Genomic DNA, 72,089 nt, shown 5'->3' with positions numbered 1-72,089 from the left:
GACCTTTTTGCCAAAAATATTTTCAATTCGCTAGATATGGACATCTATATAACTTATGAAGAGTCAGAAAGAGTCTATGAGTATGTATAGAAAGTTCAAGATTGAGAACTCTTTGGCCAGAAATATGTTCCTTGGGTCAATAATGGACTTTCTGTATGGCTGACGTAACATTAGAAAGAGTCAAGTTTAGACTCTTTGACCAGAAAAAATGTCAGTATGTCAAATATGGACTTTTGTCAGGATGATATAACATCCGAAGATATCAATCTGAATGTATAGTGTTAATCTTTAAGGACTCTTTGGCCAGTAATATTTTCGGTAGGTCAAATATGGACTTCTGTATGGCTGATTTAACATCAGAAGGAGTCTATAAGATAGATAATAATTAAGATTGATGATAGAAAAAATCCTTTTGAAACTCTTTGGTCAATTTTTTTTCAATCGGTCAAATATGGACTACTGTCTACCTGATTTAACATTACAAAAAGTCAGTCTGTATGTTTAGTGAATTAATGTTCATGGACTCTGGCCAGAAATATGTTCAGTAGGTCAAAAATGGACTACTGGCTGGTTAATATAACATCACAAGAAGTCAATCTTTAGTATAGCAAGATAATGTTCAAGAACTCTTTGGCCAGAATTATGTTCAAGTAGGTCAAAATGGGGCCTCTAGCTGATTTATAATCAGAAGGAGTCTATAACTTTATATACCCTTTGACCAGAAATATATATATGGACATATGGCTTATTAATGATCAGAATGAGTCTATGAGTATGTATATAGGAAGTCCAAGATGGAGGACTCTTGAGTCAATAGGTATTGAAAGTTAATGTACAATGTTTCTTTGGCCAAAAATATATTCAGAGTGTCACATATGGACACCTGTTTAAGTCATGTATCATCAGAAGAAGTCTATGAGTATTTAGTAAGTTAACTTGTGAGGACCTTTTTGCCAAAAATATTTTCAATTCGCTAGATATGGACATCTATATAACTTATGAAGAGTCAGAAAGAGTCTATGAGTATGTATAGAAAGTTCAAGATTGAGAACTCTTTGGCCAGAAATATGTTCCTTGGGTCAATAATGGACTTTCTGTATGGCTGACGTAACATTAGAAAGAGTCAAGTTTAGACTCTTTGACCAGAAAAAATGTCAGTATGTCAAATATGGACTTTTGTCAGGATGATATAACATCCGAAGATATCAATCTGAATGTATAGTGTTAATCTTTAAGGACTCTTTGGCCAGTAATATTTTCGGTAGGTCAAATATGGACTTCTGTATGGCTGATTTAACATCAAAAGGAGTCTATAAGATAGATAATAATTAAGATTGATGATAGAAAAAATCCTTTTGAAACTCTTTGGTCAATTTTTTTTCAATCGGTCAAATATGGACTACTGTCTACCTGATTTAACATTACGAAAAGTCAGTCTGTATGTTTAGTGAATTAATGTTCATGGACTCTGGCCAGAAATATGTTCAGTAGGTCAAAAATGGACTACTGGCTGGTTAATATAACATCACAAGAAGTCAATCTTTAGTATAGCAAGATAATGTTCAAGAACTCTTTGGCCAGAATTATGTTCAGTAGGTCAAAATGGGGCCTCTAGCTGATTTATAATCAGAAGGAGTCTATAACTTTATATACCCTTTGACCAGAAATATATATATGGACATATGGCTTATTAATGATCAGAATGAGTCTATGAGTATGTATATAGGAAGTCCAAGATGGAGGACTCTTGAGTCAATAGGTATTGAAAGTTAATGTACAATGTTTCTTTGGCCAAAAATATATTCAGAGTGTCACATATGGACACCTGTTTAAGTCATGTATCATCAGAAGAAGTCTATGAGTATTTAGTAAGTTAACTTGTGAGGACCTTTTTGCCAAAAATATTTTCAATTCGCTAGATATGGACATCTATATAACTTATGAAGAGTCAGAAAGAGTCTATGAGTATGTATAGAAAGTTCAAGATTGAGAACTCTTTGGCCAGAAATATGTTCCTTGGGTCAATAATGGACTTTCTGTATGGCTGACGTAACATTAGAAAGAGTCAAGTTTAGACTCTTTGACCAGAAAAAATGTCAGTATGTCAAATATGGACTTTTGTCAGGATGATATAACATCCGAAGATATCAATCTGAATGTATAGTGTTAATCTTTAAGGACTCTTTGGCCAGTAATATTTTCGGTAGGTCAAATATGGACTTCTGTATGGCTGATTTAACATCAGAAGGAGTCTATAAGATAGATAATAATTAAGATTGATGATAGAAAAAATCCTTTTGAAACTCTTTGGTCAATTTTTTTTCAATCGGTCAAATATGGACTACTGTCTACCTGATTTAACATTACAAAAAGTCAGTCTGTATGTTTAGTGAATTAATGTTCATGGACTCTGGCCAGAAATATGTTCAGTAGGTCAAAAATGGACTACTGGCTGGTTAATATAACATCACAAGAAGTCAATCTTTAGTATAGCAAGATAATGTTCAAGAACTCTTTGGCCAGAATTATGTTCAAGTAGGTCAAAATGGGGCCTCTAGCTGATTTATAATCAGAAGGAGTCTATAACTTTATATACCCTTTGACCAGAAATATATATATGGACATATGGCTTATTAATGATCAGAATGAGTCTATGAGTATGTATATAGGAAGTCCAAGATGGAGGACTCTTGAGTCAATAGGTATTGAAAGTTAATGTACAATGTTTCTTTGGCCAAAAATATATTCAGAGTGTCACATATGGACACCTGTTTAAGTCATGTATCATCAGAAGAAGTCTATGAGTATTTAGTAAGTTAACTTGTGAGGACCTTTTTGCCAAAAATATTTTCAATTCGCTAGATATGGACATCTATATAACTTATGAAGAGTCAGAAAGAGTCTATGAGTATGTATAGAAAGTTCAAGATTGAGAACTCTTTGGCCAGAAATATGTTCCTTGGGTCAATAATGGACTTTCTGTATGGCTGACGTAACATTAGAAAGAGTCAAGTTTAGACTCTTTGACCAGAAAAAATTTCAGTATGTCAAATATGGACTTTTGTCAGGATGATATAACATCCGAAGATATCAATCTGAATGTATAGTGTTAATCTTTAAGGACTCTTTGGCCAGTAATATTTTCGGTAGGTCAAATATGGACTTCTGTATGGCTGATTTAACATCAGAAGGAGTCTATAAGATAGATAATAATTAAGATTGATGATAGAAAAAATCCTTTTGAAACTCTTTGGTCAATTTTTTTTCAATCGGTCAAATATGGACTACTGTCTACCTGATTTAACATTACGAAAAGTCAGTCTGTATGTTTAGTGAATTAATGTTCATGGACTCTGGCCAGAAATATGTTCAGTAGGTCAAAAATGGACTACTGGCTGGTTAATATAACATCACAAGAAGTCAATCTTTAGTATAGCAAGATAATGTTCAAGAACTCTTTGGCCAGAATTATGTTCAGTAGGTCAAAATGGGGCCTCTAGCTGATTTATAATCAGAAGGAGTCTATAACTTTATATACCCTTTGACCAGAAATATATATATGGACATATGGCTTATTAATTATCAGAATGAGTCTATGAGTATGTATATAGGAAGTCCAAGATGGAGGACTCTTGAGTCAATAGGTATTGAAAGTTAATGTACAATGTTTCTTTGGCCAAAAATATATTCAGAGTGTCACATATGGACACCTGTTTAAGTCATGTATCATCAGAAGAAGTCTATGAGTATTTAGTAAGTTAACTTGTGAGGACCTTTTTGCCAAAAATATTTTCAATTCGCTAGATATGGACATCTATATAACTTATGAAGAGTCAGAAAGAGTCTATGAGTATGTATAGAAAGTTCAAGATTGAGAACTCTTTGGCCAGAAATATGTTCCTTGGGTCAATAATGGACTTTCTGTATGGCTGACGTAACATTAGAAAGAGTCAAGTTTAGACTCTTTGACCAGAAAAAATGTCAGTATGTCAAATATGGACTTTTGTCAGGATGATATAACATCCGAAGATATCAATCTGAATGTATAGTGTTAATCTTTAAGGACTCTTTGGCCAGTAATATTTTCGGTAGGTCAAATATGGACTTCTGTATGGCTGATTTAACATCAAAAGGAGTCTATAAGATAGATAATAATTAAGATTGATGATAGAAAAAATCCTTTTGAAACTCTTTGGTCAATTTTTTTTCAATCGGTCAAATATGGACTACTGTCTACCTGATTTAACATTACGAAAAGTCAGTCTGTATGTTTAGTGAATTAATGTTCATGGACTCTGGCCAGAAATATGTTCAGTAGGTCAAAAATGGACTACTGGCTGGTTAATATAACATCACAAGAAGTCAATCTTTAGTATAGCAAGATAATGTTCAAGAACTCTTTGGCCAGAATTATGTTCAGTAGGTCAAAATGGGGCCTCTAGCTGATTTATAATCAGAATGAGTCTATAACTTTATATACCCTTTGACCAGAAATATATATATGGACATATGGCTTATTAATTATCAGAATGAGTCTATGAGTATGTATATAGGAAGTCCAAGATGGAGGACTCTTGAGTCAATAGGTATTGAAAGTTAATGTACAATGTTTCTTTGGCCAAAAATATATTCAGAGTGTCACATATGGACACCTGTTTAAGTCATGTATCATCAGAAGAAGTCTATGAGTATTTAGTAAGTTAACTTGTGAGGACCTTTTTGCCAAAAATATTTTCAATTCGCTAGATATGGACATCTATATAACTTATGAAGAGTCAGAAAGAGTCTATGAGTATGTATAGAAAGTTCAAGATTGAGAACTCTTTGGCCAGAAATATGTTCCTTGGGTCAATAATGGACTTTCTGTATGGCTGACGTAACATTAGAAAGAGTCAAGTTTAGACTCTTTGACCAGAAAAAATTTCAGTATGTCAAATATGGACTTTTGTCAGGATGATATAACATCCGAAGATATCAATCTGAATGTATAGTGTTAATCTTTAAGGACTCTTTGGCCAGTAATATTTTCGGTAGGTCAAATATGGACTTCTGTATGGCTGATTTAACATCAGAAGGAGTCTATAAGATAGATAATAATTAAGATTGATGATAGAAAAAATCCTTTTGAAACTCTTTGGTCAATTTTTTTTCAATCGGTCAAATATGGACTACTGTCTACCTGATTTAACATTACGAAAAGTCAGTCTGTATGTTTAGTGAATTAATGTTCATGGACTCTGGCCAGAAATATGTTCAGTAGGTCAAAAATGGACTACTGGCTGGTTAATATAACATCACAAGAAGTCAATCTTTAGTATAGCAAGATAATGTTCAAGAACTCTTTGGCCAGAATTATGTTCAGTAGGTCAAAATGGGGCCTCTAGCTGATTTATAATCAGAAGGAGTCTATAACTTTATATACCCTTTGACCAGAAATATATATATGGACATATGGCTTATTAATTATCAGAATGAGTCTATGAGTATGTATATAGGAAGTCCAAGATGGAGGACTCTTGAGTCAATAGGTATTGAAAGTTAATGTACAATGTTTCTTTGGCCAAAAATATATTCAGAGTGTCACATATGGACACCTGTTTAAGTCATGTATCATCAGAAGAAGTCTATGAGTATTTAGTAAGTTAACTTGTGAGGACCTTTTTGCCAAAAATATTTTCAATTCGCTAGATATGGACATCTATATAACTTATGAAGAGTCAGAAAGAGTCTATGAGTATGTATAGAAAGTTCAAGATTGAGAACTCTTTGGCCAGAAATATGTTCCTTGGGTCAATAATGGACTTTCTGTATGGCTGACGTAACTTTAGAAAGAGTCAAGTTTAGACTCTTTGACCAGAAAAAATGTCAGTATGTCAAATATGGACTTTTGTCAGGATGATATAACATCCGAAGATATCAATCTGAATGTATAGTGTTAATCTTTAAGGACTCTATGGCCAGTAATATTTTCGGTAGGTCAAATATGGACTTCTGTATGGCTGATTTAACATCAGAAGGAGTCTATAAGATAGATAATAATTAAGATTGATGATAGAAAAAATCCTTTTGAAACTCTTTGGTAATTTTTTTTTCAATCGGTCAAATATGGACTACTGTCTACCTGATTTAACATTACGAAAAGTCAGTCTGTATGTTTAGTGAATTAATGTTCATGGACTCTGGCCAGAAATATGTTCAGTAGGTCAAAAATGGACTACTGGCTGGTTAATATAACATCACAAGAAGTCAATCTTTAGTATAGCAAGATAATGTTCAAGAACTCTTTGGCCAGAATTATGTTCAGTAGGTCAAAATGGGGCCGCTAGCTGATTTATAATCAGAAGGAGTCTATAACTTTATATACCCTTTGACCAGAAATATATATATGGACATATGGCTTATTAATTATCAGAATGAGTCTATGAGTATGTATATAGGAAGTCCAAGATGGAGGACTCTTGAGTCAATAGGTATTGAAAGTTAATGTACAATGTTTCTTTGGCCAAAAATATATTCAGAGTGTCACATATGGACACCTGTTTAAGTCATGTATCATCAGAAGAAGTCTATGAGTATTTAGTAAGTTAACTTGTGAGGACCTTTTTGCCAAAAATATTTTCAATTCGCTAGATATGGACATCTATATAACTTATGAAGAGTCAGAAAGAGTCTATGAGTATGTATAGAAAGTTCAAGATTGAGAACTCTTTGGCCAGAAATATGTTCCTTGGGTCAATAATGGACTTTCTGTATGGCTGACGTAACATTAGAAAGAGTCAAGTTTAGACTCTTTGACCAGAAAAAATGTCAGTATGTCAAATATGGACTTTTGTCAGGATGATATAACATCCGAAGATATCAATCTGAATGTATAGTGTTAATCTTTAAGGACTCTTTGGCCAGTAATATTTTCGGTAGGTCAAATATGGACTTCTGTATGGCTGATTTAACATCAGAAGGAGTCTATAAGATAGATAATAATTAAGATTGATGATAGAAAAAATCCTTTTGAAACTCTTTGGTAATTTTTTTTTCAATCGGTCAAATATGGACTACTGTCTACCTGATTTAACATTACGAAAAGTCAGTCTGTATGTTTAGTGAATTAATGTTCATGGACTCTGGCCAGAAATATGTTCAGTAGGTCAAAAATGGACTACTGGCTGGTTAATATAACATCACAAGAAGTCAATCTTTAGTATAGCAAGATAATGTTCAAGAACTCTTTGGCCAGAATTATGTTCAGTAGGTCAAAATGGGGCCGCTAGCTGATTTATAATCAGAAGGAGTCTATAACTTTATATACCCTTTGACCAGAAATATATATATGGACATATGGCTTATTAATTATCAGAATGAGTCTATGAGTATGTATATAGGAAGTCCAAGATGGAGGACTCTTGAGTCAATAGGTATTGAAAGTTAATGTACAATGTTTCTTTGGCCAAAAATATATTCAGAGTGTCACATATGGACACCTGTTTAAGTCATGTATCATCAGAAGAAGTCTATGAGTATTTAGTAAGTTAACTTGTGAGGACCTTTTTGCCAAAAATATTTTCAATTCGCTAGATATGGACATCTATATAACTTATGAAGAGTCAGAAAGAGTCTATGAGTATGTATAGAAAGTTCAAGATTGAGAACTCTTTGGCCAGAAATATGTTCCTTGGGTCAATAATGGACTTTCTGTATGGCTGACGTAACATTAGAAAGAGTCAAGTTTAGACTCTTTGACCAGAAAAAATGTCAGTATGTCAAATATGGACTTTTGTCAGGATGATATAACATCCGAAGATATCAATCTGAATGTATAGTGTTAATCTTTAAGGACTCTTTGGCCAGTAATATTTTCGGTAGGTCAAATATGGACTTCTGTATGGCTGATTTAACATCAGAAGGAGTCTATAAGATAGATAATAATTAAGATTGATGATAGAAAAAATCCTTTTGAAACTCTTTGGTCAATTTTTTTTCAATCGGTCAAATATGGACTACTGTCTACCTGATTTAACATTACAAAAAGTCAGTCTGTATGTTTAGTGAATTAATGTTCATGGACTCTGGCCAGAAATATGTTCAGTAGGTCAAAAATGGACTACTGGCTGGTTAATATAACATCACAAGAAGTCAATCTTTAGTATAGCAAGATAATGTTCAAGAACTCTTTGGCCAGAATTATGTTCAAGTAGGTCAAAATGGGGCCTCTAGCTGATTTATAATCAGAAGGAGTCTATAACTTTATATACCCTTTGACCAGAAATATATATATGGACATATGGCTTATTAATGATCAGAATGAGTCTATGAGTATGTATATAGGAAGTCCAAGATGGAGGACTCTTGAGTCAATAGGTATTGAAAGTTAATGTACAATGTTTCTTTGGCCAAAAATATATTCAGAGTGTCACATATGGACACCTGTTTAAGTCATGTATCATCAGAAGAAGTCTATGAGTATTTAGTAAGTTAACTTGTGAGGACCTTTTTGCCAAAAATATTTTCAATTCGCTAGATATGGACATCTATATAACTTATGAAGAGTCAGAAAGAGTCTATGAGTATGTATAGAAAGTTCAAGATTGAGAACTCTTTGGCCAGAAATATGTTCCTTGGGTCAATAATGGACTTTCTGTATGGCTGACGTAACATTAGAAAGAGTCAAGTTTAGACTCTTTGACCAGAAAAAATTTCAGTATGTCAAATATGGACTTTTGTCAGGATGATATAACATCCGAAGATATCAATCTGAATGTATAGTGTTAATCTTTAAGGACTCTTTGGCCAGTAATATTTTCGGTAGGTCAAATATGGACTTCTGTATGGCTGATTTAACATCAGAAGGAGTCTATAAGATAGATAATAATTAAGATTGATGATAGAAAAAATCCTTTTGAAACTCTTTGGTCAATTTTTTTTCAATCGGTCAAATATGGACTACTGTCTACCTGATTTAACATTACGAAAAGTCAGTCTGTATGTTTAGTGAATTAATGTTCATGGACTCTGGCCAGAAATATGTTCAGTAGGTCAAAAATGGACTACTGGCTGGTTAATATAACATCACAAGAAGTCAATCTTTAGTATAGCAAGATAATGTTCAAGAACTCTTTGGCCAGAATTATGTTCAGTAGGTCAAAATGGGGCCTCTAGCTGATTTATAATCAGAAGGAGTCTATAACTTTATATACCCTTTGACCAGAAATATATATATGGACATATGGCTTATTAATTATCAGAATGAGTCTATGAGTATGTATATAGGAAGTCCAAGATGGAGGACTCTTGAGTCAATAGGTATTGAAAGTTAATGTACAATGTTTCTTTGGCCAAAAATATATTCAGAGTGTCACATATGGACACCTGTTTAAGTCATGTATCATCAGAAGAAGTCTATGAGTATTTAGTAAGTTAACTTGTGAGGACCTTTTTGCCAAAAATATTTTCAATTCGCTAGATATGGACATCTATATAACTTATGAAGAGTCAGAAAGAGTCTATGAGTATGTATAGAAAGTTCAAGATTGAGAACTCTTTGGCCAGAAATATGTTCCTTGGGTCAATAATGGACTTTCTGTATGGCTGACGTAACTTTAGAAAGAGTCAAGTTTAGACTCTTTGACCAGAAAAAATGTCAGTATGTCAAATATGGACTTTTGTCAGGATGATATAACATCCGAAGATATCAATCTGAATGTATAGTGTTAATCTTTAAGGACTCTATGGCCAGTAATATTTTCGGTAGGTCAAATATGGACTTCTGTATGGCTGATTTAACATCAGAAGGAGTCTATAAGATAGATAATAATTAAGATTGATGATAGAAAAAATCCTTTTGAAACTCTTTGGTAATTTTTTTTTCAATCGGTCAAATATGGACTACTGTCTACCTGATTTAACATTACGAAAAGTCAGTCTGTATGTTTAGTGAATTAATGTTCATGGACTCTGGCCAGAAATATGTTCAGTAGGTCAAAAATGGACTACTGGCTGGTTAATATAACATCACAAGAAGTCAATCTTTAGTATAGCAAGATAATGTTCAAGAACTCTTTGGCCAGAATTATGTTCAGTAGGTCAAAATGGGGCCGCTAGCTGATTTATAATCAGAAGGAGTCTATAACTTTATATACCCTTTGACCAGAAATATATATATGGACATATGGCTTATTAATTATCAGAATGAGTCTATGAGTATGTATATAGGAAGTCCAAGATGGAGGACTCTTGAGTCAATAGGTATTGAAAGTTAATGTACAATGTTTCTTTGGCCAAAAATATATTCAGAGTGTCACATATGGACACCTGTTTAAGTCATGTATCATCAGAAGAAGTCTATGAGTATTTAGTAAGTTAACTTGTGAGGACCTTTTTGCCAAAAATATTTTCAATTCGCTAGATATGGACATCTATATAACTTATGAAGAGTCAGAAAGAGTCTATGAGTATGTATAGAAAGTTCAAGATTGAGAACTCTTTGGCCAGAAATATGTTCCTTGGGTCAATAATGGACTTTCTGTATGGCTGACGTAACATTAGAAAGAGTCAAGTTTAGACTCTTTGACCAGAAAAAATGTCAGTATGTCAAATATGGACTTTTGTCAGGATGATATAACATCCGAAGATATCAATCTGAATGTATAGTGTTAATCTTTAAGGACTCTTTGGCCAGTAATATTTTCGGTAGGTCAAATATGGACTTCTGTATGGCTGATTTAACATCAGAAGGAGTCTATAAGATAGATAATAATTAAGATTGATGATAGAAAAAATCCTTTTGAAACTCTTTGGTAATTTTTTTTTCAATCGGTCAAATATGGACTACTGTCTACCTGATTTAACATTACGAAAAGTCAGTCTGTATGTTTAGTGAATTAATGTTCATGGACTCTGGCCAGAAATATGTTCAGTAGGTCAAAAATGGACTACTGGCTGGTTAATATAACATCACAAGAAGTCAATCTTTAGTATAGCAAGATAATGTTCAAGAACTCTTTGGCCAGAATTATGTTCAGTAGGTCAAAATGGGGCCGCTAGCTGATTTATAATCAGAAGGAGTCTATAACTTTATATACCCTTTGACCAGAAATATATATATGGACATATGGCTTATTAATTATCAGAATGAGTCTATGAGTATGTATATAGGAAGTCCAAGATGGAGGACTCTTGAGTCAATAGGTATTGAAAGTTAATGTACAATGTTTCTTTGGCCAAAAATATATTCAGAGTGTCACATATGGACACCTGTTTAAGTCATGTATCATCAGAAGAAGTCTATGAGTATTTAGTAAGTTAACTTGTGAGGACCTTTTTGGCAAAAATATTTTCAATTCGCTAGATATGGACATCTATATAACTTATGAAGAGTCAGAAAGAGTCTATGAGTATGTATAGAAAGTTCAAGATTGAGAACTCTTTGGCCAGAAATATGTTCCTTGGGTCAATAATGGACTTTCTGTATGGCTGACGTAACATTAGAAAGAGTCAAGTTTAGACTCTTTGACCAGAAAAAATGTCAGTATGTCAAATATGGACTTTTGTCAGGATGATATAACATCCGAAGATATCAATCTGAATGTATAGTGTTAATCTTTAAGGACTCTTTGGCCAGTAATATTTTCGGTAGGTCAAATATGGACTTCTGTATGGCTGATTTAACATCAGAAGGAGTCTATAAGATAGATAATAATTAAGATTGATGATAGAAAAAATCCTTTTGAAACTCTTTGGTCAATTTTTTTTTCAATCGGTCAAATATGGACTACTGTCTACCTGATTTAACATTACGAAAAGTCAGTCTGTATGTTTAGTGAATTAATGTTCATGGACTCTGGCCAGAAATATGTTCAGTAGGTCAAAAATGGACTACTGGCTGGTTAATATAACATCACAAGAAGTCAATCTTTAGTATAGCAAGATAATGTTCAAGAACTCTTTGGCCAGAATTATGTTCAAGTAGGTCAAAATGGGGCCTCTAGCTGATTTATAATCAGAAGGAGTCTATAACTTTATATACCCTTTGACCAGAAATATATATATGGACATATGGCTTATTAATTATCAGAATGAGTCTATGAGTATGTATATAGGAAGTCCAAGATGGAGGACTCTTGAGTCAATAGGTATTGAAAGTTAATGTACAATGTTTCTTTGGCCAAAAATATATTCAGAGTGTCACATATGGACACCTGTTTAAGTCATGTATCATCAGAAGAAGTCTATGAGTATTTAGTAAGTTAACTTGTGAGGACCTTTTTGCCAAAAATATTTTCAATTCGCTAGATATGGACATCTATATAACTTATGAAGAGTCAGAAAGAGTCTATGAGTATGTATAGAAAGTTCAAGATTGAGAACTCTTTGGCCAGAAATATGTTCCTTGGGTCAATAATGGACTTTCTGTATGGCTGACGTAACATTAGAAAGAGTCAAGTTTAGACTCTTTGACCAGAAAAAATTTCAGCATGTCAAATATGGACTTTTGTCAGGATGATATAACATCCGAAGATATCAATCTGAATGTATAGTGTTAATCTTTAAGGACTCTTTGGCCAGTAATATTTTCGGTAGGTCAAATATGGACTTCTGTATGGCTGATTTAACATCAGAAGGAGTCTATAAGATAGATAATAATTAAGATTGATGATAGAAAAAATCCTTTTGAAACTCTTTGGTCAATTTTTTTTCAATCGGTCAAATATGGACTACTGTCTACCTGATTTAACATTACGAAAAGTCAGTCTGTATGTTTAGTGAATTAATGTTCATGGACTCTGGCCAGAAATATGTTCAGTAGGTCAAAAATGGACTACTGGCTGGTTAATATAACATCACAAGAAGTCAATCTTTAGTATAGCAAGATAATGTTCAAGAACTCTTTGGCCAGAATTATGTTCAGTAGGTCAAAATGGGGCCTCTAGCTGATTTATAATCAGAAGGAGTCTATAACTTTATATACCCTTTGACCAGAAATATATATATGGACATATGGCTTATTAATTATCAGAATGAGTCTATGAGTATGTATATAGGAAGTCCAAGATGGAGGACTCTTTGAGTCAATAGGTATTGAAAGTTAATGTACAATGTTTCTTTGGCCAAAAATATATTCAGAGTGTCACATATGGACACCTGTTTAAGTCATGTATCATCAGAAGAAGTCTATGAGTATTTAGTAAGTTAACTTGTGAGGACCTTTTTGCCAAAAATATTTTCAATTCGCTAGATATGGACATCTATATAACTTATGAAGAGTCAGAAAGAGTCTATGAGTATGTATAGAAAGTTCAAGATTGAGAACTCTTTGGCCAGAAATATGTTCCTTGGGTCAATAATGGACTTTCTGTATGGCTGACGTAACTTTAGAAAGAGTCAAGTTTAGACTCTTTGACCAGAAAAAATGTCAGTATGTCAAATATGGACTTTTGTCAGGATGATATAACATCCGAAGATATCAATCTGAATGTATAGTGTTAATCTTTAAGGACTCTTTGGCCAGTAATATTTTCGGTAGGTCAAATATGGACTTCTGTATGGCTGATTTAACATCAGAAGGAGTCTATAAGATAGATAATAATTAAGATTGATGATAGAAAAAATCCTTTTGAAACTCTTTGGTCAATTTTTTTTCAATCGGTCAAATATGGACTACTGTCTACCTGATTTAACATTACGAAAAGTCAGTCTGTATGTTTAGTGAATTAATGTTCATGGACTCTGGCCAGAAATATGTTCAGTAGGTCAAAAATGGACTACTGGCTGGTTAATATAACATCACAAGAAGTCAATCTTTAGTATAGCAAGATAATGTTCAAGAACTCTTTGGCCAGAATTATGTTCAGTAGGTCAAAATGGGGCCTCTAGCTGATTTATAATCAGAAGGAGTCTATAACTTTATATACCCTTTGACCAGAAATATATATATGGACATATGGCTTATTAATTATCAGAATGAGTCTATGAGTATGTATATAGGAAGTCCAAGATGGAGGACTCTTGAGTCAATAGGTATTGAAAGTTAATGTACAATGTTTCTTTGGCCAAAAATATATTCAGAGTGTCACATATGGACACCTGTTTAAGTCATGTATCATCAGAAGAAGTCTATGAGTATTTAGTAAGTTAACTTGTGAGGACCTTTTTGCCAAAAATATTTTCAATTCGCTAGATATGGACATCTATATAACTTATGAAGAGTCAGAAAGAGTCTATGAGTATGTATAGAAAGTTCAAGATTGAGAACTCTTTGGCCAGAAATATGTTCCTTGGGTCAATAATGGACTTTCTGTATGGCTGACGTAACTTTAGAAAGAGTCAAGTTTAGACTCTTTGACCAGAAAAAATGTCAGTATGTCAAATATGGACTTTTGTCAGGATGATATAACATCCGAAGATATCAATCTGAATGTATAGTGTTAATCTTTAAGGACTCTATGGCCAGTAATATTTTCGGTAGGTCAAATATGGACTTCTGTATGGCTGATTTAACATCAGAAGGAGTCTATAAGATAGATAATAATTAAGATTGATGATAGAAAAAATCCTTTTGAAACTCTTTGGTAATTTTTTTTTCAATCGGTCAAATATGGACTACTGTCTACCTGATTTAACATTACGAAAAGTCAGTCTGTATGTTTAGTGAATTAATGTTCATGGACTCTGGCCAGAAATATGTTCAGTAGGTCAAAAATGGACTACTGGCTGGTTAATATAACATCACAAGAAGTCAATCTTTAGTATAGCAAGATAATGTTCAAGAACTCTTTGGCCAGAATTATGTTCAGTAGGTCAAAATGGGGCCGCTAGCTGATTTATAATCAGAAGGAGTCTATAACTTTATATACCCTTTGACCAGAAATATATATATGGACATATGGCTTATTAATTATCAGAATGAGTCTATGAGTATGTATATAGGAAGTCCAAGATGGAGGACTCTTGAGTCAATAGGTATTGAAAGTTAATGTACAATGTTTCTTTGGCCAAAAATATATTCAGAGTGTCACATATGGACACCTGTTTAAGTCATGTATCATCAGAAGAAGTCTATGAGTATTTAGTAAGTTAACTTGTGAGGACCTTTTTGCCAAAAATATTTTCAATTCGCTAGATATGGACATCTATATAACTTATGAAGAGTCAGAAAGAGTCTATGAGTATGTATAGAAAGTTCAAGATTGAGAACTCTTTGGCCAGAAATATGTTCCTTGGGTCAATAATGGACTTTCTGTATGGCTGACGTAACATTAGAAAGAGTCAAGTTTAGACTCTTTGACCAGAAAAAATGTCAGTATGTCAAATATGGACTTTTGTCAGGATGATATAACATCCGAAGATATCAATCTGAATGTATAGTGTTAATCTTTAAGGACTCTTTGGCCAGTAATATTTTCGGTAGGTCAAATATGGACTTCTGTATGGCTGATTTAACATCAGAAGGAGTCTATAAGATAGATAATAATTAAGATTGATGATAGAAAAAATCCTTTTGAAACTCTTTGGTCAATTTTTTTTCAATCGGTCAAATATGGACTACTGTCTACCTGATTTAACATTACAAAAAGTCAGTCTGTATGTTTAGTGAATTAATGTTCATGGACTCTGGCCAGAAATATGTTCAGTAGGTCAAAAATGGACTACTGGCTGGTTAATATAACATCACAAGAAGTCAATCTTTAGTATAGCAAGATAATGTTCAAGAACTCTTTGGCCAGAATTATGTTCAAGTAGGTCAAAATGGGGCCTCTAGCTGATTTATAATCAGAAGGAGTCTATAACTTTATATACCCTTTGACCAGAAATATATATATGGACATATGGCTTATTAATGATCAGAATGAGTCTATGAGTATGTATATAGGAAGTCCAAGATGGAGGACTCTTGAGTCAATAGGTATTGAAAGTTAATGTACAATGTTTCTTTGGCCAAAAATATATTCAGAGTGTCACATATGGACACCTGTTTAAGTCATGTATCATCAGAAGAAGTCTATGAGTATTTAGTAAGTTAACTTGTGAGGACCTTTTTGCCAAAAATATTTTCAATTCGCTAGATATGGACATCTATATAACTTATGAAGAGTCAGAAAGAGTCTATGAGTATGTATAGAAAGTTCAAGATTGAGAACTCTTTGGCCAGAAATATGTTCCTTGGGTCAATAATGGACTTTCTGTATGGCTGACGTAACATTAGAAAGAGTCAAGTTTAGACTCTTTGACCAGAAAAAATTTCAGTATGTCAAATATGGACTTTTGTCAGGATGATATAACATCCGAAGATATCAATCTGAATGTATAGTGTTAATCTTTAAGGACTCTTTGGCCAGTAATATTTTCGGTAGGTCAAATATGGACTTCTGTATGGCTGATTTAACATCAGAAGGAGTCTATAAGATAGATAATAATTAAGATTGATGATAGAAAAAATCCTTTTGAAACTCTTTGGTCAATTTTTTTTCAATCGGTCAAATATGGACTACTGTCTACCTGATTTAACATTACGAAAAGTCAGTCTGTATGTTTAGTGAATTAATGTTCATGGACTCTGGCCAGAAATATGTTCAGTAGGTCAAAAATGGACTACTGGCTGGTTAATATAACATCACAAGAAGTCAATCTTTAGTATAGCAAGATAATGTTCAAGAACTCTTTGGCCAGAATTATGTTCAGTAGGTCAAAATGGGGCCTCTAGCTGATTTATAATCAGAAGGAGTCTATAACTTTATATACCCTTTGACCAGAAATATATATATGGACATATGGCTTATTAATTATCAGAATGAGTCTATGAGTATGTATATAGGAAGTCCAAGATGGAGGACTCTTGAGTCAATAGGTATTGAAAGTTAATGTACAATGTTTCTTTGGCCAAAAATATATTCAGAGTGTCACATATGGACACCTGTTTAAGTCATGTATCATCAGAAGAAGTCTATGAGTATTTAGTAAGTTAACTTGTGAGGACCTTTTTGCCAAAAATATTTTCAATTCGCTAGATATGGACATCTATATAACTTATGAAGAGTCAGAAAGAGTCTATGAGTATGTATAGAAAGTTCAAGATTGAGAACTCTTTGGCCAGAAATATGTTCCTTGGGTCAATAATGGACTTTCTGTATGGCTGACGTAACTTTAGAAAGAGTCAAGTTTAGACTCTTTGACCAGAAAAAATGTCAGTATGTCAAATATGGACTTTTGTCAGGATGATATAACATCCGAAGATATCAATCTGAATGTATAGTGTTAATCTTTAAGGACTCTATGGCCAGTAATATTTTCGGTAGGTCAAATATGGACTTCTGTATGGCTGATTTAACATCAGAAGGAGTCTATAAGATAGATAATAATTAAGATTGATGATAGAAAAAATCCTTTTGAAACTCTTTGGTAATTTTTTTTTCAATCGGTCAAATATGGACTACTGTCTACCTGATTTAACATTACGAAAAGTCAGTCTGTATGTTTAGTGAATTAATGTTCATGGACTCTGGCCAGAAATATGTTCAGTAGGTCAAAAATGGACTACTGGCTGGTTAATATAACATCACAAGAAGTCAATCTTTAGTATAGCAAGATAATGTTCAAGAACTCTTTGGCCAGAATTATGTTCAGTAGGTCAAAATGGGGCCGCTAGCTGATTTATAATCAGAAGGAGTCTATAACTTTATATACCCTTTGACCAGAAATATATATATGGACATATGGCTTATTAATTATCAGAATGAGTCTATGAGTATGTATATAGGAAGTCCAAGATGGAGGACTCTTGAGTCAATAGGTATTGAAAGTTAATGTACAATGTTTCTTTGGCCAAAAATATATTCAGAGTGTCACATATGGACACCTGTTTAAGTCATGTATCATCAGAAGAAGTCTATGAGTATTTAGTAAGTTAACTTGTGAGGACCTTTTTGCCAAAAATATTTTCAATTCGCTAGATATGGACATCTATATAACTTATGAAGAGTCAGAAAGAGTCTATGAGTATGTATAGAAAGTTCAAGATTGAGAACTCTTTGGCCAGAAATATGTTCCTTGGGTCAATAATGGACTTTCTGTATGGCTGACGTAACATTAGAAAGAGTCAAGTTTAGACTCTTTGACCAGAAAAAATGTCAGTATGTCAAATATGGACTTTTGTCAGGATGATATAACATCCGAAGATATCAATCTGAATGTATAGTGTTAATCTTTAAGGACTCTTTGGCCAGTAATATTTTCGGTAGGTCAAATATGGACTTCTGTATGGCTGATTTAACATCAGAAGGAGTCTATAAGATAGATAATAATTAAGATTGATGATAGAAAAAATCCTTTTGAAACTCTTTGGTCAATTTTTTTTCAATCGGTCAAATATGGACTACTGTCTACCTGATTTAACATTACAAAAAGTCAGTCTGTATGTTTAGTGAATTAATGTTCATGGACTCTGGCCAGAAATATGTTCAGTAGGTCAAAAATGGACTACTGGCTGGTTAATATAACATCACAAGAAGTCAATCTTTAGTATAGCAAGATAATGTTCAAGAACTCTTTGGCCAGAATTATGTTCAAGTAGGTCAAAATGGGGCCTCTAGCTGATTTATAATCAGAAGGAGTCTATAACTTTATATACCCTTTGACCAGAAATATATATATGGACATATGGCTTATTAATGATCAGAATGAGTCTATGAGTATGTATATAGGAAGTCCAAGATGGAGGACTCTTGAGTCAATAGGTATTGAAAGTTAATGTACAATGTTTCTTTGGCCAAAAATATATTCAGAGTGTCACATATGGACACCTGTTTAAGTCATGTATCATCAGAAGAAGTCTATGAGTATTTAGTAAGTTAACTTGTGAGGACCTTTTTGCCAAAAATATTTTCAATTCGCTAGATATGGACATCTATATAACTTATGAAGAGTCAGAAAGAGTCTATGAGTATGTATAGAAAGTTCAAGATTGAGAACTCTTTGGCCAGAAATATGTTCCTTGGGTCAATAATGGACTTTCTGTATGGCTGACGTAACATTAGAAAGAGTCAAGTTTAGACTCTTTGACCAGAAAAAATTTCAGTATGTCAAATATGGACTTTTGTCAGGATGATATAACATCCGAAGATATCAATCTGAATGTATAGTGTTAATCTTTAAGGACTCTTTGGCCAGTAATATTTTCGGTAGGTCAAATATGGACTTCTGTATGGCTGATTTAACATCAGAAGGAGTCTATAAGATAGATAATAATTAAGATTGATGATAGAAAAAATCCTTTTGAAACTCTTTGGTCAATTTTTTTTCAATCGGTCAAATATGGACTACTGTCTACCTGATTTAACATTACGAAAAGTCAGTCTGTATGTTTAGTGAATTAATGTTCATGGACTCTGGCCAGAAATATGTTCAGTAGGTCAAAAATGGACTACTGGCTGGTTAATATAACATCACAAGAAGTCAATCTTTAGTATAGCAAGATAATGTTCAAGAACTCTTTGGCCAGAATTATGTTCAGTAGGTCAAAATGGGGCCTCTAGCTGATTTATAATCAGAAGGAGTCTATAACTTTATATACCCTTTGACCAGAAATATATATATGGACATATGGCTTATTAATTATCAGAATGAGTCTATGAGTATGTATATAGGAAGTCCAAGATGGAGGACTCTTGAGTCAATAGGTATTGAAAGTTAATGTACAATGTTTCTTTGGCCAAAAATATATTCAGAGTGTCACATATGGACACCTGTTTAAGTCATGTATCATCAGAAGAAGTCTATGAGTATTTAGTAAGTTAACTTGTGAGGACCTTTTTGCCAAAAATATTTTCAATTCGCTAGATATGGACATCTATATAACTTATGAAGAGTCAGAAAGAGTCTATGAGTATGTATAGAAAGTTTAAGATTGAGAACTCTTTGGCCAGAAATATGTTCCTTGGGTCAATAATGGACTTTCTGTATGGCTGACGTAACTTTAGAAAGAGTCAAGTTTAGACTCTTTGACCAGAAAAAATGTCAGTATGTCAAATATGGACTTTTGTCAGGATGATATAACATCCGAAGATATCAATCTGAATGTATAGTGTTAATCTTTAAGGACTCTTTGGCCAGTAATATTTTCGGTAGGTCAAATATGGACTTCTGTATGGCTGATTTAACATCAGAAGGAGTCTATAAGATAGATAATAATTAAGATTGATGATAGAAAAAATCCTTTTGAAACTCTTTGGTCAATTTTTTTTCAATCGGTCAAATATGGACTACTGTCTACCTGATTTAACATTACGAAAAGTCAGTCTGTATGTTTAGTGAATTAATGTTCATGGACTCTGGCCAGAAATATGTTCAGTAGGTCAAAAATGGACTACTGGCTGGTTAATATAACATCACAAGAAGTCAATCTTTAGTATAGCAAGATAATGTTCAAGAACTCTTTGGCCAGAATTATGTTCAGTAGGTCAAAATGGGGCCTCTAGCTGATTTATAATCAGAAGGAGTCTATAACTTTATATACCCTTTGACCAGAAATATATATATGGACATATGGCTTATTAATTATCAGAATGAGTCTATGAGTATGTATATAGGAAGTCCAAGATGGAGGACTCTTGAGTCAATAGGTATTGAAAGTTAATGTACAATGTTTCTTTGGCCAAAAATATATTCAGAGTGTCACATATGGACACCTGTTTAAGTCATGTATCATCAGAAGAAGTCTATGAGTATTTAGTAAGTTAACTTGTGAGGACCTTTTTGCCAAAAATATTTTCAATTCGCTAGATATGGACATCTATATAACTTATGAAGAGTCAGAAAGAGTCTATGAGTATGTATAGAAAGTTCAAGATTGAGAACTCTTTGGCCAGAAATATGTTCCTTGGGTCAATAATGGACTTTCTGTATGGCTGACGTAACATTAGAAAGAGTCAAGTTTAGACTCTTTGACCAGAAAAAATGTCAGTATGTCAAATATGGACTTTTGTCAGGATGATATAACATCCGAAGATATCAATCTGAATGTATAGTGTTAATCTTTAAGGACTCTATGGCCAGTAATATTTTCGGTAGGTCAAATATGGACTTCTGTATGGCTGATTTAACATCAGAAGGAGTCTATAAGATAGATAATAATTAAGATTGATGATAGAAAAAATCCTTTTGAAACTCTTTGGTAATTTTTTTTTCAATCGGTCAAATATGGACTACTGTCTACCTGATTTAACATTACGAAAAGTCAGTCTGTATGTTTAGTGAATTAATGTTCATGGACTCTGGCCAGAAATATGTTCAGTAGGTCAAAAATGGACTACTGGCTGGTTAATATAACATCACAAGAAGTCAATCTTTAGTATAGCAAGATAATGTTCAAGAACTCTTTGGCCAGAATTATGTTCAGTAGGTCAAAATGGGGCCGCTAGCTGATTTATAATCAGAAGGAGTCTATAACTTTATATACCCTTTGACCAGAAATATATATATGGACATATGGCTTATTAATTATCAGAATGAGTCTATGAGTATGTATATAGGAAGTCCAAGATGGAGGACTCTTGAGTCAATAGGTATTGAAAGTTAATGTACAATGTTTCTTTGGCCAAAAATATATTCAGAGTGTCACATATGGACACCTGTTTAAGTCATGTATCATCAGAAGAAGTCTATGAGTATTTAGTAAGTTAACTTGTGAGGACCTTTTTGCCAAAAATATTTTCAATTCGCTAGATATGGACATCTATATAACTTATGAAGAGTCAGAAAGAGTCTATGAGTATGTATAGAAAGTTCAAGATTGAGAACTCTTTGGCCAGAAATATGTTCCTTGGGTCAATAATGGACTTTCTGTATGGCTGACGTAACATTAGAAAGAGTCAAGTTTAGACTCTTTGACCAGAAAAAATGTCAGTATGTCAAATATGGACTTTTGTCAGGATGATATAACATCCGAAGATATCAATCTGAATGTATAGTGTTAATCTTTAAGGACTCTTTGGCCAGTAATATTTTCGGTAGGTCAAATATGGACTTCTGTATGGCTGATTTAACATCAGAAGGAGTCTATAAGATAGATAATAATTAAGATTGATGATAGAAAAAATCCTTTTGAAACTCTTTGGTAATTTTTTTTTCAATCGGTCAAATATGGACTACTGTCTACCTGATTTAACATTACGAAAAGTCAGTCTGTATGTTTAGTGAATTAATGTTCATGGACTCTGGCCAGAAATATGTTCAGTAGGTCAAAAATGGACTACTGGCTGGTTAATATAACATCACAAGAAGTCAATCTTTAGTATAGCAAGATAATGTTCAAGAACTCTTTGGCCAGAATTATGTTCAGTAGGTCAAAATGGGGCCGCTAGCTGATTTATAATCAGAAGGAGTCTATAACTTTATATACCCTTTGACCAGAAATATATATATGGACATATGGCTTATTAATTATCAGAATGAGTCTATGAGTATGTATATAGGAAGTCCAAGATGGAGGACTCTTGAGTCAATAGGTATTGAAAGTTAATGTACAATGTTTCTTTGGCCAAAAATATATTCAGAGTGTCACATATGGACACCTGTTTAAGTCATGTATCATCAGAAGAAGTCTATGAGTATTTAGTAAGTTAACTTGTGAGGACCTTTTTGCCAAAAATATTTTCAATTCGCTAGATATGGACATCTATATAACTTATGAAGAGTCAGAAAGAGTCTATGAGTATGTATAGAAAGTTCAAGATTGAGAACTCTTTGGCCAGAAATATGTTCCTTGGGTCAATAATGGACTTTCTGTATGGCTGACGTAACATTAGAAAGAGTCAAGTTTAGACTCTTTGACCAGAAAAAATGTCAGTATGTCAAATATGGACTTTTGTCAGGATGATATAACATCCGAAGATATCAATCTGAATGTATAGTGTTAATCTTTAAGGACTCTTTGGCCAGTAATATTTTCGGTAGGTCAAATATGGACTTCTGTATGGCTGATTTAACATCAGAAGGAGTCTATAAGATAGATAATAATTAAGATTGATGATAGAAAAAATCCTTTTGAAACTCTTTGGTCAATTTTTTTTCAATCGGTCAAATATGGACTACTGTCTACCTGATTTAACATTACAAAAAGTCAGTCTGTATGTTTAGTGAATTAATGTTCATGGACTCTGGCCAGAAATATGTTCAGTAGGTCAAAAATGGACTACTGGCTGGTTAATATAACATCACAAGAAGTCAATCTTTAGTATAGCAAGATAATGTTCAAGAACTCTTTGGCCAGAATTATGTTCAAGTAGGTCAAAATGGGGCCTCTAGCTGATTTATAATCAGAAGGAGTCTATAACTTTATATACCCTTTGACCAGAAATATATATATGGACATATGGCTTATTAATGATCAGAATGAGTCTATGAGTATGTATATAGGAAGTCCAAGATGGAGGACTCTTGAGTCAATAGGTATTGAAAGTTAATGTACAATGTTTCTTTGGCCAAAAATATATTCAGAGTGTCACATATGGACACCTGTTTAAGTCATGTATCATCAGAAGAAGTCTATGAGTATTTAGTAAGTTAACTTGTGAGGACCTTTTTGCCAAAAATATTTTCAATTCGCTAGATATGGACATCTATATAACTTATGAAGAGTCAGAAAGAGTCTATGAGTATGTATAGAAAGTTCAAGATTGAGAACTCTTTGGCCAGAAATATGTTCCTTGGGTCAATAATGGACTTTCTGTATGGCTGACGTAACATTAGAAAGAGTCAAGTTTAGACTCTTTGACCAGAAAAAATTTCAGTATGTCAAATATGGACTTTTGTCAGGATGATATAACATCCGAAGATATCAATCTGAATGTATAGTGTTAATCTTTAAGGACTCTTTGGCCAGTAATATTTTCGGTAGGTCAAATATGGACTTCTGTATGGCTGATTTAACATCAGAAGGAGTCTATAAGATAGATAATAATTAAGATTGATGATAGAAAAAATCCTTTTGAAACTCTTTGGTCAATTTTTTTTCAATCGGTCAAATATGGACTACTGTCTACCTGATTTAACATTACGAAAAGTCAGTCTGTATGTTTAGTGAATTAATGTTCATGGACTCTGGCCAGAAATATGTTCAGTAGGTCAAAAATGGACTACTGGCTGGTTAATATAACATCACAAGAAGTCAATCTTTAGTATAGCAAGATAATGTTCAAGAACTCTTTGGCCAGAATTATGTTCAGTAGGTCAAAATGGGGCCTCTAGCTGATTTATAATCAGAAGGAGTCTATAACTTTATATACCCTTTGACCAGAAATATATATATGGACATATGGCTTATTAATTATCAGAATGAGTCTATGAGTATGTATATAGGAAGTCCAAGATGGAGGACTCTTGAGTCAATAGGTATTGAAAGTTAATGTACAATGTTTCTTTGGCCAAAAATATATTCAGAGTGTCACATATGGACACCTGTTTAAGTCATGTATCATCAGAAGAAGTCTATGAGTATTTAGTAAGTTAACTTGTGAGGACCTTTTTGCCAAAAATATTTTCAATTCGCTAGATATGGACATCTATATAACTTATGAAGAGTCAGAAAGAGTCTATGAGTATGTATAGAAAGTTCAAGATTGAGAACTCTTTGGCCAGAAATATGTTCCTTGGGTCAATAATGGACTTTCTGTATGGCTGACGTAACATTAGAAAGAGTCAAGTTTAGACTCTTTGACCAGAAAAAATGTCAGTATGTCAAATATGGACTTTTGTCAGGATGATATAACATCCGAAGATATCAATCTGAATGTATAGTGTTAATCTTTAAGGACTCTATGGCCAGTAATATTTTCGGTAGGTCAAATATGGACTTCTGTATGGCTGATTTAACATCAGAAGGAGTCTATAAGATAGATAATAATTAAGATTGATGATAGAAAAAATCCTTTTGAAACTCTTTGGTAATTTTTTTTTCAATCGGTCAAATATGGACTACTGTCTACCTGATTTAACATTACGAAAAGTCAGTCTGTATGTTTAGTGAATTAATGTTCATGGACTCTGGCCAGAAATATGTTCAGTAGGTCAAAAATGGACTACTGGCTGGTTAATATAACATCACAAGAAGTCAATCTTTAGTATAGCAAGATAATGTTCAAGAACTCTTTGGCCAGAATTATGTTCAGTAGGTCAAAATGGGGCCGCTAGCTGATTTATAATCAGAAGGAGTCTATAACTTTATATACCCTTTGACCAGAAATATATATATGGACATATGGCTTATTAATGATCAGAATGAGTCTATGAGTATGTATATAGGAAGTCCAAGATGGAGGACTCTTGAGTCAATAGGTATTGAAAGTTAATGTACAATGTTTCTTTGGCCAAAAATATATTCAGAGTGTCACATATGGACACCTGTTTAAGTCATGTATCATCAGAAGAAGTCTATGAGTATTTAGTAAGTTAACTTGTGAGGACCTTTTTGCCAAAAATATTTTCAATTCGCTAGATATGGACATCTATATAACTTATGAAGAGTCAGAAAGAGTCTATGAGTATGTATAGAAAGTTCAAGATTGAGAACTCTTTGGCCAGAAATATGTTCCTTGGGTCAATAATGGACTTTCTGTATGGCTGACGTAACATTAGAAAGAGTCAAGTTTAGACTCTTTGACCAGAAAAAATTTCAGTATGTCAAATATGGACTTTTGTCAGGATGATATAACATCCGAAGATATCAATCTGAATGTATAGTGTTAATCTTTAAGGACTCTTTGGCCAGTAATATTTTCGGTAGGTCAAATATGGACTTCTGTATGGCTGATTTAACATCAGAAGGAGTCTATAAGATAGATAATAATTAAGATTGATGATAGAAAAAATCCTTTTGAAACTCTTTGGTCAATTTTTTTTCAATCGGTCAAATATGGACTACTGTCTACCTGATTTAACATTACGAAAAGTCAGTCTGTATGTTTAGTGAATTAATGTTCATGGACTCTGGCCAGAAATATGTTCAGTAGGTCAAAAATGGACTACTGGCTGGTTAATATAACATCACAAGAAGTCAATCTTTAGTATAGCAAGATAATGTTCAAGAACTCTTTGGCCAGAATTATGTTCAGTAGGTCAAAATGGGGCCTCTAGCTGATTTATAATCAGAAGGAGTCTATAACTTTATATACCCTTTGACCAGAAATATATATATGGACATATGGCTTATTAATTATCAGAATGAGTCTATGAGTATGTATATAGGAAGTCCAAGATGGAGGACTCTTGAGTCAATAGGTATTGAAAGTTAATGTACAATGTTTCTTTGGCCAAAAATATATTCAGAGTGTCACATATGGACACCTGTTTAAGTCATGTATCATCAGAAGAAGTCTATGAGTATTTAGTAAGTTAACTTGTGAGGACCTTTTTGCCAAAAATATTTTCAATTCGCTAGATATGGACATCTATATAACTTATGAAGAGTCAGAAAGAGTCTATGAGTATGTATAGAAAGTTCAAGATTGAGAACTCTTTGGCCAGAAATATGTTCCTTGGGTCAATAATGGACTTTCTGTATGGCTGACGTAACTTTAGAAAGAGTCAAGTTTAGACTCTTTGACCAGAAAAAATGTCAGTATGTCAAATATGGACTTTTGTCAGGATGATATAACATCCGAAGATATCAATCTGAATGTATAGTGTTAATCTTTAAGGACTCTATGGCCAGTAATATTTTCGGTAGGTCAAATATGGACTTCTGTATGGCTGATTTAACATCAGAAGGAGTCTATAAGATAGATAATAATTAAGATTGATGATAGAAAAAATCCTTTTGAAACTCTTTGGTAATTTTTTTTTCAATCGGTCAAATATGGACTACTGTCTACCTGATTTAACATTACGAAAAGTCAGTCTGTATGTTTAGTGAATTAATGTTCATGGACTCTGGCCAGAAATATGTTCAGTAGGTCAAAAATGGACTACTGGCTGGTTAATATAACATCACAAGAAGTCAATCTTTAGTATAGCAAGATAATGTTCAAGAACTCTTTGGCCAGAATTATGTTCAGTAGGTCAAAATGGGGCCGCTAGCTGATTTATAATCAGAAGGAGTCTATAACTTTATATACCCTTTGACCAGAAATATATATATGGACATATGGCTTATTAATTATCAGAATGAGTCTATGAGTATGTATATAGGAAGTCCAAGATGGAGGACTCTTGAGTCAATAGGTATTGAAAGTTAATGTACAATGTTTCTTTGGCCAAAAATATATTCAGAGTGTCACATATGGACACCTGTTTAAGTCATGTATCATCAGAAGAAGTCTATGAGTATTTAGTAAGTTAACTTGTGAGGACCTTTTTGCCAAAAATATTTTCAATTCGCTAGATATGGACATCTATATAACTTATGAAGAGTCAGAAAGAGTCTATGAGTATGTATAGAAAGTTCAAGATTGAGAACTCTTTGGCCAGAAATATGTTCCTTGGGTCAATAATGGACTTTCTGTATGGCTGACGTAACATTAGAAAGAGTCAAGTTTAGACTCTTTGACCAGAAAAAATGTCAGTATGTCAAATATGGACTTTTGTCAGGATGATATAACATCCGAAGATATCAATCTGAATGTATAGTGTTAATCTTTAAGGACTCTTTGGCCAGTAATATTTTCGGTAGGTCAAATATGGACTTCTGTATGGCTGATTTAACATCAGAAGGAGTCTATAAGATAGATAATAATTAAGATTGATGATAGAAAAAATCCTTTTGAAACTCTTTGGTCAATTTTTTTTCAATCGGTCAAATATGGACTACTGTCTACCTGATTTAACATTACAAAAAGTCAGTCTGTATGTTTAGTGAATTAATGTTCATGGACTCTGGCCAGAAATATGTTCAGTAGGTCAAAAATGGACTACTGGCTGGTTAATATAACATCACAAGAAGTCAATCTTTAGTATAGCAAGATAATGTTCAAGAACTCTTTGGCCAGAATTATGTTCAAGTAGGTCAAAATGGGGCCTCTAGCTGATTTATAATCAGAAGGAGTCTATAACTTTATATACCCTTTGACCAGAAATATATATATGGACATATGGCTTATTAATGATCAGAATGAGTCTATGAGTATGTATATAGGAAGTCCAAGATGGAGGACTCTTGAGTCAATAGGTATTGAAAGTTAATGTACAATGTTTCTTTGGCCAAAAATATATTCAGAGTGTCACATATGGACACCTGTTTAAGTCATGTATCATCAGAAGAAGTCTATGAGTATTTAGTAAATTTAACTTGTGAGGACCTTTTTGCCAAAAATATTTTCAATTCGCTAGATATGGACATCTATATAACTTATGAAGAGTCAGAAAGAGTCTATGAGTATGTATAGAAAGTTCAAGATTGAGAACTCTTTGGCCAGAAATATGTTCCTTGGGTCAATAATGGACTTTCTGTATGGCTGACGTAACATTAGAAAGAGTCAAGTTTAGACTCTTTGACCAGAAAAAATTTCAGTATGTCAAATATGGACTTTTGTCAGGATGATATAACATCCGAAGATATCAATCTGAATGTATAGTGTTAATCTTTAAGGACTCTTTGGCCAGTAATATTTTCGGTAGGTCAAATATGGACTTCTGTATGGCTGATTTAACATCAGAAGGAGTCTATAAGATAGATAATAATTAAGATTGATGATAGAAAAAATCCTTTTGAAACTCTTTGGTCAATTTTTTTTCAATCGGTCAAATATGGACTACTGTCTACCTGATTTAACATTACGAAAAGTCAGTCTGTATGTTTAGTGAATTAATGTTCATGGACTCTGGCCAGAAATATGTTCAGTAGGTCAAAAATGGACTACTGGCTGGTTAATATAACATCACAAGAAGTCAATCTTTAGTATAGCAAGATAATGTTCAAGAACTCTTTGGCCAGAATTATGTTCAGTAGGTCAAAATGGGGCCTCTAGCTGATTTATAATCAGAAGGAGTCTATAACTTTATATACCCTTTGACCAGAAATATATATATGGACATATGGCTTATTAATTATCAGAATGAGTCTATGAGTATGTATATAGGAAGTCCAAGATGGAGGACTCTTGAGTCAATAGGTATTGAAAGTTAATGTACAATGTTTCTTTGGCCAAAAATATATTCAGAGTGTCACATATGGACACCTGTTTAAGTCATGTATCATCAGAAGAAGTCTATGAGTATTTAGTAAGTTAACTTGTGAGGACCTTTTTGCCAAAAATATTTTCAATTCGCTAGATATGGACATCTATATAACTTATGAAGAGTCAGAAAGAGTCTATGAGTATGTATAGAAAGTTCAAGATTGAGAACTCTTTGGCCAGAAATATGTTCCTTGGGTCAATAATGGACTTTCTGTATGGCTGACGTAACTTTAGAAAGAGTCAAGTTTAGACTCTTTGACCAGAAAAAATGTCAGTATGTCAAATATGGACTTTTGTCAGGATGATATAACATCCGAAGATATCAATCTGAATGTATAGTGTTAATCTTTAAGGACTCTATGGCCAGTAATATTTTCGGTAGGTCAAATATGGACTTCTGTATGGCTGATTTAACATCAGAAGGAGTCTATAAGATAGATAATAATTAAGATTGATGATAGAAAAAATCCTTTTGAAACTCTTTGGTAATTTTTTTTTCAATCGGTCAAATATGGACTACTGTCTACCTGATTTAACATTACGAAAAGTCAGTCTGTATGTTTAGTGAATTAATGTTCATGGACTCTGGCCAGAAATATGTTCAGTAGGTCAAAAATGGACTACTGGCTGGTTAATATAACATCACAAGAAGTCAATCTTTAGTATAGCAAGATAATGTTCAAGAACTCTTTGGCCAGAATTATGTTCAGTAGGTCAAAATGGGGCCGCTAGCTGATTTATAATCAGAAGGAGTCTATAACTTTATATACCCTTTGACCAGAAATATATATATGGACATATGGCTTATTAATTATCAGAATGAGTCTATGAGTATGTATATAGGAAGTCCAAGATGGAGGACTCTTGAGTCAATAGGTATTGAAAGTTAATGTACAATGTTTCTTTGGCCAAAAATATATTCAGAGTGTCACATATGGACACCTGTTTAAGTCATGTATCATCAGAAGAAGTCTATGAGTATTTAGTAAGTTAACTTGTGAGGACCTTTTTGCCAAAAATATTTTCAATTCGCTAGATATGGACATCTATATAACTTATGAAGAGTCAGAAAGAGTCTATGAGTATGTATAGAAAGTTCAAGATTGAGAACTCTTTGGCCAGAAATATGTTCCTTGGGTCAATAATGGACTTTCTGTATGGCTGACGTAACATTAGAAAGAGTCAAGTTTAGACTCTTTGACCAGAAAAAATGTCAGTATGTCAAATATGGACTTTTGTCAGGATGATATAACATCCGAAGATATCAATCTGAATGTATAGTGTTAATCTTTAAGGACTCTTTGGCCAGTAATATTTTCGGTAGGTCAAATATGGACTTCTGTATGGCTGATTTAACATCAGAAGGAGTCTAAGATAGATAATAATTAAGATTGATGATAGAAAAAATCCTTTTGAAACTCTTTGGTCAATTTTTTTTCAATCGGTCAAATATGGACTACTGTCTACCTGATTTAACATTACAAAAAGTCAGTCTGTATGTTTAGTGAATTAATGTTCATGGACTCTGGCCAGAAATATGTTCAGTAGGTCAAAAATGGACTACTGGCTGGTTAATATAACATCACAAGAAGTCAATCTTTAGTATAGCAAGATAATGTTCAAGAACTCTTTGGCCAGAATTATGTTCAAGTAGGTCAAAATGGGGCCTCTAGCTGATTTATAATCAGAAGGAGTCTATAACTTTATATACCCTTTGACCAGAAATATATATATGGACATATGGCTTATTAATGATCAGAATGAGTCTATGAGTATGTATATAGGAAGTCCAAGATGGAGGACTCTTGAGTCAATAGGTATTGAAAGTTAATGTACAATGTTTCTTTGGCCAAAAATATATTCAGAGTGTCACATATGGACACCTGTTTAAGTCATGTATCATCAGAAGAAGTCTATGAGTATTTAGTAAGTTAACTTGTGAGGACCTTTTTGCCAAAAATATTTTCAATTCGCTAGATATGGACATCTATATAACTTATGAAGAGTCAGAAAGAGTCTATGAGTATGTATAGAAAGTTCAAGATTGAGAACTCTTTGGCCAGAAATATGTTCCTTGGGTCAATAATGGACTTTCTGTATGGCTGACGTAACATTAGAAAGAGTCAAGTTTAGACTCTTTGACCAGAAAAAATTTCAGTATGTCAAATATGGACTTTTGTCAGGATGATATAACATCCGAAGATATCAATCTGAATGTATAGTGTTAATCTTTAAGGACTCTTTGGCCAGTAATATTTTCGGTAGGTCAAATATGGACTTCTGTATGGCTGATTTAACATCAGAAGGAGTCTATAAGATAGATAATAATTAAGATTGATGATAGAAAAAATCCTTTTGAAACTCTTTGGTCAATTTTTTTTCAATCGGTCAAATATGGACTACTGTCTACCTGATTTAACATTACGAAAAGTCAGTCTGTATGTTTAGTGAATTAATGTTCATGGACTCTGGCCAGAAATATGTTCAGTAGGTCAAAAATGGACTACTGGCTGGTTAATATAACATCACAAGAAGTCAATCTTTAGTATAGCAAGATAATGTTCAAGAACTCTTTGGCCAGAATTATGTTCAGTAGGTCAAAATGGGGCCTCTAGCTGATTTATAATCAGAAGGAGTCTATAACTTTATATACCCTTTGACCAGAAATATATATATGGACATATGGCTTATTAATTATCAGAATGAGTCTATGAGTATGTATATAGGAAGTCCAAGATGGAGGACTCTTGAGTCAATAGGTATTGAAAGTTAATGTACAATGTTTCTTTGGCCAAAAATATATTCAGAGTGTCACATATGGACACCTGTTTAAGTCATGTATCATCAGAAGAAGTCTATGAGTATTTAGTAAGTTAACTTGTGAGGACCTTTTTGCCAAAAATATTTTCAATTAGCTAGATATGGACATCTATATAACTTATGAAGAGTCAGAAAGAGTCTATGAGTATGTATAGAAAGTTCAAGATTGAGAACTCTTTGGCCAGAAATATGTTCCTTGGGTCAATAATGGACTTTCTGTATGGCTGACGTAACATTAGAAAGAGTCAAGTTTAGACTCTTTGACCAGAAAAAATGTCAGTATGTCAAATATGGACTTTTGTCAGGATGATATAACATCCGAAGATATCAATCTGAATGTATAGTGTTAATCTTTAAGGACTCTATGGCCAGTAATATTTTCGGTAGGTCAAATATGGACTTCTGTATGGCTGATTTAACATCAGAAGGAGTCTATAAGATAGATAATAATTAAGATTGATGATAGAAAAAATCCTTTTGAAACTCTTTGGTAATTTTTTTTTCAATCGGTCAAATATGGACTACTGTCTACCTGATTTAACATTACGAAAAGTCAGTCTGTATGTTTAGTGAATTAATGTTCATGGACTCTGGCCAGAAATATGTTCAGTAGGTCAAAAATGGACTACTGGCTGGTTAATATAACATCACAAGAAGTCAATCTTTAGTATAGCAAGATAATGTTCAAGAACTCTTTGGCCAGAATTATGTTCAGTAGGTCAAAATGGGGCCGCTAGCTGATTTATAATCAGAAGGAGTCTATAACTTTATATACCCTTTGGCCAGAAATATATATATGGACATATGGCTTATTAATGATCAGAATGAGTCTATGAGTATGTATATAGGAAGTCCAAGATGGAGGACTCTTGAGTCAATAGGTATTGAAAGTTAATGTACAATGTTTCTTTGGCCAAAAATATATTCAGAGTGTCACATATGGACACCTGTTTAAGTCATGTATCATCAGAAGAAGTCTATGAGTATTTAGTAAGTTAACTTGTGAGGACCTTTTTGCCAAAAATATTTTCAATTCGCTAGATATGGACATCTATATAACTTATGAAGAGTCAGAAAGAGTCTATGAGTATGTATAGAAAGTTCAAGATTGAGAACTCTTTGGCCAGAAATATGTTCCTTGGGTCAATAATGGACTTTCTGTATGGCTGACGTAACATTAGAAAGAGTCAAGTTTAGACTCTTTGACCAGAAAAAATTTCAGTATGTCAAATATGGACTTTTGTCAGGATGATATAACATCCGAAGATATCAATCTGAATGTATAGTGTTAATCTTTAAGGACTCTTTGGCCAGTAATATTTTCGGTAGGTCAAATATGGACTTCTGTATGGCTGATTTAACATCAGAAGGAGTCTATAAGATAGATAATAATTAAGATTGATGATAGAAAAAATCCTTTTGAAACTCTTTGGTCAATTTTTTTTCAATCGGTCAAATATGGACTACTGTCTACCTGATTTAACATTACGAAAAGTCAGTCTGTATGTTTAGTGAATTAATGTTCATGGACTCTGGCCAGAAATATGTTCAGTAGGTCAAAAATGGACTACTGGCTGGTTAATATAACATCACAAGAAGTCAATCTTTAGTATAGCAAGATAATGTTCAAGAACTCTTTGGCCAGAATTATGTTCAGTAGGTCAAAATGGGGCCTCTAGCTGATTTATAATCAGAAGGAGTCTATAACTTTATATACCCTTTGACCAGAAATATATATATGGACATATGGCTTATTAATTATCAGAATGAGTCTATGAGTATGTATATAGGAAGTCCAAGATGGAGGACTCTTGAGTCAATAGGTATTGAAAGTTAATGTACAATGTTTCTTTGGCCAAAAATATATTCAGAGTGTCACATATGGACACCTGTTTAAGTCATGTATCATCAGAAGAAGTCTATGAGTATTTAGTAAGTTAACTTGTGAGGACCTTTTTGCCAAAAATATTTTCAATTCGCTAGATATGGACATCTATATAACTTATGAAGAGTCAGAAAGAGTCTATGAGTATGTATAGAAAGTTCAAGATTGAGAACTCTTTGGCCAGAAATATGTTCCTTGGGTCAATAATGGACTTTCTGTATGGCTGACGTAACTTTAGAAAGAGTCAAGTTTAGACTCTTTGACCAGAAAAAATGTCAGTATGTCAAATATGGACTTTTGTCAGGATGATATAACATCCGAAGATATCAATCTGAATGTATAGTGTTAATCTTTAAGGACTCTATGGCCAGTAATATTTTCGGTAGGTCAAATATGGACTTCTGTATGGCTGATTTAACATCAAAAGGAGTCTATAAGATAGATAATAATTAAGATTGATGATAGAAAAAATCCTTTTGAAACTCTTTGGTAATTTTTTTTTCAATCGGTCAAATATGGACTACTGTCTACCTGATTTAACATTACGAAAAGTCAGTCTGTATGTTTAGTGAATTAATGTTCATGGACTCTGGCCAGAAATATGTTCAGTAGGTCAAAAATGGACTACTGGCTGGTTAATATAACATCACAAGAAGTCAATCTTTAGTATAGCAAGATAATGTTCAAGAACTCTTTGGCCAGAATTATGTTCAGTAGGTCAAAATGGGGCCGCTAGCTGATTTATAATCAGAAGGAGTCTATAACTTTATATACCCTTTGACCAGAAATATATATATGGACATATGGCTTATTAATTATCAGAATGAGTCTATGAGTATGTATATAGGAAGTCCAAGATGGAGGACTCTTGAGTCAATAGGTATTGAAAGTTAATGTACAATGTTTCTTTGGCCAAAAATATATTCAGAGTGTCACATATGGACACCTGTTTAAGTCATGTATCATCAGAAGAAGTCTATGAGTATTTAGTAAGTTAACTTGTGAGGACCTTTTTGCCAAAAATATTTTCAATTCGCTAGATATGGACATCTATATAACTTATGAAGAGTCAGAAAGAGTCTATGAGTATGTATAGAAAGTTCAAGATTGAGAACTCTTTGGCCAGAAATATGTTCCTTGGGTCAATAATGGACTTTCTGTATGGCTGACGTAACATTAGAAAGAGTCAAGTTTAGACTCTTTGACCAGAAAAAATGTCAGTATGTCAAATATGGACTTTTGTCAGGATGATATAACATCCGAAGATATCAATCTGAATGTATAGTGTTAATCTTTAAGGACTCTTTGGCCAGTAATATTTTCGGTAGGTCAAATATGGACTTCTGTATGGCTGATTTAACATCAGAAGGAGTCTATAAGATAGATAATAATTAAGATTGATGATAGAAAAAATCCTTTTGAAACTCTTTGGTCAATTTTTTTTCAATCGGTCAAATATGGACTACTGTCTACCTGATTTAACATTACAAAAAGTCAGTCTGTATGTTTAGTGAATTAATGTTCATGGACTCTGGCCAGAAATATGTTCAGTAGGTCAAAAATGGACTACTGGCTGGTTAATATAACATCACAAGAAGTCAATCTTTAGTATAGCAAGATAATGTTCAAGAACTCTTTGGCCAGAATTATGTTCAAGTAGGTCAAAATGGGGCCTCTAGCTGATTTATAATCAGAAGGAGTCTATAACTTTATATACCCTTTGACCAGAAATATATATATGGACATATGGCTTATTAATGATCAGAATGAGTCTATGAGTATGTATATAGGAAGTCCAAGATGGAGGACTCTTGAGTCAATAGGTATTGAAAGTTAATGTACAATGTTTCTTTGGCCAAAAATATATTCAGAGTGTCACATATGGACACCTGTTTAAGTCATGTATCATCAGAAGAAGTCTATGAGTATTTAGTAAGTTAACTTGTGAGGACCTTTTTGCCAAAAATATTTTCAATTCGCTAGATATGGACATCTATATAACTTATGAAGAGTCAGAAAGAGTCTATGAGTATGTATAGAAAGTTCAAGATTGAGAACTCTTTGGCCAGAAATATGTTCCTTGGGTCAATAATGGACTTTCTGTATGGCTGACGTAACATTAGAAAGAGTCAAGTTTAGACTCTTTGACCAGAAAAAATTTCAGTATGTCAAATATGGACTTTTGTCAGGATGATATAACATCCGAAGATATCAATCTGAATGTATAGTGTTAATCTTTAAGGACTCTTTGGCCAGTAATATTTTCGGTAGGTCAAATATGGACTTCTGTATGGCTGATTTAACATCAGAAGGAGTCTATAAGATAGATAATAATTAAGATTGATGATAGAAAAAATCCTTTTGAAACTCTTTGGTCAATTTTTTTTCAATCGGTCAAATATGGACTACTGTCTACCTGATTTAACATTACGAAAAGTCAGTCTGTATGTTTAGTGAATTAATGTTCATGGACTCTGGCCAGAAATATGTTCAGTAGGTCAAAAATGGACTACTGGCTGGTTAATATAACATCACAAGAAGTCAATCTTTAGTATAGCAAGATAATGTTCAAGAACTCTTTGGCCAGAATTATGTTCAGTAGGTCAAAATGGGGCCTCTAGCTGATTTATAATCAGAAGGAGTCTATAACTTTATATACCCTTTGACCAGAAATATATATATGGACATATGGCTTATTAATTATCAGAATGAGTCTATGAGTATGTATATAGGAAGTCCAAGATGGAGGACTCTTGAGTCAATAGGTATTGAAAGTTAATGTACAATGTTTCTTTGGCCAAAAATATATTCAGAGTGTCACATATGGACACCTGTTTAAGTCATGTATCATCAGAAGAAGTCTATGAGTATTTAGTAAGTTAACTTGTGAGGACCTTTTTGCCAAAAATATTTTCAATTCGCTAGATATGGACATCTATATAACTTATGAAGAGTCAGAAAGAGTCTATGAGTATGTATAGAAAGTTCAAGATTGAGAACTCTTTGGCCAGAAATATGTTCCTTGGGTCAATAATGGACTTTCTGTATGGCTGACGTAACTTTAGAAAGAGTCAAGTTTAGACTCTTTGACCAGAAAAAATGTCAGTATGTCAAATATGGACTTTTGTCAGGATGATATAACATCCGAAGATATCAATCTGAATGTATAGTGTTAATCTTTAAGGACTCTATGGCCAGTAATATTTTCGGTAGGTCAAATATGGACTTCTGTATGGCTGATTTAACATCAGAAGGAGTCTATAAGATAGATAATAATTAAGATTGATGATAGAAAAAATCCTTTTGAAACTCTTTGGTAATTTTTTTTTCAATCGGTCAAATATGGACTACTGTCTACCTGATTTAACATTACGAAAAGTCAGTCTGTATGTTTAGTGAATTAATGTTCATGGACTCTGGCCAGAAATATGTTCAGTAGGTCAAAAATGGACTACTGGCTGGTTAATATAACATCACAAGAAGTCAATCTTTAGTATAGCAAGATAATGTTCAAGAACTCTTTGGCCAGAATTATGTTCAGTAGGTCAAAATGGGGCCGCTAGCTGATTTATAATCAGAAGGAGTCTATAACTTTATATACCCTTTGACCAGAAATATATATATGGACATATGGCTTATTAATTATCAGAATGAGTCTATGAGTATGTATATAGGAAGTCCAAGATGGAGGACTCTTGAGTCAATAGGTATTGAAAGTTAATGTACAATGTTTCTTTGGCCAAAAATATATTCAGAGTGTCACATATGGACACCTGTTTAAGTCATGTATCATCAGAAGAAGTCTATGAGTATTTAGTAAGTTAACTTGTGAGGACCTTTTTGCCAAAAATATTTTCAATTCGCTAGATATGGACATCTATATAACTTATGAAGAGTCAGAAAGAGTCTATGAGTATGTATAGAAAGTTCAAGATTGAGAACTCTTTGGCCAGAAATATGTTCCTTGGGTCAATAATGGACTTTCTGTATGGCTGACGTAACATTAGAAAGAGTCAAGTTTAGACTCTTTGACCAGAAAAAATGTCAGTATGTCAAATATGGACTTTTGTCAGGATGATATAACATCCGAAGATATCAATCTGAATGTATAGTGTTAATCTTTAAGGACTCTTTGGCCAGTAATATTTTCGGTAGGTCAAATATGGACTTCTGTATGGCTGATTTAACATCAGAAGGAGTCTATAAGATAGATAATAATTAAGATTGATGATAGAAAAAATCCTTTTGAAACTCTTTGGTCAATTTTTTTTCAATCGGTCAAATATGGACTACTGTCTACCTGATTTAACATTACAAAAAGTCAGTCTGTATGTTTAGTGAATTAATGTTCATGGACTCTGGCCAGAAATATGTTCAGTAGGTCAAAAATGGACTACTGGCTGGTTAATATAACATCACAAGAAGTCAATCTTTAGTATAGCAAGATAATGTTCAAGAACTCTTTGGCCAGAATTATGTTCAAGTAGGTCAAAATGGGGCCTCTAGCTGATTTATAATCAGAAGGAGTCTATAACTTTATATACCCTTTGACCAGAAATATATATATGGACATATGGCTTATTAATGATCAGAATGAGTCTATGAGTATGTATATAGGAAGTCCAAGATGGAGGACTCTTGAGTCAATAGGTATTGAAAGTTAATGTACAATGTTTCTTTGGCCAAAAATATATTCAGAGTGTCACATATGGACACCTGTTTAAGTCATGTATCATCAGAAGAAGTCTATGAGTATTTAGTAAGTTAACTTGTGAGGACCTTTTTGCCAAAAATATTTTCAATTCGCTAGATATGGACATCTATATAACTTATGAAGAGTCAGAAAGAGTCTATGAGTATGTATAGAAAGTTCAAGATTGAGAACTCTTTGGCCAGAAATATGTTCCTTGGGTCAATAATGGACTTTCTGTATGGCTGACGTAACATTAGAAAGAGTCAAGTTTAGACTCTTTGACCAGAAAAAATTTCAGTATGTCAAATATGGACTTTTGTCAGGATGATATAACATCCGAAGATATCAATCTGAATGTATAGTGTTAATCTTTAAGGACTCTTTGGCCAGTAATATTTTCGGTAGGTCAAATATGGACTTCTGTATGGCTGATTTAACATCAGAAGGAGTCTATAAGATAGATAATAATTAAGATTGATGATAGAAAAAATCCTTTTGAAACTCTTTGGTCAATTTTTTTTCAATCGGTCAAATATGGACTACTGTCTACCTGATTTAACATTACGAAAAGTCAGTCTGTATGTTTAGTGAATTAATGTTCATGGACTCTGGCCAGAAATATGTTCAGTAGGTCAAAAATGGACTACTGGCTGGTTAATATAACATCACAAGAAGTCAATCTTTAGTATAGCAAGATAATGTTCAAGAACTCTTTGGCCAGAATTATGTTCAGTAGGTCAAAATGGGGCCTCTAGCTGATTTATAATCAGAAGGAGTCTATAACTTTATATACCCTTTGACCAGAAATATATATATGGACATATGGCTTATTAATTATCAGAATGAGTCTATGAGTATGTATATAGGAAGTCCAAGATGGAGGACTCTTGAGTCAATAGGTATTGAAAGTTAATGTACAATGTTTCTTTGGCCAAAAATATATTCAGAGTGTCACATATGGACACCTGTTTAAGTCATGTATCATCAGAAGAAGTCTATGAGTATTTAGTAAGTTAACTTGTGAGGACCTTTTTGCCAAAAATATTTTCAATTCGCTAGATATGGACATCTATATAACTTATGAAGAGTCAGAAAGAGTCTATGAGTATGTATAGAAAGTTCAAGATTGAGAACTCTTTGGCCAGAAATATGTTCCTTGGGTCAATAATGGACTTTCTGTATGGCTGACGTAACTTTAGAAAGAGTCAAGTTTAGACTCTTTGACCAGAAAAAATGTCAGTATGTCAAATATGGACTTTTGTCAGGATGATATAACATCCGAAGATATCAATCTGAATGTATAGTGTTAATCTTTAAGGACTCTATGGCCAGTAATATTTTCGGTAGGTCAAATATGGACTTCTGTATGGCTGATTTAACATCAGAAGGAGTCTATAAGATAGATAATAATTAAGATTGATGATAGAAAAAATCCTTTTGAAACTCTTTGGTAATTTTTTTTTCAATCGGTCAAATATGGACTACTGTCTACCTGATTTAACATTACGAAAAGTCAGTCTGTATGTTTAGTGAATTAATGTTCATGGACTCTGGCCAGAAATATGTTCAGTAGGTCAAAAATGGACTACTGGCTGGTTAATATAACATCACAAGAAGTCAATCTTTAGTATAGCAAGATAATGTTCAAGAACTCTTTGGCCAGAATTATGTTCAGTAGGTCAAAATGGGGCCGCTAGCTGATTTATAATCAGAAGGAGTCTATAACTTTATATACCCTTTGACCAGAAATATATATATGGACATATGGCTTATTAATTATCAGAATGAGTCTATGAGTATGTATATAGGAAGTCCAAGATGGAGGACTCTTGAGTCAATAGGTATTGAAAGTTAATGTACAATGTTTCTTTGGCCAAAAATATATTCAGAGTGTCACATATGGACACCTGTTTAAGTCATGTATCATCAGAAGAAGTCTATGAGTATTTAGTAAGTTAACTTGTGAGGACCTTTTTGCCAAAAATATTTTCAATTCGCTAGATATGGACATCTATATAACTTATGAAGAGTCAGAAAGAGTCTATGAGTATGTATAGAAAGTTCAAGATTGAGAACTCTTTGGCCAGAAATATGTTCCTTGGGTCAATAATGGACTTTCTGTATGGCTGACGTAACATTAGAAAGAGTCAAGTTTAGACTCTTTGACCAGAAAAAATTTCAGTATGTCAAATATGGACTTTTGTCAGGATGATATAACATCCGAAGATATCAATCTGAATGTATAGTGTTAATCTTTAAGGACTCTTTGGCCAGTAATATTTTCGGTAGGTCAAATATGGACTTCTGTATGGCTGATTTAACATCAGAAGGAGTCTATAAGATAGATAATAATTAAGATTGATGATAGAAAAAATCCTTTTGAAACTCTTTGGTAATTTTTTTTTCAATCGGTCAAATATGGACTACTGTCTACCTGATTTAACATTACGAAAAGTCAGTCTGTATGTTTAGTGAATTAATGTTCATGGACTCTGGCCAGAAATATGTTCAGTAGGTCAAAAATGGACTACTGGCTGGTTAATATAACATCACAAGAAGTCAATCTTTAGTATAGCAAGATAATGTTCAAGAACTCTTTGGCCAGAATTATGTTCAGTAGGTCAAAATGGGGCCGCTAGCTGATTTATAATCAGAAGGAGTCTATAACTTTATATACCCTTTGACCAGAAATATATATATGGACATATGGCTTATTAATTATCAGAATGAGTCTATGAGTATGTATATAGGAAGTCCAAGATGGAGGACTCTTGAGTCAATAGGTATTGAAAGTTAATGTACAATGTTTCTTTGGCCAAAAATATATTCAGAGTGTCACATATGGACACCTGTTTAAGTCATGTATCATCAGAAGAAGTCTATGAGTATTTAGTAAGTTAACTTGTGAGGACCTTTTTGCCAAAAATATTTTCAATTCGCTAGATATGGACATCTATATAACTTATGAAGAGTCAGAAAGAGTCTATGAGTATGTATAGAAAGTTCAAGATTGAGAACTCTTTGGCCAGAAATATGTTCCTTGGGTCAATAATGGACTTTCTGTATGGCTGACGTAACATTAGAAAGAGTCAAGTTTAGACTCTTTGACCAGAAAAAATGTCAGTATGTCAAATATGGACTTTTGTCAGGATGATATAACATCCGAAGATATCAATCTGAATGTATAGTGTTAATCTTTAAGGACTCTTTGGCCAGTAATATTTTCGGTAGGTCAAATATGGACTTCTGTATGGCTGATTTAACATCAGAAGGAGTCTATAAGATAGATAATAATTAAGATTGATGATAGAAAAAATCCTTTTGAAACTCTTTGGTCAATTTTTTTTCAATCGGTCAAATATGGACTACTGTCTACCTGATTTAACATTACAAAAAGTCAGTCTGTATGTTTAGTGAATTAATGTTCATGGACTCTGGCCAGAAATATGTTCAGTAGGTCAAAAATGGACTACTGGCTGGTTAATATAACATCACAAGAAGTCAATCTTTAGTATAGCAAGATAATGTTCAAGAACTCTTTGGCCAGAATTATGTTCAAGTAGGTCAAAATGGGGCCTCTAGCTGATTTATAATCAGAAGGAGTCTATAACTTTATATACCCTTTGACCAGAAATATATATATGGACATATGGCTTATTAATGATCAGAATGAGTCTATGAGTATGTATATAGGAAGTCCAAGATGGAGGACTCTTGAGTCAATAGGTATTGAAAGTTAATGTACAATGTTTCTTTGGCCAAAAATATATTCAGAGTGTCACATATGGACACCTGTTTAAGTCATGTATCATCAGAAGAAGTCTATGAGTATTTAGTAAGTTAACTTGTGAGGACCTTTTTGCCAAAAATATTTTCAATTCGCTAGATATGGACATCTATATAACTTATGAAGAGTCAGAAAGAGTCTATGAGTATGTATAGAAAGTTCAAGATTGAGAACTCTTTGGCCAGAAATATGTTCCTTGGGTCAATAATGGACTTTCTGTATGGCTGACGTAACATTAGAAAGAGTCAAGTTTAGACTCTTTGACCAGAAAAAATTTCAGTATGTCAAATATGGACTTTTGTCAGGATGATATAACATCCGAAGATATCAATCTGAATGTATAGTGTTAATCTTTAAGGACTCTTTGGCCAGTAATATTTTCGGTAGGTCAAATATGGACTTCTGTATGGCTGATTTAACATCAGAAGGAGTCTATAAGATAGATAATAATTAAGATTGATGATAGAAAAAATCCTTTTGAAACTCTTTGGTCAATTTTTTTTCAATCGGTCAAATATGGACTACTGTCTACCTGATTTAACATTACGAAAAGTCAGTCTGTATGTTTAGTGAATTAATGTTCATGGACTCTGGCCAGAAATATGTTCAGTAGGTCAAAAATGGACTACTGGCTGGTTAATATAACATCACAAGAAGTCAATCTTTAGTATAGCAAGATAATGTTCAAGAACTCTTTGGCCAGAATTATGTTCAGTAGGTCAAAATGGGGCCTCTAGCTGATTTATAATCAGAAGGAGTCTATAACTTTATATACCCTTTGACCAGAAATATATATATGGACATATGGCTTATTAATTATCAGAATGAGTCTATGAGTATGTATATAGGAAGTCCAAGATGGAGGACTCTTGAGTCAATAGGTATTGAAAGTTAATGTACAATGTTTCTTTGGCCAAAAATATATTCAGAGTGTCACATATGGACACCTGTTTAAGTCATGTATCATCAGAAGAAGTCTATGAGTATTTAGTAAGTTAACTTGTGAGGACCTTTTTGCCAAAAATATTTTCAATTCGCTAGATATGGACATCTATATAACTTATGAAGAGTCAGAAAGAGTCTATGAGTATGTATAGAAAGTTCAAGATTGAGAACTCTTTGGCCAGAAATATGTTCCTTGGGTCAATAATGGACTTTCTGTATGGCTGACGTAACTTTAGAAAGAGTCAAGTTTAGACTCTTTGACCAGAAAAAATGTCAGTATGTCAAATATGGACTTTTGTCAGGATGATATAACATCCGAAGATATCAATCTGAATGTATAGTGTTAATCTTTAAGGACTCTATGGCCAGTAATATTTTCGGTAGGTCAAATATGGACTTCTGTATGGCTGATTTAACATCAGAAGGAGTCTATAAGATAGATAATAATTAAGATTGATGATAGAAAAAATCCTTTTGAAACTCTTTGGTAATTTTTTTTTCAATCGGTCAAATATGGACTACTGTCTACCTGATTTAACATTACGAAAAGTCAGTCTGTATGTTTAGTGAATTAATGTTCATGGACTCTGGCCAGAAATATGTTCAGTAGGTCAAAAATGGACTACTGGCTGGTTAATATAACATCACAAGAAGTCAATCTTTAGTATAGCAAGATAATGTTCAAGAACTCTTTGGCCAGAATTATGTTCAGTAGGTCAAAATGGGGCCGCTAGCTGATTTATAATCAGAAGGAGTCTATAACTTTATATACCCTTTGACCAGAAATATATATATGGACATATGGCTTATTAATGATCAGAATGAGTCTATGAGTATGTATATAGGAAGTCCAAGATGGAGGACTCTTGAGTCAATAGGTATTGAAAGTTAATGTACAATGTTTCTTTGGCCAAAAATATATTCAGAGTGTCACATATGGACACCTGTTTAAGTCATGTATCATCAGAAGAAGTCTATGAGTATTTAGTAAGTTAACTTGTGAGGACCTTTTTGCCAAAAATATTTTCAATTCGCTAGATATGGACATCTATATAACTTATGAAGAGTCAGAAAGAGTCTATGAGTATGTATAGAAAGTTCAAGATTGAGAACTCTTTGGCCAGAAATATGTTCCTTGGGTCAATAATGGACTTTCTGTATGGCTGACGTAACATTAGAAAGAGTCAAGTTTAGACTCTTTGACCAGAAAAAATGTCAGTATGTCAAATATGGACTTTTGTCAGGATGATATAACATCCGAAGATATCAATCTGAATGTATAGTGTTAATCTTTAAGGACTCTTTGGCCAGTAATATTTTCGGTAGGTCAAATATGGACTTCTGTATGGCTGATTTAACATCAGAAGGAGTCTATAAGATAGATAATAATTAAGATTGATGATAGAAAAAATCCTTTTGAAACTCTTTGGTAATTTTTTTTTCAATCGGTCAAATATGGACTACTGTCTACCTGATTTAACATTACGAAAAGTCAGTCTGTATGTTTAGTGAATTAATGTTCATGGACTCTGGCCAGAAATATGTTCAGTAGGTCAAAAATGGACTACTGGCTGGTTAATATAACATCACAAGAAGTCAATCTTTAGTATAGCAAGATAATGTTCAAGAACTCTTTGGCCAGAATTATGTTCAGTAGGTCAAAATGGGGCCGCTAGCTGATTTATAATCAGAAGGAGTCTATAACTTTATATACCCTTTGACCAGAAATATATATATGGACATATGGCTTATTAATTATCAGAATGAGTCTATGAGTATGTATATAGGAAGTCCAAGATGGAGGACTCTTGAGTCAATAGGTATTGAAAGTTAATGTACAATGTTTCTTTGGCCAAAAATATATTCAGAGTGTCACATATGGACACCTGTTTAAGTCATGTATCATCAGAAGAAGTCTATGAGTATTTAGTAAGTTAACTTGTGAGGACCTTTTTGCCAAAAATATTTTCAATTCGCTAGATATGGACATCTATATAACTTATGAAGAGTCAGAAAGAGTCTATGAGTATGTATAGAAAGTTCAAGATTGAGAACTCTTTGGCCAGAAATATGTTCCTTGGGTCAATAATGGACTTTCTGTATGGCTGACGTAACATTAGAAAGAGTCAAGTTTAGACTCTTTGACCAGAAAAAATGTCAGTATGTCAAATATGGACTTTTGTCAGGATGATATAACATCCGAAGATATCAATCTGAATGTATAGTGTTAATCTTTAAGGACTCTTTGGCCAGTAATATTTTCGGTAGGTCAAATATGGACTTCTGTATGGCTGATTTAACATCAGAAGGAGTCTATAAGATAGATAATAATTAAGATTGATGATAGAAAAAATCCTTTTGAAACTCTTTGGTCAATTTTTTTTCAATCGGTCAAATATGGACTACTGTCTACCTGATTTAACATTACAAAAAGTCAGTCTGTATGTTTAGTGAATTAATGTTCATGGACTCTGGCCAGAAATATGTTCAGTAGGTCAAAAATGGACTACTGGCTGGTTAATATAACATCACAAGAAGTCAATCTTTAGTATAGCAAGATAATGTTCAAGAACTCTTTGGCCAGAATTATGTTCAAGTAGGTCAAAATGGGGCCTCTAGCTGATTTATAATCAGAAGGAGTCTATAACTTTATATACCCTTTGACCAGAAATATATATATGGACATATGGCTTATTAATGATCAGAATGAGTCTATGAGTATGTATATAGGAAGTCCAAGATGGAGGACTCTTGAGTCAAAAGGTATTGAAAGTTAATGTACAATGTTTCTTTGGCCAAAAATATATTCAGAGTGTCACATATGGACACCTGTTTAAGTCATGTATCATCAGAAGAAGTCTATGAGTATTTAGTAAGTTAACTTGTGAGGACCTTTTTGGCAAAAATATTTTCAATTCGCTAGATATGGACATCTATATAACTTATGAAGAGTCAGAAAGAGTCTATGAGTATGTATAGAAAGTTCAAGATTGAGAACTCTTTGGCCAGAAATATGTTCCTTGGGTCAATAATGGACTTTCTGTATGGCTGACGTAACATTAGAAAGAGTCAAGTTTAGACTCTTTGACCAGAAAAAATTTCAGTATGTCAAATATGGACTTTTGTCAGGATGATATAACATCCGAAGATATCAATCTGAATGTATAGTGTTAATCTTTAAGGACTCTTTGGCCAGTAATATTTTCGGTAGGTCAAATATGGACTTCTGTATGGCTGATTTAACATCAGAAGGAGTCTATAAGATAGATAATAATTAAGATTGATGATAGAAAAAATCCTTTTGAAACTCTTTGGTCAATTTTTTTTCAATCGGTCAAATATGGACTACTGTCTACCTGATTTAACATTACGAAAAGTCAGTCTGTATGTTTAGTGAATTAATGTTCATGGACTCTGGCCAGAAATATGTTCAGTAGGTCAAAAATGGACTACTGGCTGGTTAATATAACATCACAAGAAGTCAATCTTTAGTATAGCAAGATAATGTTCAAGAACTCTTTGGCCAGAATTATGTTCAGTAGGTCAAAATGGGGCCTCTAGCTGATTTATAATCAGAAGGAGTCTATAACTTTATATACCCTTTGACCAGAAATATATATATGGACATATGGCTTATTAATTATCAGAATGAGTCTATGAGTATGTATATAGGAAGTCCAAGATGGAGGACTCTTGAGTCAATAGGTATTGAAAGTTAATGTACAATGTTTCTTTGGCCAAAAATATATTCAGAGTGTCACATATGGACACCTGTTTAAGTCATGTATCATCAGAAGAAGTCTATGAGTATTTAGTAAGTTAACTTGTGAGGACCTTTTTGCCAAAAATATTTTCAATTCGCTAGATATGGACATCTATATAACTTATGAAGAGTCAGAAAGAGTCTATGAGTATGTATAGAAAGTTCAAGATTGAGAACTCTTTGGCCAGAAATATGTTCCTTGGGTCAATAATGGACTTTCTGTATGGCTGACGTAACTTTAGAAAGAGTCAAGTTTAGACTCTTTGACCAGAAAAAATTTCAGTATGTCAAATATGGACTTTTGTCAGGATGATATAACATCCGAAGATATCAATCTGAATGTATAGTGTTAATCTTTAAGGACTCTATGGCCAGTAATATTTTCGGTAGGTCAAATATGGACTTCTGTATGGCTGATTTAACATCAGAAGGAGTCTATAAGATAGATAATAATTAAGATTGATGATAGAAAAAATCCTTTTGAAACTCTTTGGTAATTTTTTTTTCAATCGGTCAAATATGGACTACTGTCTACCTGATTTAACATTACGAAAAGTCAGTCTGTATGTTTAGTGAATTAATGTTCATGGACTCTGGCCAGAAATATGTTCAGTAGGTCAAAAATGGACTACTGGCTGGTTAATATAACATCACAAGAAGTCAATCTTTAGTATAGCAAGATAATGTTCAAGAACTCTTTGGCCAGAATTATGTTCAGTAGGTCAAAATGGGGCCGCTAGCTGATTTATAATCAGAAGGAGTCTATAACTTTATATACCCTTTGACCAGAAATATATATATGGACATATGGCTTATTAATTATCAGAATGAGTCTATGAGTATGTATATAGGAAGTCCAAGATGGAGGACTCTTGAGTCAATAGGTATTGAAAGTTAATGTACAATGTTTCTTTGGCCAAAAATATATTCAGAGTGTCACATATGGACACCTGTTTAAGTCATGTATCATCAGAAGAAGTCTATGAGTATTTAGTAAGTTAACTTGTGAGGACCTTTTTGCCAAAAATATTTTCAATTCGCTAGATATGGACATCTATATAACTTATGAAGAGTCAGAAAGAGTCTATGAGTATGTATAGAAAGTTCAAGATTGAGAACTCTTTGGCCAGAAATATGTTCCTTGGGTCAATAATGGACTTTCTGTATGGCTGACGTAACATTAGAAAGAGTCAAGTTTAGACTCTTTGACCAGAAAAAATGTCAGTATGTCAAATATGGACTTTTGTCAGGATGATATAACATCCGAAGATATCAATCTGAATGTATAGTGTTAATCTTTAAGGACTCTTTGGCCAGTAATATTTTCGGTAGGTCAAATATGGACTTCTGTATGGCTGATTTAACATCAGAAGGAGTCTATAAGATAGATAATAATTAAGATTGATGATAGAAAAAATCCTTTTGAAACTCTTTGGTCAATTTTTTTTCAATCGGTCAAATATGGACTACTGTCTACCTGATTTAACATTACGAAAAGTCAGTCTGTATGTTTAGTGAATTAATGTTCATGGACTCTGGCCAGAAATATGTTCAGTAGGTCAAAAATGGACTACTGGCTGGTTAATATAACATCACAAGAAGTCAATCTTTAGTATAGCAAGATAATGTTCAAGAACTCTTTGGCCAGAATTATGTTCAGTAGGTCAAAATGGGGCCTCTAGCTGATTTATAATCAGAAGGAGTCTATAACTTTATATACCCTTTGACCAGAAATATATATATGGACATATGGCTTATTAATTATCAGAATGAGTCTATGAGTATGTATATAGGAAGTCCAAGATGGAGGACTCTTGAGTCAATAGGTATTGAAAGTTAATGTACAATGTTTCTTTGGCCAAAAATATATTCAGAGTGTCACATATGGACACCTGTTTAAGTCATGTATCATCAGAAGAAGTCTATGAGTATTTAGTAAGTTAACTTGTGAGGACCTTTTTGCCAAAAATATTTTCAATTCGCTAGATATGGACATCTATATAACTTATGAAGAGTCAGAAAGAGTCTATGAGTATGTATAGAAAGTTCAAGATTGAGAACTCTTTGGCCAGAAATATGTTCCTTGGGTCAATAATGGACTTTCTGTATGGCTGACGTAACTTTAGAAAGAGTCAAGTTTAGACTCTTTGACCAGAAAAAATTTCAGTATGTCAAATATGGACTTTTGTCAGGATGATATAACATCCGAAGATATCAATCTGAATGTATAGTGTTAATCTTTAAGGACTCTATGGCCAGTAATATTTTCGGTAGGTCAAATATGGACTTCTGTATGGCTGATTTAACATCAGAAGGAGTCTATAAGATAGATAATAATTAAGATTGATGATAGAAAAAATCCTTTTGAAACTCTTTGGTAATTTTTTTTTCAATCGGTCAAATATGGACTACTGTCTACCTGATTTAACATTACGAAAAGTCAGTCTGTATGTTTAGTGAATTAATGTTCATGGACTCTGGCCAGAAATATGTTCAGTAGGTCAAAAATGGACTACTGGCTGGTTAATATAACATCACAAGAAGTCAATCTTTAGTATAGCAAGATAATGTTCAAGAACTCTTTGGCCAGAATTATGTTCAGTAGGTCAAAATGGGGCCGCTAGCTGATTTATAATCAGAAGGAGTCTATAACTTTATATACCCTTTGACCAGAAATATATATATGGACATATGGCTTATTAATTATCAGAATGAGTCTATGAGTATGTATATAGGAAGTCCAAGATGGAGGACTCTTGAGTCAATAGGTATTGAAAGTTAATGTACAATGTTTCTTTGGCCAAAAATATATTCAGAGTGTCACATATGGACACCTGTTTAAGTCATGTATCATCAGAAGAAGTCTATGAGTATTTAGTAAGTTAACTTGTGAGGACCTTTTTGCCAAAAATATTTTCAATTCGCTAGATATGGACATCTATATAACTTATGAAGAGTCAGAAAGAGTCTATGAGTATGTATAGAAAGTTCAAGATTGAGAACTCTTTGGCCAGAAATATGTTCCTTGGGTCAATAATGGACTTTCTGTATGGCTGACGTAACATTAGAAAGAGTCAAGTTTAGACTCTTTGACCAGAAAAAATGTCAGTATGTCAAATATGGACTTTTGTCAGGATGATATAACATCCGAAGATATCAATCTGAATGTATAGTGTTAATCTTTAAGGACTCTTTGGCCAGTAATATTTTCGGTAGGTCAAATATGGACTTCTGTATGGCTGATTTAACATCAGAAGGAGTCTATAAGATAGATAATAATTAAGATTGATGATAGAAAAAATCCTTTTGAAACTCTTTGGTCAATTTTTTTTCAATCGGTCAAATATGGACTACTGTCTACCTGATTTAACATTACGAAAAGTCAGTCTGTATGTTTAGTGAATTAATGTTCATGGACTCTGGCCAGAAATATGTTCAGTAGGTCAAAAATGGACTACTGGCTGGTTAATATAACATCACAAGAAGTCAATCTTTAGTATAGCAAGATAATGTTCAAGAACTCTTTGGCCAGAATTATGTTCAGTAGGTCAAAATGGGGCCTCTAGCTGATTTATAATCAGAAGGAGTCTATAACTTTATATACCCTTTGACCAGAAATATATATATGGACATATGGCTTATTAATTATCAGAATGAGTCTATGAGTATGTATATAGGAAGTCCAAGATGGAGGACTCTTGAGTCAATAGGTATTGAAAGTTAATGTACAATGTTTCTTTGGCCAAAAATATATTCAGAGTGTCACATATGGACACCTGTTTAAGTCATGTATCATCAGAAGAAGTCTATGAGTATTTAGTAAGTTAACTTGTGAGGACCTTTTTGGCAAAAATATTTTCAATTCGCTAGATATGGACATCTATATAACTTATGAAGAGTCAGAAAGAGTCTATGAGTATGTATAGAAAGTTCAAGATTGAGAACTCTTTGGCCAGAAATATGTTCCTTGGGTCAATAATGGACTTTCTGTATGGCTGACGTAACATTAGAAAGAGTCAAGTTTAGACTCTTTGACCAGAAAAAATGTCAGTATGTCAAATATGGACTTTTGTCAGGATGATATAACATCCGAAGATATCAATCTGAATGTATAGTGTTAATCTTTAAGGACTCTATGGCCAGTAATATTTTCGGTAGGTCAAATATGGACTTCTGTATGGCTGATTTAACATCAGAAGGAGTCTATAAGATAGATAATAATTAAGATTGATGATAGAAAAAATCCTTTTGAAACTCTTTGGTAATTTTTTTTTCAATCGGTCAAATATGGACTACTGTCTACCTGATTTAACATTACGAAAAGTCAGTCTGTATGTTTAGTGAATTAATGTTCATGGACTCTGGCCAGAAATATGTTCAGTAGGTCAAAAATGGACTACTGGCTGGTTAATATAACATCACAAGAAGTCAATCTTTAGTATAGCAAGATAATGTTCAAGAACTCTTTGGCCAGAATTATGTTCAGTAGGTCAAAATGGGGCCGCTAGCTGATTTATAATCAGAAGGAGTCTATAACTTTATATACCCTTTGACCAGAAATATATATATGGACATATGGCTTATTAATTATCAGAATGAGTCTATGAGTATGTATATAGGAAGTCCAAGATGGAGGACTCTTGAGTCAATAGGTATTGAAAGTTAATGTACAATGTTTCTTTGGCCAAAAATATATTCAGAGTGTCACATATGGACACCTGTTTAAGTCATGTATCATCAGAAGAAGTCTATGAGTATTTAGTAAGTTAACTTGTGAGGACCTTTTTGCCAAAAATATTTTCAATTCGCTAGATATGGACATCTATATAACTTATGAAGAGTCAGAAAGAGTCTATGAGTATGTATAGAAAGTTCAAGATTGAGAACTCTTTGGCCAGAAATATGTTCCTTGGGTCAATAATGGACTTTCTGTATGGCTGACGTAACATTAGAAAGAGTCAAGTTTAGACTCTTTGACCAGAAAAAATGTCAGTATGTCAAATATGGACTTTTGTCAGGATGATATAACATCCGAAGATATCAATCTGAATGTATAGTGTTAATCTTTAAGGACTCTTTGGCCAGTAATATTTTCGGTAGGTCAAATATGGACTTCTGTATGGCTGATTTAACATCAGAAGGAGTCTATAAGATAGATAATAATTAAGATTGATGATAGAAAAAATCCTTTTGAAACTCTTTGGTCAATTTTTTTTCAATCGGTCAAATATGGACTACTGTCTACCTGATTTAACATTACGAAAAGTCAGTCTGTATGTTTAGTGAATTAATGTTCATGGACTCTGGCCAGAAATATGTTCAGTAGGTCAAAAATGGACTACTGGCTGGTTAATATAACATCACAAGAAGTCAATCTTTAGTATAGCAAGATAATGTTCAAGAACTCTTTGGCCAGAATTATGTTCAGTAGGTCAAAATGGGGCCTCTAGCTGATTTATAATCAGAAGGAGTCTATAACTTTATATACCCTTTGACCAGAAATATATATATGGACATATGGCTTATTAATTATCAGAATGAGTCTATGAGTATGTATATAGGAAGTCCAAGATGGAGGACTCTTGAGTCAATAGGTATTGAAAGTTAATGTACAATGTTTCTTTGGCCAAAAATATATTCAGAGTGTCACATATGGACACCTGTTTAAGTCATGTATCATCAGAAGAAGTCTATGAGTATTTAGTAAGTTAACTTGTGAGGACCTTTTTGGCAAAAATATTTTCAATTCGCTAGATATGGACATCTATATAACTTATGAAGAGTCAGAAAGAGTCTATGAGTATGTATAGAAAGTTCAAGATTGAGAACTCTTTGGCCAGAAATATGTTCCTTGGGTCAATAATGGACTTTCTGTATGGCTGACGTAACATTAGAAAGAGTCAAGTTTAGACTCTTTGACCAGAAAAAATGTCAGTATGTCAAATATGGACTTTTGTCAGGATGATATAACATCCGAAGATATCAATCTGAATGTATAGTGTTAATCTTTAAGGACTCTTTGGCCAGTAATATTTTCGGTAGGTCAAATATGGACTTCTGTATGGCTGATTTAACATCAGAAGGAGTCTATAAGATAGATAATAATTAAGATTGATGATAGAAAAAATCCTTTTGAAACTCTTTGGTCAATTTTTTTTTCAATCGGTCAAATATGGACTACTGTCTACCTGATTTAACATTACGAAAAGTCAGTCTGTATGTTTAGTGAATTAATGTTCATGGACTCTGGCCAGAAATATGTTCAGTAGGTCAAAAATGGACTACTGGCTGGTTAATATAACATCACAAGAAGTCAATCTTTAGTATAGCAAGATAATGTTCAAGAACTCTTTGGCCAGAATTATGTTCAAGTAGGTCAAAATGGGGCCTCTAGCTGATTTATAATCAGAAGGAGTCTATAACTTTATATACCCTTTGACCAGAAATATATATATGGACATATGGCTTATTAATTATCAGAATGAGTCTATGAGTATGTATATAGGAAGTCCAAGATGGAGGACTCTTGAGTCAATAGGTATTGAAAGTTAATGTACAATGTTTCTTTGGCCAAAAATATATTCAGAGTGTCACATATGGACACCTGTTTAAGTCATGTATCATCAGAAGAAGTCTATGAGTATTTAGTAAGTTAACTTGTGAGGACCTTTTTGCCAAAAATATTTTCAATTCGCTAGATATGGACATCTATATAACTTATGAAGAGTCAGAAAGAGTCTATGAGTATGTATAGAAAGTTCAAGATTGAGAACTCTTTGGCCAGAAATATGTTCCTTGGGTCAATAATGGACTTTCTGTATGGCTGACGTAACATTAGAAAGAGTCAAGTTTAGACTCTTTGACCAGAAAAAATGTCAGTATGTCAAATATGGACTTTTGTCAGGATGATATAACATCCGAAGATATCAATCTGAATGTATAGTGTTAATCTTTAAGGACTCTTTGGCCAGTAATATTTTCGGTAGGTCAAATATGGACTTCTGTATGGCTGATTTAACATCAGAAGGAGTCTATAAGATAGATAATAATTAAGATTGATGATAGAAAAAATCCTTTTGAAACTCTTTGGTCAATTTTTTTTCAATCGGTCAAATATGGACTACTGTCTACCTGATTTAACATTACGAAAAGTCAGTCTGTATGTTTAGTGAATTAATGTTCATGGACTCTGGCCAGAAATATGTTCAGTAGGTCAAAAATGGACTACTGGCTGGTTAATATAACATCACAAGAAGTCAATCTTTAGTATAGCAAGATAATGTTCAAGAACTCTTTGGCCAGAATTATGTTCAAGTAGGTCAAAATGGGGCCTCTAGCTGATTTATAATCAGAAGGAGTCTATAACTTTATATACCCTTTGACCAGAAATATATATATGGACATATGGCTTATTAATTATCAGAATGAGTCTATGAGTATGTATATAGGAAGTCCAAGATGGAGGACTCTTGAGTCAATAGGTATTGAAAGTTAATGTACAATGTTTCTTTGGCCAAAAATATATTCAGAGTGTCACATATGGACACCTGTTTAAGTCATGTATCATCAGAAGAAGTCTATGAGTATTTAGTAAGTTAACTTGTGAGGACCTTTTTGCCAAAAATATTTTCAATTCGCTAGATATGGACATCTATATAACTTATGAAGAGTCAGAAAGAGTCTATGAGTATGTATAGAAAGTTCAAGATTGAGAACTCTTTGGCCAGAAATATGTTCCTTGGGTCAATAATGGACTTTCTGTATGGCTGACGTAACATTAGAAAGAGTCAAGTTTAGACTCTTTGACCAGAAAAAATGTCAGTATGTCAAATATGGACTTTTGTCAGGATGATATAACATCCGAAGATATCAATCTGAATGTATAGTGTTAATCTTTAAGGACTCTTTGGCCAGTAATATTTTCGGTAGGTCAAATATGGACTTCTGTATGGCTGATTTAACATCAAAAGGAGTCTATAAGATAGATAATAATTAAGATTGATGATAGAAAAAATCCTTTTGAAACTCTTTGGTCAATTTTTTTTCAATCGGTCAAATATGGACTACTGTCTACCTGATTTAACATTACGAAAAGTCAGTCTGTATGTTTAGTGAATTAATGTTCATGGACTCTGGCCAGAAATATGTTCAGTAGGTCAAAAATGGACTACTGGCTGGTTAATATAACATCACAAGAAGTCAATCTTTAGTATAGCAAGATAATGTTCAAGAACTCTTTGGCCAGAATTATGTTCAGTAGGTCAAAATGGGGCCTCTAGCTGATTTATAATCAGAATGAGTCTATAACTTTATATACCCTTTGACCAGAAATATATATATGGACATATGGCTTATTAATTATCAGAATGAGTCTATGAGTATGTATATAGGAAGTCCAAGATGGAGGACTCTTGAGTCAATAGGTATTGAAAGTTAATGTACAATGTTTCTTTGGCCAAAAATATATTCAGAGTGTCACATATGGACACCTGTTTAAGTCATGTATCATCAGAAGAAGTCTATGAGTATTTAGTAAGTTAACTTGTGAGGACCTTTTTGCCAAAAATATTTTCAATTCGCTAGATATGGACATCTATATAACTTATGAAGAGTCAGAAAGAGTCTATGAGTATGTATAGAAAGTTCAAGATTGAGAACTCTTTGGCCAGAAATATGTTCCTTGGGTCAATAATGGACTTTCTGTATGGCTGACGTAACATTAGAAAGAGTCAAGTTTAGACTCTTTGACCAGAAAAAATGTCAGTATGTCAAATATGGACTTTTGTCAGGATGATATAACATCCGAAGATATCAATCTGAATGTATAGTGTTAATCTTTAAGGACTCTTTGGCCAGTAATATTTTCGGTAGGTCAAATATGGACTTCTGTATGGCTGATTTAACATCAGAAGGAGTCTATAAGATAGATAATAATTAAGATTGATGATAGAAAAAATCCTTTTGAAACTCTTTGGTCAATTTTTTTTCAATCGGTCAAATATGGACTACTGTCTACCTGATTTAACATTACGAAAAGTCAGTCTGTATGTTTAGTGAATTAATGTTCATGGACTCTGGCCAGAAATATGTTCAGTAGGTCAAAAATGGACTACTGGCTGGTTAATATAACATCACAAGAAGTCAATCTTTAGTATAGCAAGATAATGTTCAAGAACTCTTTGGCCAGAATTATGTTCAAGTAGGTCAAAATGGGGCCTCTAGCTGATTTATAATCAGAAGGAGTCTATAACTGTATATACCCTTTGACCAGAAATATATATATGGACATATGGCTTATTAATTATCAGAATGAGTCTATGAGTATGTATATAGGAAGTCCAAGATGGAGGACTCTTGAGTCAATAGGTATTGAAAGTTAATGTACAATGTTTCTTTGGCCAAAAATATATTCAGAGTGTCACATATGGACACCTGTTTAAGTCATGTATCATCAGAAGAAGTCTATGAGTATTTAGTAAGTTAACTTGTGAGGACCTTTTTGCCAAAAATATTTTCAATTCGCTAGATATGGACATCTATATAACTTATGAAGAGTCAGAAAGAGTCTATGAGTATGTATAGAAAGTTCAAGATTGAGAACTCTTTGGCCAGAAATATGTTCCTTGGGTCAATAATGGACTTTCTGTATGGCTGACGTAACATTAGAAAGAGTCAAGTTTAGACTCTTTGACCAGAAAAAATGTCAGTATGTCAAATATGGACTTTTGTCAGGATGATATAACATCCGAAGATATCAATCTGAATGTATAGTGTTAATCTTTAAGGACTCTTTGGCCAGTAATATTTTCGGTAGGTCAAATATGGACTTCTGTATGGCTGATTTAACATCAAAAGGAGTCTATAAGATAGATAATAATTAAGATTGATGATAGAAAAAATCCTTTTGAAACTCTTTGGTCAATTTTTTTTCAATCGGTCAAATATGGACTACTGTCTACCTGATTTAACATTACGAAAAGTCAGTCTGTATGTTTAGTGAATTAATGTTCATGGACTCTGGCCAGAAATATGTTCAGTAGGTCAAAAATGGACTACTGGCTGGTTAATATAACATCACAAGAAGTCAATCTTTAGTATAGCAAGATAATGTTCAAGAACTCTTTGGCCAGAATTATGTTCAGTAGGTCAAAATGGGGCCTCTAGCTGATTTATAATCAGAAGGAGTCTATAACTTTATATACCCTTTGACCAGAAATATATATATGGACATATGGCTTATTAATTATCAGAATGAGTCTATGAGTATGTATATAGGAAGTCCAAGATGGAGGACTCTTGAGTCAATAGGTATTGAAAGTTAATGTACAATGTTTCTTTGGCCAAAAATATATTCAGAGTGTCACATATGGACACCTGTTTAAGTCATGTATCATCAGAAGAAGTCTATGAGTATTTAGTAAGTTAACTTGTGAGGACCTTTTTGCCAAAAATATTTTCAATTCGCTAGATATGGACATCTATATAACTTATGAAGAGTCAGAAAGAGTCTATGAGTATGTATAGAAAGTTCAAGATTGAGAACTCTTTGGCCAGAAATATGTTCCTTGGGTCAATAATGGACTTTCTGTATGGCTGACGTAACATTAGAAAGAGTCAAGTTTAGACTCTTTGACCAGAAAAAAATGTCAGTATGTCAAATATGGACTTTTGTCAGGATGATATAACATCCGAAGATATCAATCTGAATGTATAGTGTTAATCTTTAAGGACTCTTTGGCCAGTAATGTTTTCGGTAGGTCAAATATGGACTTCTGTATGGCTGATTTAACATCAGAAGGAGTCTATAAGATAGATAATAATTAAGATTGATGATAGAAAAAATCCTTTTGAAACTCTTTGGTCAATTTTTTTTCAATCGGTCAAATATGGACTACTGTCTACCTGATTTAACATTACGAAAAGTCAGTCTGTATGTTTAGTGAATTAATGTTCATGGACTCTGGCCAGAAATATGTTCAGTAGGTCAAAAATGGACTACTGGCTGGTTAATATAACATCACAAGAAGTCAATCTTTAGTATAGCAAGATAATGTTCAAGAACTCTTTGGCCAGAATTATGTTCAAGTAGGTCAAAATGGGGCCTCTAGCTGATTTATAATCAGAAGGAGTCTATAACTTTATATACCCTTTGACCAGAAATATATATATGGACATATGGCTTATTAATGATCAGAATGAGTCTATGAGTATGTATATAGGAAGTCCAAGATGGAGGACTCTTGAGTCAATAGGTATTGAAAGTTAATGTACAATGTTTCTTTGGCCAAAAATATATTCAGAGTGTCACATATGGACACCTGTTTAAGTCATGTATCATCAGAAGAAGTCTATGAGTATTTAGTAAGTTAACTTGTGAGGACCTTTTTGCCAAAAATATTTTCAATTCGCTAGATATGGACATCTATATAACTTATGAAGAGTCAGAAAGAGTCTATGAGTATGTATAGAAAGTTCAAGATTGAGAACTCTTTGGCCAGAAATATGTTCCTTGGGTCAATAATGGACTTTCTGTATGGCTGACGTAACATTAGAAAGAGTCAAGTTTAGACTCTTTGACCAGAAAAAAATGTCAGTATGTCAAATATGGACTTTTGTCAGGATGATATAACATCCGAAGATATCAATCTGAATGTATAGTGTTAATCTTTAAGGACTCTTTGGCCAGTAATGTTTTCGGTAGGTCAAATATGGACTTCTGTATGGCTGATTTAACATCAGAAGGAGTCTATAAGATAGATAATAATTAAGATTGATGATAGAAAAAATCCTTTTGAAACTCTTTGGTCAATTTTTTTTCAATCGGTCAAATATGGACTACTGTCTACCTGATTTAACATTACGAAAAGTCAGTCTGTATGTTTAGTGAATTAATGTTCATGGACTCTGGCCAGAAATATGTTCAGTAGGTCAAAAATGGACTACTGGCTGGTTAATATAACATCACAAGAAGTCAATCTTTAGTATAGCAAGATAATGTTCAAGAACTCTTTGGCCAGAATTATGTTCAAGTAGGTCAAAATGGGGCCTCTAGCTGATTTATAATCAGAAGGAGTCTATAACTTTATATACCCTTTGACCAGAAATATATATATGGACATATGGCTTATTAATGATCAGAATGAGTCTATGAGTATGTATATAGGAAGTCCAAGATGGAGGACTCTTGAGTCAATAGGTATTGAAAGTTAATGTACAATGTTTCTTTGGCCAAAAATATATTCAGAGTGTCACATATGGACACCTGTTTAAGTCATGTATCATCAGAAGAAGTCTATGAGTATTTAGTAAGTTAACTTGTGAGGACCTTTTTGCCAAAAATATTTTCAATTCGCTAGATATGGACATCTATATAACTTATGAAGAGTCAGAAAGAGTCTATGAGTATGTATAGAAAGTTCAAGATTGAGAACTCTTTGGCCAGAAATATGTTCCTTGGGTCAATAATGGACTTTCTGTATGGCTGACGTAACATTAGAAAGAGTCAAGTTTAGACTCTTTGACCAGAAAAAAATGTCAGTATGTCAAATATGGACTTTTGTCAGGATGATATAACATCCGAAGATATCAATCTGAATGTATAGTGTTAATCTTTAAGGACTCTTTGGCCAGTAATATTTTCGGTAGGTCAAATATGGACTTCTGTATGGCTGATTTAACATCAGAAGGAGTCTATAAGATAGATAATAATTAAGATTGATGATAGAAAAAATCCTTTTGAAACTCTTTGGTCAATTTTTTTTCAATCGGTCAAATATGGACTACTGTCTACCTGATTTAACATTACGAAAAGTCAGTCTGTATGTTTAGTGAATTAATGTTCATGGACTCTGGCCAGAAATATGTTCAGTAGGTCAAAAATGGACTACTGGCTGGTTAATATAACATCACAAGAAGTCAATCTTTAGTATAGCAAGATAATGTTCAAGAACTCTTTGGCCAGAATTATGTTCAAGTAGGTCAAAATGGGGCCTCTAGCTGATTTATAATCAGAAGGAGTCTATAACTTTATATACCCTTTGACCAGAAATATATATATGGACATATGGCTTATTAATTATCAGAATGAGTCTATGAGTATGTATATAGGAAGTCCAAGATGGAGGACTCTTGAGTCAATAGGTATTGAAAGTTAATGTACAATGTTTCTTTGGCCAAAAATATATTCAGAGTGTCACATATGGACACCTGTTTAAGTCATGTATCATCAGAAGAAGTCTATGAGTATTTAGTAAGTTAACTTGTGAGGACCTTTTTGCCAAAAATATTTTCAATTCGCTAGATATGGACATCTATATAACTTATGAAGAGTCAGAAAGAGTCTATGAGTATGTATAGAAAGTTCAAGATTGAGAACTCTTTGGCCAGAAATATGTTCCTTGGGTCAATAATGGACTTTCTGTATGGCTGACGTAACTTTAGAAAGAGTCAAGTTTAGACTCTTTGACCAGAAAAAATGTCAGTATGTCAAATATGGACTTTTGTCAGGATGATATAACATCCGAAGATATCAATCTGAATGTATAGTGTTAATCTTTAAGGACTCTATGGCCAGTAATATTTTCGGTAGGTCAAATATGGACTTCTGTATGGCTGATTTAACATCAGAAGGAGTCTATAAGATAGATAATAATTAAGATTGATGATAGAAAAAATCCTTTTGAAACTCTTTGGTAATTTTTTTTTCAATCGGTCAAATATGGACTACTGTCTACCTGATTTAACATTACGAAAAGTCAGTCTGTATGTTTAGTGAATTAATGTTCATGGACTCTGGCCAGAAATATGTTCAGTAGGTCAAAAATGGACTACTGGCTGGTTAATATAACATCACAAGAAGTCAATCTTTAGTATAGCAAGATAATGTTCAAGAACTCTTTGGCCAGAATTATGTTCAGTAGGTCAAAATGGGGCCGCTAGCTGATTTATAATCAGAAGGAGTCTATAACTTTATATACCCTTTGACCAGAAATATATATATGGACATATGGCTTATTAATTATCAGAATGAGTCTATGAGTATGTATATAGGAAGTCCAAGATGGAGGACTCTTGAGTCAATAGGTATTGAAAGTTAATGTACAATGTTTCTTTGGCCAAAAATATATTCAGAGTGTCACATATGGACACCTGTTTAAGTCATGTATCATCAGAAGAAGTCTATGAGTATTTAGTAAGTTAACTTGTGAGGACCTTTTTGCCAAAAATATTTTCAATTCGCTAGATATGGACATCTATATAACTTATGAAGAGTCAGAAAGAGTCTATGAGTATGTATAGAAAGTTCAAGATTGAGAACTCTTTGGCCAGAAATATGTTCCTTGGGTCAATAATGGACTTTCTGTATGGCTGACGTAACATTAGAAAGAGTCAAGTTTAGACTCTTTGACCAGAAAAAATGTCAGTATGTCAAATATGGACTTTTGTCAGGATGATATAACATCCGAAGATATCAATCTGAATGTATAGTGTTAATCTTTAAGGACTCTTTGGCCAGTAATATTTTCGGTAGGTCAAATATGGACTTCTGTATGGCTGATTTAACATCAGAAGGAGTCTATAAGATAGATAATAATTAAGATTGATGATAGAAAAAATCCTTTTGAAACTCTTTGGTCAATTTTTTTTCAATCGGTCAAATATGGACTACTGTCTACCTGATTTAACATTACGAAAAGTCAGTCTGTATGTTTAGTGAATTAATGTTCATGGACTCTGGCCAGAAATATGTTCAGTAGGTCAAAAATGGACTACTGGCTGGTTAATATAACATCACAAGAAGTCAATCTTTAGTATAGCAAGATAATGTTCAAGAACTCTTTGGCCAGAATTATGTTCAAGTAGGTCAAAATGGGGCCTCTAGCTGATTTATAATCAGAAGGAGTCTATAACTTTATATACCCTTTGACCAGAAATATATATATGGACATATGGCTTATTAATTATCAGAATGAGTCTATGAGTATGTATATAGGAAGTCCAAGATGGAGGACTCTTGAGTCAATAGGTATTGAAAGTTAATGTACAATGTTTCTTTGGCCAAAAATATATTCAGAGTGTCACATATGGACACCTGTTTAAGTCATGTATCATCAGAAGAAGTCTATGAGTATTTAGTAAGTTAACTTGTGAGGACCTTTTTGCCAAAAATATTTTCAATTCGCTAGATATGGACATCTATATAACTTATGAAGAGTCAGAAAGAGTCTATGAGTATGTATAGAAAGTTCAAGATTGAGAACTCTTTGGCCAGAAATATGTTCCTTGGGTCAATAATGGACTTTCTGTATGGCTGACGTAACATTAGAAAGAGTCAAGTTTAGACTCTTTGACCAGAAAAAATGTCAGTATGTCAAATATGGACTTTTGTCAGGATGATATAACATCCGAAGATATCAATCTGAATGTATAGTGTTAATCTTTAAGGACTCTTTGGCCAGTAATATTTTCGGTAGGTCAAATATGGACTTCTGTATGGCTGATTTAACATCAGAAGGAGTCTATAAGATAGATAATAATTAAGATTGATGATAGAAAAAATCCTTTTGAAACTCTTTGGTCAATTTTTTTTCAATCGGTCAAATATGGACTACTGTCTACCTGATTTAACATTACGAAAAGTCAGTCTGTATGTTTAGTGAATTAATGTTCATGGACTCTGGCCAGAAATATGTTCAGTAGGTCAAAAATGGACTACTGGCTGGTTAATATAACATCACAAGAAGTCAATCTTTAGTATAGCAAGATAATGTTCCAGAACTCTTTGGCCAGAATTATGTTCAGTAGGTCAAAATGGGGCCTCTAGCTGATTTATAATCAGAAGGAGTCTATAACTTTATATACCCTTTGACCAGAAATATATATATGGACATATGGCTTATTAATTATCAGAATGAGTCTATGAGTATGTATATAGGAAGTCCAAGATGGAGGACTCTTGAGTCAATAGGTATTGAAAGTTAATGTACAATGTTTCTTTGGCCAAAAATATATTCAGAGTGTCACATATGGACACCTGTTTAAGTCATGTATCATCAGAAGAAGTCTATGAGTATTTAGTAAGTTAACTTGTGAGGACCTTTTTGCCAAAAATATTTTCAATTCGCTAGATATGGACATCTATATAACTTATGAAGAGTCAGAAAGAGTCTATGAGTATGTATAGAAAGTTCAAGATTGAGAACTCTTTGGCCAGAAATATGTTCCTTGGGTCAATAATGGACTTTCTGTATGGCTGACGTAACATTAGAAAGAGTCAAGTTTAGACTCTTTGACCAGAAAAAATGTCAGTATGTCAAATATGGACTTTTGTCAGGATGATATAACATCCGAAGATATCAATCTGAATGTATAGTGTTAATCTTTAAGGACTCTTTGGCCAGTAATATTTTCGGTAGGTCAAATATGGACTTCTGTATGGCTGATTTAACATCAGAAGGAGTCTATAAGATAGATAATAATTAAGATTGATGATAGAAAAAATCCTTTTGAAACTCTTTGGTCAATTTTTTTTCAATCGGTCAAATATGGACTACTGTCTACCTGATTTAACATTACGAAAAGTCAGTCTGTATGTTTAGTGAATTAATGTTCATGGACTCTGGCCAGAAATATGTTCAGTAGGTCAAAAATGGACTACTGGCTGGTTAATATAGCATCACAAGAAGTCAATCTTTAGTATAGCAAGATAATGTTCAAGAACTCTTTGGCCAGAATTATGTTCAGTAGGTCAAAATGGGGCCTCTAGCTGATTTATAATCAGAAGGAGTCTATAACTTTATATACCCTTTGACCAGAAATATATATATGGACATATATATGGCTTATTAATTATCAGAATGAGTCTATGAGTATGTATATAGGAAGTCCAAGATCGAGGACTATTTCATCTATGCAATGAAACATATAACATATGTGCTTTCGCACTGCACTGCATTGAAGGGAAATTATTGCATTAGCTATTGCATTACAATGCATAGAATAGCCTCTTGTGCAAAGAAGAGATAAACATAAATGTTGCATTGCATTGCACACACGATCGAAGATTTAGCATTTAAGAAAAACATTTAAGCTATGCACGTTGCATTTCAATGCATGCCAGAAATAACATTCATTTGTGCCTTAAGAAAATAAAATGAGTGCTGCACACAGGTCTTGGACTTTCTATAGTCAAATATGGACTTCTATTTTTTTTTTCTATAGTCAAAAATAGGTCAAATATGGACTTTTGTATGGCTGATTGGCCAGAAGTATGTTCAGTAGGTCAAAAGGGGACTTCTGAATGGCTGATTTATCATCAGAAAGAGTCTATAACTTTATATAGTTGAAAAACTTTTGAGGACTTTGACCAGAAATAAGTTCAAAAGGTCAGATAAGGACATCTATATGGCTTATGAAGCACCAGAAGGAGTCTATGAGTATGTATAGAAAGCCCAATATCGAGGACTCTTTGGCCAGAAATACCTGGGACCTTGGGTCAAATATGGACTTCTGGCTGATTTAACATCAGAAGGAGTCTATGAGTTTATGATAGACTAAATCCTTTTGTGAACTCTTTGGTAAAAAAAAACCTACTGTCTGCCTGATTTAACATCACGTATATAGTGTTAATATTCACGGACTCTGGCCAGAAATATGTTCAGTAGGTCAAAAATGGTCTTGGACTTTCTATAGTCAAATATGGACTTCTATTTTTTTTCCTATAGTCAAAAATAGGTCAAATATGGACTTCTGTATGGCTGCCCTTACAGAAAAAACACATGAACTTCACATGTGCAAAAACTCATGTGATCACATGTGACCACATGCACATGTGATTTTGCACATGTGAAATTTAACATGTAAAAACATGTGACTTTGCACATGTGAAATATGTGGATCACATGTGAAACATGTGTTTTGCACATGGGAAATGTGTGCTTTTGGAACATTTGCACATGTGATTGCATGTGAAACACATGTGAAACACATGTGATCACATGTGAAACCCATGAGCTCACATGTGAACCGTAAAATTCCCATGTGAAACCTATAATCACGTGAAACCCATGAGATCACATGTGAAACCCATGACATCACATGTGAAACCCATAAAAATCACATGTGAAACCCATGAGATCACATGTGAAACCTATAATCACATGTGAAAACCATGAGATCACATGTGAAACCTATAATCACATGTGAAACCCATGAAATCACATGTGAAACCTATAATCACATGTGAAACCCATGAGATCACATGTGAAACCCATGAAATCACATGTGAAACCTATAATCACATGTGAAACCCATGAGATCACATGTGAAACCCATGAAATCACATGTGAAACCTATAATCACATGTGAAACCCATGAGATCACATGTGAAACCCATGAAATCACATGTGAAACCTATAATCACATGTGAAACCCATGAGATCACATGTGAAACCCATGAAATCACATGTGAAACCTATAATCACATGTGAAACCCATGAGATCACATGTGAAACCCATGAAATCACATGTGAAACCTATAATCACATGTGAAACCCATGAAATCACATGTGAAACCCATGAGATCATAAGTGAAACCTGAAATTCCCATGTGAAACCAATAATCACATGTGAAACGTAAAATTTCCATGAGAGACCCATGGAATAACATTTGAAACCCATCAACAATCTATGTTAAACCTACACCCCATGTAAACCTGCAACTTCATGTGAAACCCATGTAAAAATCATTCAGCAATATACCACATAAAATGGTAGTCCTACCATGTTCTTTTGTAGGGCCTATAGCCATGTTTCCCAACATTAAAACAAATAATTCAAATTTAGCTTTTATTTCATTTCAAAATATGCAGTACAAATTGAATGTTTAAAACAAACAAAGCAAAACCAAATTAAAATTATACATTTAAAAAAAGCCTCTAAAACAATGATGTATAAGGGCGTGTGTGTGTGTATTGTGTGTTTGTGAACGTGTGTTGTCTCAGTCCTGTGTGTCTCCTTCAGCAGGCATCCTGTTTTGGGATAGAAAAACAATCAAAGATTAGGGCAGTGCAATATGTCTTTTCCTCACAGATATCACTGAACTCAGAGTGAAATCTTGGCAGATGAGTCTTTAACGCACCCTTTGGTTTTGAATGTACACACACAATGTATGTAAATGCAGTGAAGTGTTCTGGTCACGTGCCAGTGTTTCAGTACATCTTGCTGTAGGAGAATTGACTGGCTTTTGTCAGAAAACTTGCAATGACGACAGAGCATCACTTTGGCTACACCCTGATGGAGAAATAAAAGTACAATTGATCACAAAAAATTATAATATTTTTATAATATTAATAATAATAATAATAATTTGACGCTTATAAAATAAAATAATGTAACATCACTATATTAGTTAGGCCTGTTTCCTTAAATTTGTGATGAAACCAGAGTTGCAACCAATTTTACTCCATATTGTAACGTATTTATAATTGAAATACACACATACAATGGCTATACAATACAAAGTGTTTGCACATCCCTGGCAGTTGGTTTGTAAAATATCTTCATTGTTTTGTCAGATATCTTTATTTTGTCTGAAGATATGCAGAAAAGTGTGTGTGTGTGTGTGTGTGTGTGTTGTTGTTGTTGCTGTTAATTAGGGATGCAACGATACAATTTTTTCAGAACCGATCCGATACCAAAAATTCTGAGTATCGGCCGATACCGATCCGTACCGATACCAGCACAGGTTTTTTTTAATCAAGTAGAATTTCTATAACTCTGTGTTGAACTGATAATAAGAACTGAAAAAAAGAAAAACAACAACAACAAAAAATATATGATCATAATCTGACATAAATGCTAATAAACTAGATTAGTTGATAATTCAGTAAAATTTAGTCTAGAAAAATCACGAGTGCACAATAATTGTATAAAATCTGAACATTTTGTGAAAAAAAAAAAATGTTTAGTGGGGAACAAATTAGAGACAATAAGTGTAACACTAAATCTGGTAAAACTTAGCAATTAATAGCAATTATTTTATATCCTACTATAAAATTGAGACATTTTTTAACTGTATAGCACAGCTGTTTAATAGGGCTGTCACGGTGAAGGATTTTCCCTTGCGGTAATTTTGAGTGGTTCAATAGCGCGATATGCGGTTTTACCGCATTTATTAATTTATTTTGATTTATTTAAATTTATTTGTTGCTATAAGTGTCACGATGTGGTCAGCATGCACAAAAACGAGTACATTTTCAGTAACCAATAAACCGAAACTAAACAGCGTCTCTCCGCATTGAAAGCCTGTCACTCAGCGCGCAGTTGTTACGGCAACGGACTGTCTTTGAGTGAGTCATTAAACCATTCATTTAACAACACGTTCAAAAACGCTGATTGATTCATTAAAAGATAGTAATGAAACAAGGTAAATTATTTTTAACTTTGAGCTTCACTTTTCAAGGCTCAGCTGACCAGCAATGCGTCGCATGGGTAACGCTGAAGCTTCACTTAATAGAGACAAATGGCATTGATTCAATGCGTGACTCACTAAGTTTTGTTTCCCGCGACCGCGAGTTCCTCGCGCTGTGGATGCAGACCAGCGCTGCCTGTCGCTGATGCCATTCATGATAAATACCCTTTATTTTAAACGTTAAAAGGATGACAGGACAAATATTTAACTTTCCTTGGACACGACAACCTTTATACGAATATGACTTGACCTCAAAGACAGACGCAGGTAATCGCACGCGCTCAGTCGATCTCTCTCATTCACTGTCTGTTTAGGCTTAAGTGCAACTCCACGAAGCCTCTGTACAAATCACCATAATAAAACCATGATCACCACGTCTTATTATCATTAACTTATTTAACATTCAATACACATGAACAAAACAAGAAGGGTATTGCCTTATGAAAAAAGAAAACACGCGAATATCGCGGTTGCTGCGGTTACTTGAATTCCTCTGCGGTTGGCTTGTCAGAAGCGCGGTACTGCGATATTGCGGTTATCGCGACAGCCCTAGGTAGCAACATATGATAGATAGGACAGAACAAGAAAGGCTATTAATAATCTTTCATTGCATCCCTGTATTATGATATGAAAGGCTCCAATACAGTGCGGCACAAAGCGCTTTTATGCGCATCCCAAGCGCAGAATGATGCGCTTGAAGCAACATGAGTCACAGTGCGCAGCGCGTCGAGTCCGCATTGAAAAGTTTCAAGCACAAAGAAAATACATATTGATGCGTAGTGTATTATACAGTATCTATCTATGCAATAGTCTATTCAGCATTTTCTTTTAACAGTTTTAAATTTCAGTTACTGTGCGCGTGAAGAACAAATAGTGCTCTGACTTTTCTCCAGTGTTGTGATCTAACAGACACCCGGTAGAAAGTAACATGATTAAGGTACAGCAATAAAATCCAGCAAGATAAGAGTTGTTTTATGCGAAACCATAGACCTTTATCTACAGATCAAGTATAATAATAGTAACATTGAATCATCTTGGAGAGAGTTTCATCGTGTTAACTGTCGTAACCGAACGCGACGCGCTGTTTGAATGTTGAATGAAGAATGATTGACAGCCGCAGCTGAGAGAAACATTTACGTGATCTTGAATTTAACGACTTAAATATTCATTTATATCTCACATTATACTATATAGGCTAATGGTTACAGAACACTTATAATATTGTGCACAAAAATGTATGGTGGTTTATAATGTTTGTGTGCCTTTTGTGTGGCTTAACAATAACACAGAATAGTATACACACAATATCGGATTTGGATCGGCCTCGTCTGACCGATACCCGATCCGCCAAAAATGGCAGTATCGGAGCCGATATCGATACTTAGTATCGGATCGGTGCATCCCTACTGTTAATAAACTAAAAATAATAGGCCTATAATTTTATTAAACAATTGAAAATATTACATTGTAATTGTATTAAAAGAAAGAAAAAAAAATCCTACAGTTTTTTTTTTTTGATGCTTAATTATGCATTAAATTCAGGTAGGCTACTCAGAGCCATAGAGAGAGAGAGTTGCGACACTCCCATAGACCTCCGCTGTAAATAATGGCGGCGCTTTTAACCGCCTACTTCCGGGATATGAAGATCGGAATAGTTCCAAACACTGTCATTTGGGCGTTGGACACCATTCACTTACATTGCTGCGCGTCGAGTTGTTCCAGAGTTAAGTTGCCGAAATATCGACCTCTTTTGAATTGTCAACTGTCTATATTGTATCAGAGGCCCTTTGCGATGCTTATACTGGTCTTCATTTGTACATGCACAGCGTAATTATTTATATTTTATGTTGGTTGTTTCAACCAATTTTCAAGCACTGCCTGCTAGCTAACGTTAGTTAGCTAGCGCGACTTCGTCAGCTAAGAGTTCGGTAATGAATCGCTACCACCTTTATAGCAACTTTTATTTAATTAAATTTTTTGGGATATACTAACTTTTCATTATGTTATTATTGTCTTGAGTGAAGCGGCTTGTGAGAACAATGCTGGACCTTTAGGATTGTTATGGCCATCACCAGTCCTGTCTGTTTCATGGATCACCTGCCCCTGGTTTTTGTTTTTCTTGTTCACACACACAAGCACACATTTTTGTTGTCTGTCATTGTTTAATAAAAAATATTTTATTTGAAAACCTTCATTTGTATCAGCCATGCTTAAATTCGTTTTTAATCTGTTATAGTTTTGATAATGTGTATGGCCTTAATCTTAAAATAATATTCTTAGTCTTAACATGATCATGTTTCACGTTATGGTCCTGGGGGTGGCCACTTTCATCAGAAGAAGTGAGCTAGCTTCTAAGCGAATTCTGAACGGACCGCCACGGCAGAACTCTTTGCGTGATCACGAAGGTAGGCTAATGGCTGAATCAAAATTTATAAGCAAAATCACGGGAATCAATAGCCTAATACAGCCCAGTTGTGCTAAAATAAATATCATGAGACGTCCATCATCAGATGAATGATATGGAAAAGTCAAGTTAGAGCCGCTAAAGCCAGTGCTACTACCCATGCGAACATGAACACTAAGCTTTTCCCTCCAAAAATATAGCTTAAAACTTATCTCCAAATGCAAAACTGACATTAACAAAATGCAATAATGCAATAACAGCTGAAAAAGTACTTGGGTGTGTGTTTTATTTTATATTTACCGTTCAATAATGCAATCGCTGCTGTCTGTCCCATAGAAGAACATGACAGCCAGCGTACGTTTTGGAACTATTGGGGCTTACATTAACCACGTGACAGCCATAGCGGCGACATCAAAGAGTGTCGCAACTCTCTCTCTCTATGGCTCTGAGGCTACTGAGTCGCTGTCCTCAGTGCCGCAGAAAAGCGCCTACAATCAAAATCCTGGCGCCGCTAGTGCCTATCACATGTAATTTTGTAGCAAACTGTCTTGTGTGATTAAAGTTTTGAGCTTCAGAATTTCCGATAACATAGTGAGTTTTTAGGGAGCAAATGTTTCAGTGCACTGTAAGGATTTTGTGATAAAGACGGCCATTAACCACTGACTACTGAGCTAGAGAACTGAGTGATATTTACCCAGAGTTAAGCACCTTGACTAGCTTGTTCAGGTGTGCTGGACTAGGTTGGAGTAAACCTCTGCATGTAAGTGGACCTTGAGAGACGATATTATATCTCCTGCAATATGTTCTGAACTTACAACACTGGTGTCCAGACCAAAGTTCTGCAGAGTTTCTGGTGATCCTGGATCAGCTGCTCAGGTCTGCTTTATTGGGTTTGGGAGCTAAACTCTGTGATCAGGACTAGATGGCAAACAATACTGTAAAGGGGAGAAGACAAACACTATTATTATGTTATAAATAACTTGTTCTGTGTTCATCTGCTAACCTGTTCAAAGTATGCATCATGAATAAGTGGTATGAATTTGCTCTTTTAATAACACTGTTTTACTACATTAATACTAACTACAAACCTGATAAAAATGACTGGTGGGCAATGGAGGAAAGGCTTATTTTGCCCTCCAGGTCAAGTACAGCTCGCTGCATCCTGACGTCACTTGATAACTATGAATTAACCATACAGTCCGTACTTTTAGGTTAAATAAATTAGATTATTTCCATTCATCCATTGACCAATTGTCAGCAAAATCTTTACAAAACTATCAAAATATCTCATCTACACATAATATGTGATTAAAAGCCCATACTTACAGCTCAAGTCTATAGTTAACCTAACTTAACGTTAAGTTACCTCAAGTTAGCCTAACGTTAACGGTTGAGATGCTAACGGACTTTTGCGAAGACACTAAGCCATTTCTATAAAGTAAATATTCAACGGAAGCGAGTCATTTACATGAAAGAAAGTATCAGAAACACTTGTATGTACAATTTGTGTAATTTTATGGACTAAACTTACCTTAAAGTAGTTAAAACAACAGTGAGAGACGGAGTTTCGCTGATTGTCAGTTGAGCTGCTGCCTCGTTTCCATGGTAACGCCCTCCGCTCCAGTTCAAATCGGTTCAAATGCGGCTTGAATATTCAGCGCGCGCGCCCATTAAAACACGTAGAAGTCACGCAGCATTTACATACATTTTGAATTGATGGAGTGAATTATTTGATAATCAGCTAAAATATCCTGAAACTTGATACATTATTATGTGGATAGTAGGCTTGTGGCCATCGCAAACTGTAAATAGAATGAAAATATAAAAGCATTGAAAACGTACAAGTCTGTCAGTTATATATAATAGGCTACATTATAATATAATATATAGGCCTACCTTTAGGAATGGTAAACGCGGTGTGGAAACAAAATAGCAAAAACTACATGATATAATTATGAACGTTTTCTACACAAATTCACAGATGTGACACGAAGAACAAAGCTTTATTCTAAGTATTTTTTTTAATGTATTTCAATATTTAACAGTGCTTTACATATGTGAATATATTAATATTCACATGTGAATATATTAATAGTGCTGTTGTTTATCGGGGTCTACGGTGTTTAAACTACTTTGATGTTTAATGTTTTTATGGATGCATTATAGGCA

At 33.6% G+C, this 72,089-nt stretch overlaps 1 long non-coding RNA gene across 1 annotated transcript; it reads right to left on the bottom strand.

The window, feature by feature from the left end:
• Positions 1-65,580: 65,580 nt before the first annotated feature.
• LOC309497221 lies at positions 65,581-71,485 on the bottom strand. The gene is made up of 3 exons (XR_014205445.1): positions 70,736-71,485; positions 66,185-66,336; positions 65,581-66,074 (listed from the first exon to the last, which is right to left on the bottom strand). It is a non-coding gene; the product is annotated as an uncharacterized lncRNA (long non-coding RNA).
• Between the last annotated feature and the right edge of the window lie 604 nt (positions 71,486-72,089).

The sequence above is a fragment of the Leuciscus leuciscus genome (assembly GCF_965113295.1).
Source record: "Leuciscus leuciscus genome assembly, chromosome: 4".
Taxonomy (NCBI): domain Eukaryota; kingdom Metazoa; phylum Chordata; class Actinopteri; order Cypriniformes; family Leuciscidae; genus Leuciscus; species Leuciscus leuciscus.
Note: the sequence above shows the minus strand (reverse complement) of the source record. Positions and strands in the feature narration are given on the sequence as shown.